Raw genomic sequence first — 72,089 nt, forward strand, 5'->3', positions numbered from 1 at the left:
AAAACACCTCAAATCATGAACACAGCCTGCAATGTGCGTGAAATCTTGCAAGCACATTCCCAATAGGTCAAGGAACAGATACCACCCTTCTTACATTGGCCTGTTATAGCGCCACCAGCGGGTCAACTTTTGCACAACACATTTTTGGAACAAAATGGACCAATCTTTGACGTCAGTAACGTCAAAGAGAGCACTGCCTGCGATCTTGACATTTTGTACTTTTATAGCCATTGTTTTCTGGCTTGAAGCGAGCCCACAATTGTTTCGAAGGAACAATATTTTTCTAGTTAAATGTGTCATTGTCTGGTAGTGTGCTATAGACATTGTCAATTGTCAAGTGTTCCAAAAGTTTCATTTGTTTGATCATCGTTTTCATGGCGAGAATATCAAAATATGGCTCAATGGTTTCTGGAATGAATTGTACTTTAAAATTCCTCAGGCTCTTCAGTAATGATAAATCAAGGGGAGGTGAAGAGGTCACTTTGTTGGGGCTGATATCATGATTTGCTTCAATTAAGCTCTGTTTTTCAAGTTTATTCAGTCCTTTTTTAATTAAGCAAAGTGTTTCAAGTTTATCTAGTCCTTCAAAACCATGATCGCTAAAAGATCCCCTAATTTCCACTTCCAAGTGCTTGAGCGATTTCAGATTAGTCAAATTCCTGTCGTTGAGATTTAGGATGATATTTTTGTTTAATTCCAACACTTCTAGTTTCTGTAGACTAGTCTTGAACGTGTTCCCAAACGAAAAAATGAAATTGTTATTCAAAGTCAGAATCTTTAACTCATTAAGATGTTGAAAAACGCCTGGTTTGAGTTCAGATATGTGGTTGTTATCTAGATAAAAGTGTGTGAGTCTTGTTAAATTTAAGAAGTCTTGGCAGTTTAAGTCATAAATATGATTGTAACTCAGGTTCAGGATTTCAAGCATTGAGAGATGCTTAATATCGTCTGGCACTTTGGACAATTTGTTGTCTTCGAGGTTCAGGTGACTCAGTTTTTTCATTTGTTTAATTGAATCGTTAGACAGTTCAGTCAGTTTATTAAATGATAGATGCAGGATAGTTAGCTGAGTACAATGTGTCAGTGTTTCACCTAAGTTGGTAATTTGGTTCCAGTGCAGGTTGAGTGTCCTCAGTGTGGATATATTGCAAGCAATATTGAACACATCTCTGTTTATCCACTTATTCATGTAAGTAAACTCTAGGTGCTCTAGTGAATCAAGGCTCTGTAGAGCCTTGATGTTGTGAAAAGACATAAGATAAACAGAATCATCAAAACGCACCTTAGTTATATTCCTGAGAAAATACTTGTCTGGTATGTCCCACTCAAATCCTTCACCACCACTGAGTGACAGGTCGATCGTCTCAAGATGTGGAAATACAGCTGTTGTGATGCTAAACGTTTTAATCGACCCTGAATACACACTCAACTCCCTGAGCTCAGAGGACATGTTTAACGGCAGATCTTTTGACTGAAAAGAGACTAACTCATAAGCTGTGAGCTGTACCATCTGTAAGTGTGGTAGTTGTTGTAAGATGGCAATGATATCTGTGAGGTTATTAGAATCCAGACCTAGTGCCTGTAATCTGGGGACGAACTGGAAGGCAGCAGGGTTGATGGTGGTGGATGGTTGGACTTCTTGACGATCTACGGTCAGTTCCAAGAGGTTAGACAGTCCCTGAAACATTTTGTCTGGCAGTGTTGTTAGGTAGTTATACTGCATATTGAGACTTGTAAGTTCCAACAAATGGACAAAAGCACCTTCATCTACATGAGTTATTAAATTAAGGCTCAGGTCCAATTCTCTGAGATTTGACAGATGATAAAAATCGTCCCTGTTTATCTTTTGAATTTGATTAAACTGTAGTGTTAATGATACAGCGTCTCTGGGTATGTCCTCTGGTACGCTAACGAGTTGACCAGGTTGATCGTCATGAAGGTGACCTCGGCAATCAACTGAAACACCAGCAGTGACATTTTCAGAGTGAACAATAGTGAAGTTAGTCAGGGTGTAAGCCAGAGTGGGACTAAGATGAAGTGTGAAAGAAAGAAATAAGAAGAGGAAACAAAGCCACATTTTTGTTTGTGGCATCATGGCTGTCTTCAGGGTCAACAGTCAGGTACTTTTGGTGCAGTAACTCTGCTGTGGACACTGGTTGTTGACACCAACACTGGTGACCTAAAGACAATACAAAAGTAAAACAGTTACTGTGCTTACATACATATAAAAAAGAGAACTATATTAACTTCCTGTTTCACTTCACTAATTGTCATCAAGTTTTTCCATGCATTTTACATAGATATGAACAGCTCCAGGCAATAAGAACATGTCTATCTACCCAAACACACACATGCGCGCGGCGCCCGCACATGACACATATGTCACTCCTCCAGTTTCTTGAAAAGTCTGAATCCCGAGGCTACTCCTCCAGTGACCGCTGCTGTGGAATGTGGCCTTAAAGCCACTCTGCCGGTCTGTCCACATGTTTACGTGCAAAGTGCAAACAGAGAGTATCTCACAGTGTCTAATAATGGAATGTTTTCTCCACAATCACAGCTACATACAGCCACACATTATAGTTATAGTTCCTGGAGTTTGTATTTTTGATCCACCTTGAGACCAATATGCATTAACTTGTCTTTTTGTGTGTGGTTTTTTTTCCTCATTTCTTTCTCCTAGGGTCATCGCCATGCTGGCGTGTGGTGGACATTTCTGTCAAAATTATTATTATTATTACCCTTATTATTACCCTTATTATTATTTTGCCACAGACAAACAACATGAATGGGCAAGAAATGAGATCTAGTCCTAAATGACCAACAGGTCTGTAATTGAGAGTGTTCAAATGGAACCAATTTGTACACTGTAAGAGTTAATGGGGTCCTTGCAAATCTAGCATTTGAGAACCACTACTAGTTGGACTCCAAATGTGCCATAGTGTCATAGTAAATAAGTGTCATACATATTCTGAAGAAAACCTGGAGACTTTGACATTCAGTAATGTATCTTGTGATGAAAAGAGGAAAATGTAATGGGGGTGTGAAAAAAAAAGAATAGCTACAGTATAGCTTTAGTGTAGCTATTCTTGCCACGGACACATTTGTCCGTACATGAACATATTGACGACCCCTGTGCATAAGCATATCATAAGTATATCATGTATACAATTATACATCATCTGCTATGCTCACACACCTTTATTGTATATTTCTATCCCAGGTACCATGTGTACATGTGTACATACATTTATTCTTAGTTTTTTCTTGCACAATCTCCTTCCCCCTTGCCCCCCCCCCCCCCGATCCTCTTCTTCCACAGTGTGTGTGTGTGTGTGTGTGTGTGTGTGTGTGTGTGTGTGTGTGTGTGTGTGTGTGTGTGTGTGTGTGTGTGTGTGTGTGTGTGTGTGTGTGCATGCTTAAGGGCAGTTTCAGCTGGTCAGAACAGTATGCAGTTGCTTGGAGCCCGAGGCAAAGCAGGCCTCGCCCTGCTGGTGGCTGAGACCATAGACTGTAAAAAAAAGCGATTGGTTTCTATGCTGCGAAAATGATCATTGTTTGAATGGTACCCCAGGAATCATAAGGAATGCTTATTGGTTGCCAACGGTCACGTGGAACCGCAGGGATACATGGGAGAATGTGGTGTTGAGCCTCCCGAAATAAAGCACACGAAGAAGAACGCAGCCGGCTGGTATCAGTTTAGTTGGCCACTCCCCTCGCAAATGTATCATCAATTTTAACATAAATGGGACCATATTTGCACAAAACGCATATCATGGTGATTGAAAGGGAGTTTTTCACTAGCTACAGGAACCATAAAGTATTTATGACAACGTTTATTAAGGTTGGAAAATCGAACGGGAAAACAAATGGGGTCCAATGTAGACAAATTCTTTTTGGTACCTCGCGGGGGGAAAACAGCGCAATTAGCGGCCACACATAGGAAGTTTTAGTTCCGTATTGGATTCGTTTTAAATCGGCGGAACTACCGGTATGCCCCTCCCTGGCTGAGACATACAGTACATACCGGTATGTGAGTGTGTGTGTGTGTGTGTGTGTGTGTGTGTGTGTGTGTGTGTGTGTGTGTGTGTGTGTGTGTGTGTGTGTGTTATGCATTAACATGACAGGAACCAGGAAGTATAAAAGCTGGTTCCTCCCAGCAGACAAGAGCTGCGTCTCAAGTCCTTAAATTAAATCCTATTTCCTAGTTCCTATTTCCTTGCTTGTATCAAAATACCTTGTAACATACAAGGAAATAGGAAAGAAGAGTAGGAAATAGGATATCATTTAAGGACTTGAGACGCAGTGAAGGAATTTAAGGAAGGAAGGGAATCACGTGACCACCGGGCATGTGCCATGTCTGGCTATGAAGCTCACTATGGGTGCCAGAACTCGCACCGGAAGTGCGATAAAATACATGTTGGTGAAGCGACTGCAGTTTCCCAACGACCCTGAGTGCAACGGTGGGGGCCGATGGGCAATAGGCTTCCCACTAGAGGGTAGCACGGGTCTTCCAGGACCCGATAACCCGAGACCCGGGTTATCGGGTCTAAAATATTCACTTGTCCCTCGGGTCAGGGTAGGGTAGGGTCTAATTGCCTCGGGTCCGTTCGGGGCATTCCAAAATGCATTTACCCACAAGGATCCGAGAGGACCCAAGATTAAAAAATATACTGTGTATATACCCTTCAACTTTAAAATACATATTGTTTTTAATGAGACACACATTGTAATTACGCTTCCAAATCCATATTATCGTCTCGCTTCTGCTGCTGAAGTGAAAATCATGGAGGGCTTTTTTAGCGAGGTGAAACGCAAACAAAGGCCACCTGGAAGATGCAGGTTGGAACGTCATTTAGCCTACCGGTATATGGAGCATGTTTATGGACATCATCTGTGAGCCAGCTAAGTCTCGTCTCAGTCTGTGATTACTCTGGTGGGGCAGCCGAGAGCGCAGGAGGAGGAAAGTGTTGTGATGCGATCTGGACACTCTCACTGGACAGGTTGGTGTTTGTTGTGGATATCATGGTGATTGTTCAGCTGGGCTGAAAATCTAAATGTTCTGTGTAACCCAGGGTTCAGCTTGTATATTTTTATTTTATTTTTCTGCATTGGAATGTTTTCTTCATTTCCACATGCAATGGTTTGGTCCCGGTCCCCAAGTCACAATCAGTTACAGCTGTCCAGCAATTAGCAATCATCACCACACCCAGTACAAAACTAGTCAGTCTGCAGTTTGCTCAGTGAGGTGCACATCACTGGAGCTGCTGCAGGTCTGTACACTTCATTATTTCAACAACTATTCCAATTTCTAACAGTTTTAATTCATTATACTTACCCATACAATAATTTGGCTTTTAGAGACCCTTACCTGAACATACCTACCTGATCCACTCGAAACACTGGCTGTGTGTGATAGAGGAACAATGTGACTTGGCCGGTTTTAATGCCTAAAACTGAAACTGAATGATGGCGAGCCTACAGAAAGACTGATCCCAGCCCTGTTCGATCCCTGTGTGATCCCCAGTCCTGTTTTACCTACAGTATGGTCATGGGTAGGAAAACTCAGCAGCTCAAACACATACATTCCCCCCAGCTCACAGTGCCAAACTCCACTTCCCCCTGAACATTGACCTTTGGACACTGACTGACTCGATAACCATGAACTTTTGACTAAACTGATGTTTGGGTTTTACATCAACTGAAGGAATAGCAACTGAATGCATTTATGTTTTTGTTTTTCAATACAATCCCTTGCAATGCAGTTCTGTCTCTCTGGTTTTATTTAATGTTTTCTATCAATTTAATTCCTCCAACCCACACCTACTTCTGCGACAACTGGTCCATCAGCATTTATACTTTTCATTCACAAAGCATATGCTACATTAATTTGGCGAGCCAGCCAGGAGGAGGTAATTGATGAAACATTGAATATTTTGTCATTATACTGTCATAACTATGGATATTTTTGAGAATATGGGTATCAAACTTCCTAATGCTGTTTTGGTGCATGGTGTCACTGAGGTCACTGAAACTGATGATTATGAGGAAGTTTTGGATTTTCAGAAGAATTATGGTGCTATTGACAGATCTGAAACAATCAAAGACAGTTTGTCAGAATTTAACCATTACATGGTGGTCGAATACTCCTCAGGGATTGCGGTCGAGTCTCTGAAACCCCTTCTGCCGCACAAATTTGTCACTGATGACAAAACAAATACATTTATCGTGCAAGGTCTGTCTGACCTTTACACAGAAAATGTGGGCAAAACCACAACCCAGTCCTATTTGGCGGATTTGAAAAAGTTGGCTCACTTAAGTGGAAAGGACTACAGGGAAGTTCTGAAAGACATGGTGTCTCAAATTGGTGAGTCCATTGACCCCAAGACACCTGGGAAACCACCAGAGCCAATGAAAACATCACCCCAAACTTCACCACAAAAACCTCCCATTGCTCCTGATCTCAACCCTCCTGAAATCCAACGTTATGTTGTCGAGCATATAGTCAAGAGTGAGGATAACCCAGTTCACATGTTTTCCTCTCAACGACTGAGAGTCTTCTCCGGCAAGGTACCTAGACCCTCTCATGAAGTTGACTATGATTCTTGGAGATCCAGTGTTGATTTAATCATGAAAGATCCAGCTGTGTCTGATCTTCTGAGATCCAGAAAGATCCTTGAAAGCCTTCTACCTCCAGCTGCAGATATGGTTAAGCACTTGAATCCCGACACTTTGCCTGCTGTATATCTGCAACTGCTTGATTCAGCTTTTGGCACAGTCCAAGATGGCGACGAGCTATATGCTAAATTCATGGATACTGTTCAAGATGCTGTTGAAAAACCATCTACTTACCTTCAACGTCTTCATGTAGCGTTGAACCTCACTGTCAAAAGAGGTGGCATTCCTGCTGAAGAAGTAGATAAACATCTTTTAAATCAATTCTGTAGAGGATGCTGGGATAATGCTCTTCTCTCAGAGCTACAACTGAAACACAAGAAAGCAAATCCCCCATCCTTTGCTGATCTACTCTTGCTTTTGCGCACAGAAGAGGATCGTGAAGCAGCAAAAACTATGCGCATGAACCGACATCTTGGAGCAAAATCATTTAATCATTTAAACTAAACCCAGTTCCTGTTACTGGACGAATGGGAACTGTAAAGGATCAAAAATGTCCTAAACGTAAACGATGTGCAAAGCTCAACATGACGAGTGCAAAGAATTCAATCACTAAACTTCCAAAAGGATTAATTGGTTCCAGATGCACAGCAGTAGTCAACATTGCTGGCAATGACGTCAATTGTCTCATGGATACCGGTTCTCAAGTAACCACGGTTCCAATGTCCTTTTACAAGAAAAACCTGTCTGACCAACCACTCAAACCTCTCTGTGATCTGTTAGAGGTTGAGGGTGCTGCAGGACAGTCTGTCCCATACTTGGGTTATGTGGAAATGATAATTCGCTTTCCCAAAGACTTTGTGGGAACAGACATTGACGTACCCACCCTTGCACTTGTTGTTCCCGATATACGTCTTGAAACTCCATCTCCAGTTCTAATCGGAACCAATACACTTGACGTACTCTTTGACCAATACTTCGGTGGTATGACATCACATCAACCCCGTCAGTATGGTTACCGAGCAGTACTCAAAACACTTGAGTTACGTCAACAACAGAACCGAGATGGAAGTGTTGGAGTTGTAAGGATGCTTAGTAAGACACCTACCATCATTCCTGCATGCCATAGTGTCATACTTGAAGGCTCAGCTAAGGTCCATAGTCCATCTGCTGACCGCTGGGTGATTGTCGAACATCCCACCCAGTCATACTTACCTGGTGGCCTATGTGTCAAGAGTTGTCTCAGCACTCTTCCTTCAAATGCTCCTTACAAAGTTCCTGTGATGATTACAAATGAAACAGACCAAGACATTACAATTTCACCACACTGTGTTATTGCAGAACTTGGCAGTTTTCATTGCATTCTTTCACAACACAATGTGACAACTGCTCAAGTCTCTGAACCTCAGAAACCGACCATCAACTTTGGTGATTCACCACTGTCAGCGGAATGGAAAGAGCGTATCGCCACCAAGCTCTGTGAAATGCCAGAAGTCTTTGCTCTTCATGATCTTGACTTTGGGTGCACAGACAAAGTGAAACATCGCATCAAACTACATGATGAAACTCCCTTTAAACATCGTGCCAGGCCTATTCATCCTCAAGATATTGAGGCAGTTCGTAAACATCTTAACGACTTACTGGAGGCCGGTGTGATCAGAGATTCTGAATCACCATTTTCTTCACCCATTGTGGTCGTACGAAAGAGAAACAACGATATACGGTTGTGCATAGACTACCGTAAACTCAATCTTCAGACGGTGAAGGATGCCTATGCGCTACCTAACCTTGAAGAGACCTTTTCAGCTCTAACAGGGTCCAAATGGTTTTCAGTTCTTGATCTGAAGTCTGGATATTACCAGATCGAAATGGATGAGGCTGACAAGGCTAAAACGGCTTTTGTGACACCACTTGGATTCTGGGAGTGGAACCGTATGCCACAGGGGGTAACAAATGCACCCAGCACATTCCAGAGATTGATGGAGAAATGTATGGGAAACATACATTTAAAGGAAGTTCTTGTCTTTCTTGATGATCTAATTATCTTTTCTGATTCTCTGGAAGAACATGAAAAACGTCTACTCAATGTACTCAATCGTCTGAAGGAGTACGGGTTGAAACTGTCCCCGGAAAAGTGCAAGTTCTTCCAAACAACTGTGAGGTACCTGGGACATATTGTTTCACCACATGGTGTTCAAACGGATCCGCAGAAAATCGAAGCCATAAAATCCTGGCCAAGTCCTCGAAATCTCAAAGAATTGCGCTCATTCTTAGGGTTTTCCGGCTACTATAGAAGGTTTATAAAGGACTACTCTAAGTTTGTGAAACCCCTGAACGACCTGACTGCCGGGTACCCACCACTCAGAAAGACCTGCAAGGTCACAGACAAATACTTCAATCCGAAAGAGCCTTTCGGAGGAAGATGGACAGAAAGCTGTCAACAGGCTTTCGAGACAGTCATCTCAAAGCTCACAACTGCCCCTGTTCTTGGTTTTGCAGACCCCAAGAAACCCTACATCTTGCATACCGATGCTAGTACCACTGGACTTGGAGCTGCTTTGTATCAGGAACAGGATGGGAAACTAAGAGCTATTGCCTTTGCCAGTCGAGGTCTGTCCAACAGTGAATCCAGATATCCGGCCCATAAATTAGAATTTCTTGCGCTCAAATGGAGTGTAACCGAAAAGTTTCATGATTACTTGTATGGGGGTAATTTTACTGTAGTCACAGACAGTAATCCCCTTACATACTTACTTACCTCTGCAAAGTTAGACGCAACCAGTTACAGATGGTTGGCTGCTTTGTCTACTTTCTCCTTCAAGCTTCAGTACCGGGCTGGTAAACAAAATCTTGATGCCGATGGTCTCTCCAGGCGACCACATGATCCGTATCTTGATGAAGGCCAGTCTGAGAAAGAAAGGGATCGCATCACCCGTTTCACCCAACAACACTTGGCTGATAGCTCCATTGAGGATATCTCCTCCGATGTCGTCAATGCCATCTGTCAAAGTAGTTTGGTCAGAACACTTGATCCACATGATCTTACTCTTGTGGAGTCTTTGGCAGTTTCTGCTGATGCAATTCCAGACAGCTATGTCGAAGAGGATCAACATGGCTTACCTGTCATTCCTTCTCTATCACATCTCGATCTTAGAGAGAAGCAGAGGGCTGATCCAAGCCTTCGTGAGATCATTTTCCTTCTGGAAACAGGAGAAAAAGTTCCTCCAACCGTTAGGAAAGAGCTCCCTGACCTTCCACTTCTCCTGAGAGAGCTGAACAGATTGGAGTTGCAGAATGATATTCTGTACCGAAGGAGACAAGAGAATGAACAAATCTCATATCAACTTGTTCTACCTGAAGAGCTGCGTGCAACGGTCTTGCAAAGCTTACACAATGACATGGGTCATATGGGCATAGAAAGAACTCTTGATCTTGTCCGTGCAAGGTTTTATTGGCCCAAAATGTCCGCTGCTGTAGAGCATAAAATCAAGACCTGTGATCGCTGCATACGCAGAAAAGCCCTTCCAGAAAAAGCCGCACCCTTGGTGAATATCAGAGCAACACGTCCTCTTGAATTGGTGTGCATGGATTTCCTTAGTCTTGAACCAGACACCAGCAATACAAAGGATATCCTTGTACTGACTGACCATTTCACCAAGTTTGCCATCGCTATTCCCACTCCCAACCAAAAAGCTAAAACAGTAGCTAAATGCTTGTGGGATAACTTCATAGTGTATTACGGCATACCTGAACGACTACACACTGACCAAGGTCCTGATTTTGAATCGAAACTGATCAAAGAATTATGTGAATTCTCAGGAATCAAAAAGTGTCACACAACTCCGTACCATCCAAGAGGAAATCCCGTTGAAAGGTTTAATCGGACATTACTCAACATGTTGGGAACCCTGGAAAATAAGCAAAAATCGAAATGGCGCGAGTACGTGAAGCCCTTAGTTCATGCATACAATTGTACCCGCAATGAAGTAACCGGGTTCACTCCGTATGAACTTATGTTTGGACGTTCACCCCGATTGCCAGTTGATCTAGCTTTCAACTTACCTGTGAGAGGAGATCAGCAGAAATCTCACTCTCAGTACGTACAAAATCTCAAATCCCGATTGGAGGAGAGCTACCAATTAGCTTCTCAAAATGCTCTGAAATCAGCGGAAAGAAACAAAGTTCGTTTTGACAAACGGATAACTACCTCAAACCTTGAGGTAGGGGACAGAGTCCTAGTCAGAAATGTACGCATCCGTGGAAAACACAAACTTGCCGACAAATGGGAAGAAGAGATCTTTGTTGTGATTAACCGTGCAGGAGATCTTCCAGTATACACTGTAAGGCCAGAGAACAAAGAAGGGCCTAAACGCACGTTACATAGAGATCTTCTCCTTCCATGTGGGTTTCTTCCCATGACATCAGGGGAAGAATGCCCTCAGCCCATTTCTGTCCGCAGGCCACGAACCCGTCATCACCCTGGTGACACTGAAACTGCTCCTATGGATGCAGACTTTCCAGTGGAGGAGGACTCTGATTATTGGATCTCACCAAGGCATACTCACCCAACAGTTAAGCCTAATGTGGATACTAATCCTACTGAAGGAGGTGACGGTGAGATAGACACCCACCTAACTGTGGAGGAGTCTGAACACAGTAGTGAGGAGGACTTACCTGAGGACTTACCTGAATCTGCTGAAATGGAAAACTTACCTGAACCCGCTGAAAAGGAACACTTACCTGAATCTGAACTGGAACACTTACCTCAATCCACCAATGGAAGGAACAACCTAACTGCAATTTTGGAGGAAATGGAGGAAATCTTACTCATCCCTACTCAGTCTCCGGATGGAAACTTACAGGATGGAAACTTACCGGACAGCGAAACATCGCAAGAACCTGAAACTGAACAATCCACTGAACCCTCTGAACCTGAAATTGCTCAAACCACTGAATCTACTGTCGTTACAAGTCAACCTGTACCTGAAGGTTCAATCAGGCGTTCGAATAGGCGCAGAGTCGAACCTAAAAGGTTTCAATATTCAGAGATGGGCAACCCTTTGATTAATGTTGTACAATCTTTGTTTCAAAGTTTATCTACAGCATACACTGATGCTTTGAGTGAAAAGGGTGTGCCTAAATCTTTCCCCAACCCACAAATCCATGTAGTGTAACATGCAACGGGACGTGCATGGATTTAGGGGGGGAGGATGTAACCCAGGGTTCAGCTTGTATATTTTTATTTTATTTTTCTGCATTGGAATGTTTTCTTCATTTCCACATGCAATGGTTTGGTCCCGGTCCCCAAGTCACAATCAGTTACAGCTGTCCAGCAATTAGCAATCATCACCACACCCAGTACAAAACTAGTCAGTCTGCAGTTTGCTCAGTGAGGTGCACATCACTGGAGCTGCTGCAGGTCTGTACACTTCATTATTTCAACAACTATTCCAATTTCTAACAGTTTTAATTCATTATACTTACCCATACAATAATTTGGCTTTTAGAGACCCTTACCTGAACATACCTACCTGATCCACTCGAAACACTGGCTGTGTGTGATAGAGGAACAATGTGACTTGGCCGGTTTTAATGCCTAAAACTGAAACTGAATGATGGCGAGCCTACAGAAAGACTGATCCCAGCCCTGTTCGATCCCTGTGTGATCCCCAGTCCTGTTTTACCTACAGTATGGTCATGGGTAGGAAAACTCAGCAGCTCAAACACATACATTCCCCCCAGCTCACAGTGCCAAACTCCACTTCCCCCTGAACATTGACCTTTGGACACTGACTGACTCGATAACCATGAACTTTTGACTAAACTGATGTTTGGGTTTTACATCAACTGAAGGAATAGCAACTGAATGCATTTATGTTTTTGTTTTTCAATACAATCCCTTGCAATGCAGTTCTGTCTCTCTGGTTTTATTTAATGTTTTCTATCAATTTAATTCCTCCAACCCACACCTACTTCTGCGACAACTGGTCCATCAGCATTTATACTTTTCATTCACAAAGCATATGCTACATCTGCATGACGCACGGCGCACGCAACCCTCCGCAATAATAGCTCTCACCTCTTGGTCCTTGGAGCGGCGGCTGCAGTGCGCTGCTGCTGCGCTTTTTCTAGGCTATTATAGTCTCAAAAGTAATGGTAAAAAATAAGCATTATATAGCATCGGACACAGTTCGGGCCAAAGTCCTGGCCAGATCGGGTCTGTTTCTCCCGGTTCCATTTTAGGGTCGGATCCAATCACTCTCGGATCCATTTTCGGGCCGGGGCTATAAAATCTGTATTTTTCTCGGGGCCATTCGGCTCGGTCCGAATTTCCTCGGCTCCATTTCGGCTCGGCTCCCATTTTTTGGACCCGTGCTACCCTACTACCTCTACGCTCAGGGTCGTTGGGAAAACCGCGGTCGCGTCAGTGAATGGAGCAGCTCATGAACAAACCTAGAACAAAAACTATTTATGAACGACTGAGACCTTTGTCATATAATCTGTTCAGGAATATCCACGAGTTTCCTACGCCCCATAGTGCATTGCGCAAACGGCTGCATCGATCTTCCGCCGCCGATTTACAAGCTCTCAACGGGTTGCATCTGCGACGCGACGTGAGCTTGTATGTCTGCTGTTAAACCCGGAAGTTTGGTCCTGATAGCTAAACTCCTGCGGATACTTGTGGATAAAAGAAGACATATCAAAGGTATTTTTACAATCACTTGCTTTTCGATGTGCACAGTACATAATGAACTAATAATAATAACAGTAAATAATAATCGTTTCTGTCTCCGAAGTATTGCGAGATTTGGTTCTCAGACAGGAAACGGTGGATAGTCTTGCGATGCTTGGCACGTTTAGAAACATACTTTTTGCTCTTTAGATACTGCTGTAAAATGACACAGTGCACACATCGAAAATCAGCACAGCTGAAAAAAATTGTGACATGCCTTCTTTTATTTTCCTGAGCTGAGTATGTTATAAAGGTCTCATAAATAGTGTTCTTTTCATGAACTTCATGAGCTGCTGGGAGGCTGCTCCACAGTGACTCCAGAACATTCTACTGAACTTCCGGACGCAGTTTGGCACCCATGTCGCGACGAATCTGCCGGTTGGAATTGCGAGATAGCGAAAGGGGCGTGGATGTCTTTACCTCCTATTGACCTTGCCAACAGACAACTATTTGACTCCATTGGATCCACTAGAGTGCAACATGGTACACAAATTAGCCCTATTCACGACCCGCCCACTCAGCATCCCCCGGGTGCTGACGTCTCATTTTGAAGGGGTAAATCCTACTAGAGCCTATAGAGTTAGCACAGAAATCGCAAATTTAATGCAATTTCCGAATAGTAAAGTATAAAATACGGCTAGCATGATCAAGAACACAAGATAGTAAACGGCACAAAGCATTATAATTTACTTTACCATTAGAAATAACGATTTGCTGGCTTTAAGTCCAGTATAGTTTCCCCTTCTAAATTGAAGTCAGCACCCGGGGAAAACTGAGAAACGGAAGTAGGTGGGCGGGCCGTGAATAGGGCTAATCCTACAAACAACCTCCTAAGTGGGTGTCGGCTCTGACGGCAAATCTCGCGAACATCCTGTTTACTGGTGCTAGAGTTCCACGAGAGTGTGTTGCTGTGTTAGATAAATGGCGATAATAAAGTAGATTTTCTCCATTTTTGTGTAGCTGATAAAAGACACTTTAGTATGACAATTTTGTTAATATTACAGTATGTCTCTAGTGTCGATCGGGTCCAATTTTTAGCACAGTGGCCATGAAGCAAAATAATAGTTCTCATTGGAAATGAATAGACTCCAATCATGCTTCCGCCTTCTAAAAAGGTATCCACCTATATGTCACACAGATACGGAAAGTAAACCACAATTCCCACCTCATTAAACAATCTGAGATCTGTTTTGAATGTAAAGTGCAATAGGATATATATTCTTCAGGCAGTGACCCCCCCAAAACAATCAAATTTGAACATGGGGACCCCTCAAAATAATCTTGGGGACCCCCCAGAATAATGATATTTGAACTGGGGACCCCCTCCCTTTTTTACTTTCATAATTCTTATCCCACGATTTTGTAACCCATTTTTTTCACCCAGTGCCAATTGCATATGCACTCCTGGGCTCTGCTCTCCCTCTACCATGTCTGGGCAGACAACGGACTGACCTCAGGCTTCCTTCTATGCATGAGTAGTCCAAGTTGCTTCTTTTCACCTGACAGGAGGATTTCCCCTGTTTGGACGTAGCACGTGGAAGGAACACGTTATTCCAACCAGTTCCTTTCCCCTCCATCTCCATCAGGCTGGCCAGGGGGGAGACATTATCGGGACCAGTATTACTGCATGTTTTTGTGGGGGTATCTTACCTAGGAGACACAGGGAGAACATGCAAACTCCACACAGAAAGGCCCTTTTGCCAACCCCACCTAGGGTGTGGGAGCTGATGACGCAGAGGAGAGAACACGCCCCCAGCGCCCACAGCGTCCCCCGGCGGGAATCGAACCCAGGACCTTCTAGCCGTGAGGCGACGCTCTCCCTGATAGGGCATGTGGAATTGTAGGAGTTGAGGCATTACATTTTAGTCTGACACGGTTCCACTGTTCCAATATTGTGACAATAGAAGAACCTCTTGGTTCTGGTGCAGAGAATGGCATTCCCCTCTCATAGGGTGAAGGAGAATGAGAGCACATGGTAGCCAAAAGCTAATGCTACTGCTAGCCTTTTGTTTGTTTGTTGAGCACATGGATGCACTGTTGTATGTATTTTAATGTATTTATTTATTATTTCAGTGAAGCAACCTACAGTGCTATGCTGAATTGACCGGTGTCCCGTGAGACCCTGGATATGAGATACTGGTAAAACAGTACACATTAAGTGTTGCCTCTTTGTGTATTTTAATGTGTGTTTAGTTGCGACCGTGAGGTCACAAGTTACTATGAAAACCTCCACCGGCTGTCTGTCTGTCTGTCTGTCTGTCTGTCTGTCTGTCTGTCTGTCTGTCTGTCTGTCTGTCTGTCTGTCTGTCTGTCTGTCTGTCCATCACGTCACATCACACATTTGGCCCTACTCTTATCTCCGCCACCGTTGCCCCTATCCATGCCAAACTGCCAAAATACATGAGATATAAGCTCCTGTCCTCATGGCTTGGCAAGGCTTACTCCTCCGGAGTATTCCGGAACCACCGGTGGCGTGCACCTCTAAAAGGATTCCCCTAGTTTAAAAGTGGTTTAAATTGGTATACTGTTGTGTACAGTCAAAACAAAAAGTAAGGCACATAAAGAATATAAACATAAGTGTAAAAATCAAACCTCGGTTCGAAGTGAAGCGGTGAATCTTAGTATAGAATTGTCTGGAGAGCCGGTATGACAGCCGGTATAATAGGTTTTAATAAAATGTATAAAAAATCCTGCTTGCTGGTCTCTTAGTTGTTTGTCAACTGCATCCCTCTATAATTATTTCAGTTTCTGTTATCTTTGTGGCCTACTACATTTGTCAACTTCTTTGTCGACAAGCTTCACAATGTGAGCTTGTAGATCTGCTAATTTGAAGTGTATAATGTAGGCTATGTTTGTAAATCTAGTAACTAAAGTTTTAAAATAATTGTAGTGGAGTAAAAGTACAATATTTGTCTCTGAGATGTAGTGGTCAGTGGAGTAGGAGTAAAAGTACTGACATTTTTAAATACTCAACTAAAGTACAAATACCTAAAATGGTAGACTTACTTACATAGACTTACTTAAATACAGTAGGTTACAATGTACAAAAATGAAAAATTACCAATGCAGACATAAGGCACAAAGCATCAGTCATGTCGGTCACATATGGTGGACTGGTGCAGGACTAGTATACAATATATTTTTCATTATGCATGGTGAAGCCAATGCAATGTAGAAATACTGTTACAAGTCAACTTCCACTGTACAAAATGTAAAAGTAAAAACATATTTAAAGTACCTCAAGTAATAGTTGGCTACTCATTGTGCAAAATGTCTCATTTTACGAGTTCAAAATGTATACAAAACCTTTGAAAATATTAGATCTACAAGCTCACAATGTGTCAAATCACGACGTATTGTGAGCTTGTAGATCTGCTATTTTCAAAGGGCCGAAATAGATATACAGATGAAGCAGTAGTGGTTAATGTATGTCTTGTAATAATAATCAAAAGCTACGAAGTGCCAATTAACTATAACCTTCTGGTATTTATAGAGGATTTTTTTTAAAAAAAGTAAAATATTTGACCATTGAGATGTATTGGAGTAGAAATAATACTGAAGAAAGTAAAAAAAAAAGAAAATTAAAGTACTTGAGTAAATGTACTAAATGTTGTTACTTTACACCACTGTAATTGAGCCATGCACCAGTAGGGTGGAGCATACCCCCCCCCCCCCCCCCCTCACACACACACACACACACACACACACACACACACACACACACACACACACACACACACACACACAGTTTGTTGACTAGATTATGTCCAAAAGTGTCTGAAAACCCACATTAAGCCCTTTGCACACAGGCGCGTTTAACCGCACGGATAAAACGGACAATATCTTTTTTTGAAAAGAAAACAATGATTCTCTATGACCTCATGCACACCGTCTCCGAATTAGCCGTGCGACGAGTGGCTGCCGCCGTGCGTTTTTTTCTCGATCGAACCCAGTTCGATTCGTGCGTCTTGTCGCATGCGGTAAAAAACTCATCACTCCTTTTATGACTCCTTTTTGGATCCGCAGCGCCGATTCCGCACAGCCTTGCACACCGAATCCAATGCGTTTTATTCATACAGCAAACGGAAGAAACGCGACTGTCCTGTGTGCAAAGGGCTTTACACTGACATGATTATTGATCAGTCAATTTTAAATGTGAGAGGTCTCCAGCTGAGCCATAGTAGTCAGCCTGATCGCCTAATGTCCATGTATTTGCTAGATAATGACAGCGTTTACTTCCATAATAAAATATTTTTTTACACATTTTGTACACAGATTTAATTTCTTTGCTAAATACCGGTAGTTACTATTAATTTTAAATCATTGAATTGAATCGTATCGTATCGCCATGAAAGTTACTATTAATTTTAAATCATTGAATCGAATCGTATCGTATCGCCATGAATGAACCAATATCGTCCATGTATCGTATCGTTAACCATGTATCATGATGCGTATCGTATCGCTGACAAAATTTATTGTTACACCCCTACATGATGTGCACATGATGCTGAGTGCCAAGCAGGGAGGTACTGGGTCCTGGGTGTCTCTGGTATGACCTGGCCAGAGATCGAACCCCGACCTCCCAGTTTCGGGGCGGACACTCTAACCACAAGGCCACTGAGCAGGTTCTGCTTTGCCTCGGGGCTCCAATCAACTGCATACTTTTCAGACCAGCTGAAACTGCCCTTAAGCACACACACACACAAACACACACACACACACACACACACACACACACACACACACACACACAGTTTGTTGACTAGATATGTCCAAAAGTGTCTGAAAACCCACATTAAGCCCTTTGCACACAGGCGCGTTTAACCGCACGGATAAAACGGACAATATCTTTTTTTGAAAAGAAAACAATGATTCTCTATGACCTCATGCACACCGTCTCCGAATTAGCCGTGCGACGAGTGGCTGCCGCCGTGCGTTTTTTTCTCGATCGAACCCAGTTCGATTCGTGCGTCTTGTCGCATGCGGTAAAAAACTCATCACTCCTTTTATGACTCCTTTTTGGATCCGCAGCGCCGATTCCGCACAGCCTTGCACACCGAATCCAATGCGTTTTATTCATACAGCAAACGGAAGAAACGCAACTGTCCTGTGTGTAAAGGGCTTTACACTGACATGATTATTGATCAGTCAATTTTAAATGTGAGAGGTCTCCAGCTGAGCCATAGTAGTCAGCCTGATCGCCTAATGTCCATGTATTTGCTAGATAATGACAGCGTTTACTTCCATAATAAAATATTTTTTTACACATTTTGTACACAGATTTAATTTATTTGCTAAATACCGGTAGTTACTATTAATTTTAAATCATTGAATTGAATCGTATCGTATCGCCATGAAAGTTACTATTAATTTTAAATCATTGAATCGAATCGTATCGTATCGCCATGAATGAACCAATATCGTCCATGTATCGTATCGTTAACCATGTATCATGATGCGTATCGTATCGCTGACAACATTTATTGTTACACCCCTACATGATGTGCACATGATGCTGAGTGCCAAGCAGGGAGGTACTGGGTCCTGGGTGTCTCTGGTATGACCTGGCCAGAGATCGAACCCCGACCTCCCAGTTTCGGGGCGGACACTCTAACCACAAGGCCACTGAGCAGGTTCTGCTTTGCCTCGGGGCTCCAATCAACTGCATACTTTTCAGACCAGCTGAAACTGCCCTTAAGCACACACACACACACACACACACACACACACACACACACACACACACACACACACACACACACACACACACACACACACACACACACACACACACACACACACAAACACACACACACACACACACACAGTTTGTTGACTAGATATGTCCAAAAGTGTCTGAAAACCCACATTAAGCCCTTTGCACACAGGCGCGTTTAACCGCACGGATAAAACGGACAATATCTTTTTTTGAAAAGAAAACAATGATTCTCTATGACCTCATGCACACCGTCTCCGAATTAGCCGTGCGACGAGTGGCTGCCGCCGTGCGTTTTTTTCTCGATCGAACCCAGTTCGATTCGTGCGTCTTGTCGCATGCGGTAAAAAACTCATCACTCCTTTTATGACTCCTTTTGGGATCCGCAGCGCCGATTCCGCACAGCCTTGCACACCGAATCCAATGCGTTTTATTCATACAGCAAACGGAAGAAACGCAACTGTCCTGTGTGCAAAGGGCTTTACACTGACATGATTATTGATCAGTCAATTTTAAATGTGAGAGGTCTCCAGCTGAGCCATAGTAGTCAGCCTGATCGCCTAATGTCCATGTATTTGCTAGATAATGACAGCGTTTACTTCCATAATAAAATATTTTTTTACACATTTTGTACACAGATTTAATTTCTTTGCTAAATACCGGTAGTTACTATTCATTTTAAATCATTGAATTGAATCGCATCGTATCGCCATGAAAGTTACTATTAATTTTAAATCATTGAATCGAATCGTATCGTATCGCCATGAATGAACCAATATCGTCCATGTATCGTATCGTTAACCATGTATCATGATGCGTATCGTATCGCTGACAAAATGTATTGTTACACCCCTACATGATGTGCACATGATGCTGAGTGCCAAGCAGGGAGGTACTGGGTCCTGGGTGTCTCTGGTATGACCTGGCCAGAGATCGAACCCCGACCTCCCAGTTTCGGGGCGGACACTCTAACCACAAGGCCACTGAGCTGGTTCACACATACATACATACATATTGTAAATACGTCATACATACATACCGGTATGTATCTCTCAGCCTCCAGCAGGGCGAGGCCTGCTTTGCCTCGGGCTCGGGGCTCCAATCAACTGCATACTTTTCTGACTAGCTGAAACTGCCCTTCAGCATGCACACACACACACACACGCACACACACACACACACACACACACACACACACACACACACACACACACACACACACACACACACACACACCGTCATTGTTTAGGGTTCCTCCTCTTTCAATTCTTTGCCTTCTTGTCACTCTTGTTATTTGTGAGGTTCCAGTGAGCTGTAGTCAAAGGAACTTCCATGCCACTTCTCTCTGATGAAAAGCAATATATTTTTCTATATAGATTAATTGCCAACACTGGAAGGACTATCTGTCACTGAGTTGTAGGAGTTCAGGTAAGATTTGATATTTCACTTCCTTTGCTATGCATGTGTTTATGCTCAAATAAAACAGAGGTATATCAGAATCAGCTTTATTGCCACATAGTGTTTACAGAAGTAAAGAATAGGGTGAAGAAAATCTAACCCTGGATATTCATACTGTCACTGTGACCATATATGGTTATCCCTTTTATGCCCATATATGAAGATCCCTGATGTCATTGATATATACTAGAAGCTCTAGCGTCTAGTCGGCAACCTGGCCAACTGGGGAACAATGTAAATAGGGAATGAATGCCCCACCCTTTAATGCAAACCCCATTATACCTGTTGTCATAGGATCCATTTTGACCCTCTGTTTGCGTGTGTCCCTTTATGCCCATATATGGAGATATCTGTCTGTCCATTTTATGCCCATATATATGGAGATCTCTGTAGGACCCGTTTTGACCATATGTTTGCCTGTGTCCATTTATGCCCATATATGGAGTTATATGTCTGTCTGTGTCCATTTATGCTCATATATGGAGATATCTGTATCTGTCTGTCTGCATCCATTTTATGCACATATATGGAGATCTCTGCAGACACAGTGCCGGTTCCGGAAAACCCTGATGTAAGACATCAGAATCCGACCTTTCGTGCCGGTTCCGGAAAATCGCGTATCGGGTCGGGTCGAGGCCGAGCACTGCACTACCTGCTGCGGCGGGGAACGCGCGTGCCGAATTTGAAATAGGGAATGAAGCCCCACCCTTTAATGCAAACCCCATTATACCTGTTGTCATAGGACCCGTTTTGACCATCTGTTTGCCTGTGTCCACTTATGCCCATATATGAAGAACTCTGCAGACACCGCGCAGGTTCCGGAAAACTCTGATGTCAGACATCAGCTCCGCATACGGGCGTCCATTTTATGCCCATACAGTATATGGAGATCTCTATGAATGCCCTACCCTTTAATGCAAACCCCATTATACCAGTTGTCATAGGACCTGTTTTGACCATCTGTTTGCCTGTGTCCATTTATGCCCATTGACTCATGTGGTGTGCGTGATGTCAGAGATTTTTATGAAGTGATGTCACAATGAGTCAGCTCTTGCGCCGATTTCCTCCGGAACAGCCTGATGTCAACAATCAGCTCCGCATAAGGAGATTCCGAACGTTTTGCGGCGGTTTCGGAAAACCGCGCGCGTGGTCGGGTCGATGCCCGGCACTGCACGCCGCGCCGCTGCGGGGAACGCGTGTGCCGAATCTGAAGCCGGTGGGACAAACGGTTCTCGAGATACGCGGATTACATACACGCAGACTCACAGAGACTTCTCGCATTTATAGATAATATATATATATATATATATATATATATATATATATATATATATATATATATATATATATCACTGGCCAGATGGCAAAGGCATGGCCCATATCTGTGTGGCTGGTTCAGATAGGGATCTCCGTGTATGGGCATAAAATATATTGTATGTGCTGCATATGGATACATATTATTATTAATAAAGGATAAAATAAATAAAATAAAATAGAAAGTCCATATACCGGTATGGTCATTCCCAGAAACAAAATCTCTTTTATACCCATATATGGAGATTTCTGATGTGATCAATCCCAGGCTGAAAATGTTAATATTAAGTCCATATATGTATATGTATATGTATATGTATATATATATTAATAAAGGATAAAATAAATAAAATGTCCATATACAGTATGGGCATTCCCAGATGATGCCCTGTTAGGGTACCCCCTTATGCCCATATATGGAGATCCCCAGGCATCAAATCCAGGCCCTAACTCGCCAAGGCCCTGCTTGGCTTTACTAATTATCATATGTTTTATGCCCATGTATGGAGATTCCTATATATTATCAATATTAAGGACATTATTAAGGATATCGTGTTATCGATATTAAGGACATAATCTGGGAAGGCCCATATTTGGTAATGCCCCGGCCCCCTATATGGGCTTGTTTTGACATAACATTGTTGACTATCATGCAGGGGTCTCCATATATGAGTAACTGGTCCCATATACAGTACATCACTGGTCAGATGGCCAATAATTGGCGCGACCTCGCCCCGCATGTCACCCTGAGGTATCTTACTAGTATGTAGCTGTGATTGTGGAGAAAACATGACGTTATTAGACACTGAGAAACTCACACTTTGCACGTAAACATGTGGACAGACCGGCAGAGTGGCTTTAAAGCCAGATTCCACAGCAGCAGTCACTGGCGGAGCAACAAGATATTAGGGCCTATTTTCCATGAATGTGATAACAATAAATGTACCCCCATTCGTTCCGGATAGAGACCCGTTTCGAAACGGGTCCCCATCCGGAATCAATGGGGGTAAATTTACTCGAATCGAATTTTTGTCTTAGGAATGTGACAAAAAACTAAAAATATTATTGAACTCTACTCTCCATGGCATGAGTAATCAATAGAAAGTCATTTTGGGGGTGAACTACTCCTTTAAGGTCTTATTTTAGTTGTTTCTCATAAGCTGGTTCGCGAGCTTATGAGAAACATAGAAACATCCTTGCCCATCGGCCCCCACCGTTGCGAGGGAAAACTGCGGTCGCGTCACAGACACGAAGCCAAAGCGAGTAAGCCAGTTGCCATGTCTGCTAAAGCGACTACACATATACATGATAGTTGCTGGATGCGTTTTATTTGTTGTGAGCTTGTAGATAGGCAATTTTCAAGTAGCTGATGCGGCGATGCATATAGTTTTAAAGTGCTTGTGTGGCCTAGATAATATCACTTTTTGGGGCTTATTTTCGTACACCTGGTTGCTTATTTCTCTCACAAAGTCTGGCAACACTGGTCCTTCATGTCGCCACAATGGTTTAATGAGGGCACGTGAAAACACCCAAAAAACGAAAATATTATGCTAATTATTTTGCAGGAGAAAATCCGTAACTGTAGTGAAAACATGCCTTAAGCTACAGCATGTCTTCTTTAACTTGATGACAATTGGTGAAGTGAAACAGGAGGTTAATATAGTTCTCTTTTCTAAGTATGTGGATGCATGTAACTGTAACTACGATAACTGTTTTACTTTTGTATTCACTTTAGGTCACCAGTGCTGAACAGTGTTGTCACCAACCAGTGTCCACAGCAGAGTTACTGCACCAAAAGTAGCTGACAGTTGACCCGGAAGACAGCCATGATGACACAGACAAGAAATTGGCTTTGTTTCCTCTTCTTATTTCTTTCCTTCACGCTTCATCTTACTCCCACACTGGCTTACACCCTGAATGACTGCACTATTGTTCACTCTGAAAATGTCACTGCTGGTGTTTCAATCGATTGTAGTTATTGTCATCTCGTTAGCGTACCAGAGGACATTCCCAGAGACGTTATATCTTTGATACTCCAGTCTAATGGCATTAAAAAGATAAACAGGACAGATTTTTACTCTCTGTCAAATCTCCGAGAATTGGACCTGAGCTGGAATCGTATAACTCATGTAGATGAAGGTGCTTTTATCCATTTGTTGGAACTTAAATGTCTCAATATGCGCAAAAACTACCTAACAACACTGCCAGACAATATGTTTCAGGGACTGTCTAACCTCTTGGTACTGAGATTGGAAGGTAACCTTATCCAATCCATCAACCCTGCTGCCTTCCAGTTTGTCCCCAGATTACAGGAACTAAGTCTGATAACCTATCAAATTACAGATATCATCAACATTTTAAAACTACCACGCTTACAGGTGCTGAACATCTCAATTCACGAGTTAGAGTCTTTTCAGTCAAATGATCTGCCGTTAAACATGTCCTCTGAGCTCAGGGAGTTGAGAGTTGAATCAGAGTCGATTAGAAAGTTTAGCATAACAACAGCTGTATTTCCACATCTTGAAACGATCGACATGTCAGACTGTGGTGGTCAAGGATGGGAGTGGGACATACCAGACAAGTATTTTCTCAAGAATATAACTACAGTCTTTTTTGTTTATTCTGCCAGGTCTTTTTATAACAACATCAGAAAGGCTCTACAGAGCCTTGATTCCCTAGAGAACCTACGGTTGTTTATTTACTATGATGAAAAGTGGATACAGAGAGATCTACTCAATATTGCTTGCAATATATCCACACTGAGAACACTCGACTTAACATATAGCAATCTTAAGACCCAGGTGAATCTGAATCTAAGTGAAATACTGACACATCATTGTACTCAGCTAACTACCCTGGATCTATCATTTAATGACCTGACTGAACTGTCTGAGGATTCAATAAAACAAATGAAACAACTGAGTCACCTGAACCTCAATCAAAACAAATTGTCCAAAGTGCCAGACGACATTAAGCATCTCTCAATGCTTAAAACCCTACACATGCGTCGCAATAATATCCAAGACTTAACCTGCCTAGACTTCTTATATGTAACAAGACTCACACATCTTCATCTAGATAACAACCACATCTCTGTACTCAAACAGTGTGTTTTTCAACATCTTAATGAGTTAAAGGTTCTAACTGTGAATGACAATTCCATTTGGACGTTTGGAGACACATTTAAGACTGGTCTACAGAAACTAGAATTATTGGAGTTACATAACAATGACATCAAAGAGGTCAACGACGAGGATTTTATAAATCTGAAATCACTCAAGCACTTAGAGTTGGATTGTGCTAGGAATGGTTATTTTAAAGGACTAGATGAACTTGAAACACTTTGTTTAATTACTTATGAGCACCCCAACGAAATTACCTCTTCACCTCCCCTTGAGTGGTCTCCACCACTAATGAAAAGCATGAGGAACTTCACAATACAATTCATTCCGAGAACCTCTGAGTATACGCGTTATTTTGTCTCAATGGAATTGATGCTCAAACAAATGAAAAATTTGGAACACTTTACAGCTGACTGCAATGTATATAATGACTATAGTTTACTAACAGGCAATGACACATTTAACAATGTACCACAGCTGAAGACACTTGCCTTAAGGAGCACTAATCTACCATACCTGTACCCAGGGATGTTTTATCCAATCCCCAAACTAGAGGTTCTTGATCTCTCCAACAATAAACTGAAGTCTCTGGACTTCCTGGCAAAAGCTAACCTGACTCGAATCATTTGGCTGGACGTGAGCAAGAACGAGTTGGCGGTCATCAATAGCTCTGTGTTCAGTTTTCTACCTGCTCTCAGGTATGTTTACATAGCTGACAACCCTTTCACTTGTGATTGCTCTAATTCTGACTTCCTGCAGTGGATCCTGTACACTAAACAAACACTGACAGTTTTTGCTCACAGCTACACTTGTGCCTATCCTCTGGCTATAAAGGGAACCAGATTTCTGGACTTTGACTATCATTCCTGTGAGCAGATGTACACTAGCTTCATCTGCTACATTTCCTCCACTTGTGTGATTGTGCTGACTCTGCTCACTTCCTTCACCTACCACTTCCTGAGGTTGCATCTTCTCTATGCCTACTACCTCTTCCTGGCGAAGCTTTATGATAACAAGGAAAGAAAGAGAGGGACTCCTCAGCGCTACGATGCCTTCATCTCCTACAACGTTCATGATGAGCTCTGGGTTATCAATGAAATGCTTCCAGTGCTGGAGGGAGAGCAGGGCTGGAAACTCTGTCTGCACCAACGAGACTTTCTACCAGGTACAAACCTCTAGACCTTACCCGTTCGAAGATATGTGCTCCAAAATATGTGCAGATTGTGGGTTGTGGGGAAAGTTACTGTAACTGGTGCGTGCGTGAGAATATGTGGGAGCATCACAATGTAAGGAGCAGCCCATGGAGGAGTGAACTGTGAGAGAGGGGTGTGTGTGTGGGGCTACAGATCCCATGGCCTGGAGGAATGGACCGTAACCCTGACAACAGGCTGTAAAGTTGAATAGAAGTGGTGTAGAAACGCTAATAAATAGCTTGAATTTGGGAAAAATGGAAATCGGGCTCCGTCACCGTCTGTATAATGCTAATGGCCAATGCCATGTGAAAATTGGGATCAGTTGCTATCTATCTATCTATCTAAGATATGCAATCTGTTTGATATGTTTCCAGGTAAAGCCATCATAGAGAACATCACAGATGCCATCTATGGCAGCAGAAAGACCATCTGTGTGATCAGCCGTCATTACCTGGAGAGTGAATGGTGCTCTAGAGAGTTCCAGATGGCCAGGTGAGGGCTCCATTTCTCTGACATTTCACAGAAATTCCAGAATGTCATACAACACAAGAAGGGAAAAGTGTGCCTGTACTCTGTGTGAGGCAGCAGCTAACTAACATTAGATGTCAGAGTTTGGAAAATCTGATCTCAATCAACAATTAACTTTGAATAGGAAGCTTTTCTTGACATTTCCTTTTAAATAGATCTTATTTCCAAGTCAATTCTAAAATGTTTGAGAAGCATTTTTATCATTATTTATTAGGTCTTGCATAGTGTACTATAATTATCACAGTTTAATGTATCTTAATGACTTTTTTAGAATGCATTATGCTTTTTAATCCCCTTTAGAAAGCATTTTAACAATCTCAGTAAGTCATGGTCATAGTGGCATTGAATTGATCCTCTCCTCTCCTCTCCTCTCCTCTCCTCTCCTCTCCTCTCCTCTCCTCTCCTCTCCTCTCCTCTCCTCTCCTCTCCTGGGTGCAGCTACCGTCTGTTTGATGAAAAGAAGGACGTGTTGATCCTGGTGTTTCGGGAGGACATTCCAGCCCAGCAGTTGTCTCCCCACTATCAGATGAGGAGGCTGATGAAGAAACACACCTACCTGAGCTGGCCCCAGGCTGGACAGCACCCTGGACTGTTCTGGCAGAACCTACGCAGAGCTCTGGAGGCGCCTGACACTGATCCGGATTTGACCCAATAACTCTGGTTTTGGACAGTTTTCAGATATTTTCATTTTCTCTGTATTTGGAGGGGGGGGGGGATTTTCTGCCTTTATTCATTGTACAGTAGGTAGACAGGAGACAGGGAGAGAGAGATATGGAGAGATATGCAGCAAAGGTTGTCAGGATCGGGATTCGAACGCACGACACGCTGTCTTGCATCAGAGCCTACATGGTATACGCCTGGACCGCTAGGCCATGATTAGAAAAAGCAGGCCCCAGAGGGCGCCTCGTTCTCATATTTTTTATTTTATTTCAAGGACTTTTTGAGTCCGAGTTTTGTTATTTACTGTCCTTATTCCTTTAAAGGCTGTGATTGTTGATTGATATTATATTTACGTTAATCTGTTGGTTTTCATTTTTCTTTATAGGGGTTATAATGTTATTCATTTTAAATTGTATTTCCATATTATGTATTTTATTTGGTCATTTCTTTTCATGTGTCCCCTGATCTTTTACTAAATATCTTCCATTCCGTCTCCCTTTGAGAACAGTGAGAAAGCGCTACTGTTTGTTGATGTTCTAACCGCGATTCATGACTGATTTGCATTCTTAAATAATGGAGGATTCCCCTTGTTCCCCTGTGTAACGCTATGAACTGTGGGTTCCCTATTTGCCAAAGTCTGCATCGATTGCTGACTTAGGGTGCAAAAATGGGAAAATATCCCAGAAAATACAGAACAGAAAATATCGACATCAACGAGCAACATGATGAGACACAGGGCAACTGGGCTTTTGGGCAACAGCTCCCATTAAGATGCATTTTCTGGTAAAAAAAACAAAAAAATAAAAAAATAAAAGTATCGTATACCACAGAACAATGTAGACTGAAGCCTATGCTGCCTTAACTAACTTTCTTCTACTTTTCTTTTCCAAAGTAAGAATGTAGGCCTACTTTATCTGTGTGTAAATCAATGTAATAACAGAAATAAAATTACTTGGTAAAAAGGCAGAAGTGTGAAATTAGCTACTTGTTTTTGATTGACTTTATTAGAAGTTTGCATAAAGGTACAGTTTCATGACGGTACAGTTCACTGGTACAAGGTCTACGAAAAGGAGATCCTAGGAAAGACTAAGCTTATTTTCATATAGGAAACCATTGAAGTATCTCATATAACATTGAATGACAGACGGATAGAACACAGTACTATGCAGTAGATATAGTCTGGGGAAAAAAGGGAAAAAATAAAAAAAGATAAAAACATACAGGAGTAGATAAATACAAAGAAGGGTCAGGGGAGGGGAGGGCTGGGCTATGTTTGTTTTACCAGTTGCGAACAGCTGCTTGTCATTAGCCTAGTCACGTTACATGGTAATTTATTATATTTATTTTAAGAATACAACTGATTTGCACCACTGTACAAGTGCATGTTTTCCAAAAACAGTGGGGCTGGACCATGGTTGATTCACAAGACCTCAAGGGTAATCAGTAAACATCCTTTTTCTTTCTCTCAAAAGATTTTCGCAAGTAAAAAAAAAAAATCTAACATTCATTAAAAGGATCCCTGGCTAATACGTCAAATATGCCTTAATACATTATAATTGTCCTATAATTAATTATAATTAACTACAATGTAAAATTAAAAACACCTTAAATATTTTATTTCTTCTAGAAATAGCTAATCTTTCACTCAATAGGGGAAATGCCTGTTGCAAGTGTCATTTTTATGGCATGCATGTGCAAAAAAACAAAACACAAACACATTTGAAATATTGATTTGATGCTCATATTAGCCATAGGAAGTATTACGTTTGTTTTTATTTGCACATGCATGCCATAGATTCCATAGGGATAGATCACAAATTACATTTATGACATCATCAACTTGCGACAGGCATTTCCCCTATTGAGTGAAAGATTAGCTATTTATTGAAGAAATAAAATAATTAAGATGTTTTTAATTTTACATTGTAGTTATAGAGGACAATTATAATGTATTAAGGCATATTTGTCGTATTAGCCAGCCAGGGATCCCTTTAACGTTCAAAAACATCTAAGAAATGACACAAATACATTCGTTTTAACTGCGCTATTTTCACTAGGTCCCAGCTAAAGTTTGGGAACCTGTATTCTACAGATCATTATGCAATGCTGATATAGTCCATGTTCACTGTGCATGAACAGTATATGTGTGCACCCATCTTCACACCAGCTCAATAAAGACAATCCTAGAACTTCAACAGACACAAATTATACACAATCAAACCAAACTAATAAAGGTAACAAAAGGTGCCTGCCTGCCTGCCTGCCTGCCTGCCTGCCTGCCTGGCTATTGAAAAGTGTTCCTTCTGACTGCATCCATTGATTGATTGATTGATTTATTGATTGATTGATTGATTGATTGATTGATTGATTGATTGAAGAGTTTATCAGCAGTTTGCAAAGATGTTTTTCCGCCAATTTCCAATTGCACCTCATTGGCTAAGGGCCCTGCCTTTGTACTGTCGAGGTGGAACTTGATATACAAATAAATAATGAAGATAACATAGTGTTCTCGCCTTTCAGGCCAGCCCACATGTATCTTAATGCTTGCCACCTTAAAATCTCTTTGAAGTTCCAGACTGCCACCAGTCTCCATAGACTTCCATGTAATTCATAGTGCACGAATCATGCACGCCCATGCCTAGATCATGCACCACGTGTGTGCATGCTGTTCACAGCTTTCAAACAAAATAATCCGCTTGGAAATCCGTTCAGGCATTCATGAGATAGCAGCCATTATGTTTTCTTCATTTGTAAACAAAAATGGCTGCCATGTTTGAAAGATGGGGTTGGTATGGGGGTTAAACATGCAATTTCGCGATCGCGATCATGCCTAGTTAGAAGGAGGTCCATTTTTTTTTGAAAATTTAAAAAAGAAAAAAAAAAATCAAAATGGCTGCCAACTCGGGCAACTCGGGCAGTGGCAAGTAGGACATCGGGAATAACTCGGGCAACTCGGGCGTGGCAAGGTAAGTGTTAAACCATGAATATGTATACGCTAGGCATTCATAAGCTTTTTTAGCTTCAGCCTATTCCTTTTGATCATCTTAAACAGTGAGTATGCTTTTGTGGATGTATGACTTGTATAAATGTATGCTTGCTACTGTGAGTTGATCAAATAAACCTAGAAATACTGTTCCTACAAAACGCACCTCAGCTGCTGTCGTGGCGGAACTTGATAAAAAAAATAATGAAGATAACATAGTATTCTCGCCTTTCAGGTGAGCCCACAACAATTACAAAAGCATAAAAAGGGGAGGGGGGGGGGGGGGGTTAGCATGGGGGCTTAGCCTATTTACAAGTCACGAGTAGCAGCCGCCTGAAGGTGAGTTTTCATACCAATTTTGAGGGAGGCTAGGGATTTGCTCTCTATTGTTATTGTATAATTATTGTGTTTCCTTTGTTTTGCTGTTTTTTGTGTAAATCACATTGAAATGTGCTACTAATAAAACTGTCTTCCTGAACAACCGTGGTGAATGTGTGTATTATTGTATTAGTGTTGTAAAAATAGGGGCATACACCATGAATTTAAAAATGTTCAACTTCTCCTGAAATTCCTGAATGGGAGTGTCTGATCAGACCTGTTCACAGTGCCCCCATGCTTATGTAAGCATTGGGGAGTCCTGCCCCCCTATGTGTGGCCTTTATTTTATCTAGAGCAGGGAAACTCTCTCAATAACGCCCCTTTGCCAACAAAGGGCTTTTTGGTATTGCAGCTGAAAAGGCTTTGAATGACAGACAGACATGAGCATTCAATATCTGAGTGGTTGTTTAGGCTTAAACCTGTATAAAAACCTAGTATGGGCCTATATTTATCAAGACCGTAGGTCGCAGTTAACTGTGAAAACCGGCACATCTTGTCCGTGTGTCTGTAACGCCTCAATGTCTGTAGGCCTAGCTGCTGACCTGTTTGTTGACATTGTGGCATCATATTGTTGTGACATCACCTCATTAAAGATCAAACCCTGGATATCCATACATGAAGATGACTGGATCGTCACCTACATCTCCATATATGGAGCTGGTCAATACCTCTACATCTGATTCCCAGATAATGCCCTGTTAGGGCAACCACACTAATAGAATCCATTTTATGCCATCAACGTTAAGCCCATATCTGGGAATGCCCATGTATGGACATATCTTGTCAGTTTAGTGTGGTTTACCGCGACACAAGTCACACTTGCAAATTAATTTCTTCCTTGTCCTTTTTATGCCCATATATGGAAATCCCTGCCCTCTACATCTGATTCCCAGATGATGCCCTGTTAGTGTAACCACACTAATAGAATCCCTTTTATGCCCATCAATATTAAGCCCATATCTGGGAATGCCCATTTATGGACATATTGTGTCAGTTTAATCAGTCCAACTTAAACAACCAACCGCAACTCGAATCACACTTAATTAATTCCGTCCTGTGCCAATTTTGTCCTGCAGGTCTCTTTTTATTATGCATGGTGAAGCCAATGCAATGTAGAAATACTCTGTTACAAGTGAACTTCCACTGTTCAAAATGTACTGGAGTAAAAGTAGAAATGTATAATTTGGCATCTAAATATATTTAAAGTACCAAAAGTAGGCTACTCATTGTGCAAAAAAAGGTTCAAAATGTATACAAAACCTTTGAAAATAGCAGATCTACAAACTCACTGTGTGTTGAATCACGACGCATGTGAGCTTGTAGATCTGCCGAAATAGATATACGGCTGAAGTGGTTCATATATATTTTGTAATAATAATCTAAATCTAGAAAGCTAAAACCATCTGATAACTGTGGTGGAGTAAAATGTAATATATAAAAAGTGAAATACTTGCCGTTGAGATGTATTGGAGTATTGAAGAAAGTTAAAAAAAATACCGAGCCACCAGCAGGGATAAATGCAGTTACTTTACACCACTGTAATTGAGCCACACACACAGAGTGTCATTGTTTAGGGCGTTCTTGTCACTCATTGTTGTTTGTGAGGTTCAGCTGAGCTGGAGTCAAAGTAACTTCCACACCCACCAGCTTAGACTGCTCTCTTCGCATTTACACCACTGTAATTGAGCCACACACACACACAGCTTAGACTGCTCACTGTAATTGAGCCACACACACACACACAGCTTAGACTGCTCTCTTCGCATTTACACCACTGTAATTGAGCCACACACACACACACACACAGCTTAGACTGCTCTCTTCGCATTTACACCACTGTAATTGAGCCACACACACACACACAGAGTGTCATTGTTTAGGGCGTTCTTGTCACTCATTGTTGTTTGTGAGGTTCAGCTGAGCTGGAGTCAAAGTAACTTCCACACCCACCAGCTTAGACTGCTCTCTTCACACACACACACACACACACACACACACACACACACACACACACACACACACACACACACACACACACACACACACACACACACACACACACACACACACACACACACACACACACACACACACACACACACACACACACACACACACACACACACACACACACACACACACACACACACACACACACACACACACACACACACACACACACACACACACACACACACACACACACACACACACACACACACACACACACACACACACACACACACACACACACACACACACACAGAGTGTCATTGTTTAGGGCGTTCTTGTCACTCATTGTTGTTTGTGAGGTTCAGCTGAGCTGGAGTCAAAGTAACTTCCACACCCACCAGCTTAGACTGCTCTCTTCGCATTCAATCAGACTTTTTCACCATTTCTCAGACGTTTGAATGCAGAGAGTATCCACAGGGTACCCTGTTTCCGTGCACTTTGATGTACACATGTGCCGATATCTGTCGCCTTGAATATTATATTCCCCTCACGGGAATCGAACCCAAGCCGTGGGTTTGTTGCATCCATGCTCTACTGACTGAGCTAATGAACGGATGATGTGACTCCTTTTTTGTGCATTTATCTTTGACGTGGATAGTGGGGTAGACGTGCAGTGGGGTAGACGTGGATAGTGAGGGACTGAATATTTACTATTCTGTCCATAACGGCACATATCTCGGTAACGCGGCTGAGTGGGATTGGTCGCCGTTCCCACCGCTCGTCGCGGCAACTCGGCTCGCTAGCGCTCGCCTCGGTGGCGACTCACGGGGGTCATCGGCGCCCAATACCGCTGCGCTCCGTCGGGGTCTGTGGCGTGGAGCATTACACCGGGTAACAGAGAATCCATGGCCTCTAGTTCGATGCTGCAATTCAGCTCAGGTTTTATTATTGTGTACCTCTGAGGTTGACCACTAGATGTCGACATTTCACTACTAATCAAGCCACTGTTTCATTGTTTTTTTTCTCAACCATCCACTGTGAGATACCGGGATACCCAGTATCCGGTATCTACGGATACCTCTGCATTGAAGCGTCTGAAAACACGTGAGAATTTCGCATTAAGTGCGTTGATATCATTCGAGGTGCACCACCACTTCTCTCTGATCTCCTTCATTCTCCTCAGAGTGACGCACCGGCAGGATGAGCTGTCACTGACTTTTAGGAGTTCTGGTAGGATTCAAGATGTTAATTACTCATGCAGACTCAATATTCTAATTCCTTATGCAGATATGGACGGTACAGTATGCAAAAAAAAAAAAAACTGTCTGTCCGTCCGTCCGTCCGTCCGTCCGTTCGTTCGTCCGTCTGTAGGCGGGCAGATAGGTAGGGAGTTAGGTAGGGTAATACCAATGTTTAAAACTATGACGACAAATGTAGTCGACTACCTTTTTTCACTGACGAAAACTAAATAAGAGCTAAATAAAAACTAAGACTAAAGATATTGACAATTTCCGTCAACAAATAGCTCTGAAAATAGCAGATCTACAAGCTCACAACGTGTTGTGCTGCGACACATTGTGAGCTTGTAGATCGGCTATTTTCAGCATTAGTATGTGTGGACCCCCTGGAACCCCCTTAAGGACCCCACTTTGAGAACCACTGATATACAAACAGCTTATAATAACAATCATAATAATCATCTCCATCATCATCATCATCATCATCATCATCACTTACTAAACATGTAGGCTATATTGTACATGATATTTTGGGATTTTTTTTTTAGTTTTTAATCGATTAATCGATGAAAAATGCTCTAAACTAAATCCTATGATGGTATCTTCCACAAAATAACCACATGAGGGCGCCGTTGTAACACAAGACTATAGACTCACTCATCTGCTCCCCACTGTGGATGTTCCAGGTTGGATGTTGGTAGGTTGCCATGGAGATAGAAGACTCCAACACACCCTCTCCACATGGTTTTCACTAGGACTAGCACTGTGGGGTTTATTTAATTTTGTAATCTGTAATCAGGCTGTGAATCAAGTAGGGGTGAGCAGAGAGTGGGAAAAAGGCAGGGTACGACCCCAGGACCTGTGACCCAGAATGTGACTTTTGCCCAACACAGGGCTTTGGCTTTCACTTCCCCAGCTCAGGGACGTGCTGGGCCCCTGATTCAGTCTGGGAAAAAGAGTTGCAGAGGCCCCCAATGCGCGCTATGGAGAGAGATCTCTCTCTATAGCGCTGCTGCTACTCAACGATTTGCCATTTCAGATCATGACAAGTGACAAGCCAGTGGGCCAAATACTGTACAGGAGTTATATTTTGTCGTTGTCGGGTGGAAACCTTGTATGTCCAAAACCGTTTGTTTTGTTGCGACCGTAGGTCGCACTTACTACAGAAAGCTGCTCGAGGTGTCCGTCCGTCAGTCAGTCAGTCAGTCAGTCAGTCAGTCACTCCGTCACTCCGTCACACACGTCACACTTTTGCCCTGCTCATATCTCCGCAACCGTTGCCCCGATCCATGCCAGATTTTGCACACACACTCCTTACCTGCCAAACTACAACCTCCAAGGACCCCCGGAGCTCCAGGGACCCCCAGCTCCCTCGGGGACCCCCAAGTGTAAAAAATGAGCACATGTGCAAAAATTACCAAATGACCACCCCAACGGAGCTGCTCACGGGGAATTCCTGGGGACCACCCACTCCTGCTGCTCCAGAACAGATGCAAAAGTGGTGGCGCCCCCAGTGGAGGACCCCCTGGCACTGCAGCTCACATAAAATGCCGTAACTCGGGCTAGGAGCGTCCGGGAGAGCCGGGGCCAGTACCTATTCGTCCGCCAAGGCAACGCGGACACCCCACCCCTCATTTCTCACATGGCCCTCTTCTAGCGCCACCTACAGGCCGAATTTTAAAACACATTTTTGGCCACTGCTCCTACAGTTTTGACCCTCCAATCACGAAAATCACTACACAGTATGTCTACACTCATGTCATCAACATGGATCAGGAAGTTTTTGGAATAAAAAATGTTTGCCCTATTTGTGGAGATAAGTGACCTACGGTCGCTTATCTCCCGATTAGGGAGTCTTACTGGTATTTATCATTTTAAAAATGATTTAAACTAGTGAAAACAGCCGATTGTGTGCTTGTAGATCTGCTGTTTTCACTACTTTTGTGCAACGGCCTTGTATGATGAAGCAGGGAGTTGTCCCGCTTTTCCCAATGGCCAGCACGTCCCTGCCCCGGCTGATGGGGTCATGAGGCAACCGGGTTGCAACAGACTGGCTGGGTGGTCGGAGGAACTTGCATGTCAAGTCAGCTCTCTCAAACGCTCCCTTCATTCATTCCCCTCTGAGTGACACGACTGTCACTGAGTTGTAGGAGTTCAGGTAGGACTCAATATTTGTCTTCCTTTGGTATGCTTTGGTATGCATGCATTTAAAATGACTTTTTTTCTATTGATTACAATTGATTTTCATTGATTTCTATAGATATTGATTATTACTCACCCGTGTTGATTTCAATAAAATATTTTTGTTTTTGTTGAATTGTTAAGCCAATAATTTGATTATAATAAATGTATCCCCATTGATTCCGGATGGAGACCCAAATGCAACTGGGTCTCCATCTGGAATGACCGGGTCTTCAATGAGTCTCCTCAAATTATTGGCTTCGGAATGTGACAAAAACAACAAATATTATTGACCTAAAGTCTCAGGGTGAGAAACTAATAGAAGAAAAAAGTCATTTTGGGGCTGAACTACTCCTTAAAATCCAGATTTCACAGCAGCCGTCAAGTAACTGTGTGTGTGTGTGTGTGTGTGTGTGTGTGTGTGTGTGTGTGTGTGTGTGTGTGTGTGTGTGTGTGTGTGTGTGTGTGTGTGTGTGTGTGTGCGCGCAGTGGTGGAAAAAGTATTCAAATGTTTTACTTAAGTAAAAGTGTCAACAAAATGTAGAAATACTCTGTCAGAAGTAATGTCTGGAATGCAACATGTACTTGAGTAAAAGTACGAAAGAATTGGCATCGAAATATACTTAAAGTACCAAAAGTAAGTACAAAATGTTCCAATCTACAAGCTCTCAACACATCACGATGTGACACGTTGTGAGCTGGTAGAGCAGCTATTTTCAAATAGCCTATTAATATAACCATTTATATCTGTAACTAAAGTTTTCAAATAATTCTAGTGGAGTAAAAGTACAATATTTGACTCTGAGATGTAGTGGAGTAGAAGTAAAAGTCTTGGAAATTAGAAATACTCAAGTAAAGTACAAATAGCTCAAAACATTACTCAAGTACAGTACTCAAGTACATGTACTTTGTTCCTTTACACCACTGCGTGTGTGTGTGTGTGTGTGTGTGTGTGTGTGTGTGTGTGTGCGTGTGTGTGTGTGTGTGTGTGTGTGTGTGTGTGTGTGTGTGTGTGTGTGTGTGTGTGTGTGTGTGTGTGTGTGTGCTCGTGTGCGTGCTCATGTGCATGCGCAGTGAAACATGAAGTTAAAGGTCAAATGTATATAAATGTATAACTGTTTAGTGAAGTGAAACAGGAAGTTGATATAGTTCTCTTTTCTAATTATGTGTTCTATACGTTCAGTGAGTCCCAAAAGCACGATGATACAGAGCAAACATAATCGTATAGTTCTTATAGACACCGTGTTTCTCAACCTGTGGGTCGGGACCCCCAGGGGTGGTCCCCAAATTATTTTTGGGGGGGTCACCAGATGATTAACTTAATGTGCAACATTGTTTTTTCACTCAACAGTAAAAACAAAAAGAAAAAAAAATCTATCAGCACATTTCTAAAATGGCAATTTAAGGACTTTTTAATACCTCTAGAATGAAAAATTAACATGGTAAATGGTGCATTTATATTGCGCTTTCATCCAAAGCGCTTTACAATGTGCATTACATTCACCCATTCACACACCGGTGGCAGTGGAAACCATGCACGGCACCAACCAGCTCACCGGGAGCAACTCAGGGTTCAGTGTCTTGCCCAAGGACACTTCGACATGTAGAAAAGGAGGAGCTGGGGATTTGAACCGCCAACCCATGGGTCATTGGCCGACTTGCTCTACCTCTTGAGCTACATCCGCCCACCACTTGACCAAATTGTTGTCAAATTAATTCCAATATGGACACCAGTTTTCAAGATGATGGCTATAGAATAGTGAAGTGTGACGTAATTTACACATCCTACGTGGTTCGCGGTTTTCTTCCCCCATTCTGAATTCCCATAGACCTTTTTCATATGGCGTCATATAAGAACTGTGTTCCAATTATAAACAAATTATCTCAGTGGTTTGACTCATATGGATATGAAGAATCAACTGATGGTGAAAAAACGCTAATGTTACTGTCGCCGAATTAGTTACATTTTCGCTAGAAACAGGCTTTATCACTTATGAGTGACTGACTATCATAAACCATACAGAGCCACCTCGCCGATAATTTCGCAAAGGCCGTTTGTTTATTTTTGGACCACAATGCTTATATGAGACGATTTAAGATGACCCAATGTTATTCTCCATAGATAATTACTTCCGTGGAACCACGGGATGAGCGAGTCACGTCATGACTTCGCTATTCTATTACGTGACTCAATAAGTAATCCCGGAAGCTGTCTGATCATAGATATTGCATTAAGGTGAAGGGCAGCATCCATGATCATTCATTGAAATGCTGTACGTGGTCTAGCTCTTGGTTTGAATATAAGAGTGAGTGATGTCAAAGCACAAGGGCACACACTGGTGACATCAGTGCTGTGAGTCTGTCTAGGTGAGTCTGTCTAGGTATGTGACCACCCATTGTAGAGACATATGGTAGCACAGTAGCTGCACAGTAGCTGCACAGTAGCTGTGTATATTGTATTTTCGGCAGATGTATGTGTATTTATTTTTATTTATTTATTTTCAAGATAAAATAACCGGAATGATTGAGCATTTTTCTAAAAGATGTTGAAGTAGTTTCACGTTTGGCTTTTTGACCTGTAAGCTATTGTAGGGGAGGCCACATAGAGGCTTTGTCTTTGTCTCCCCCAATGTTGTTTATTTTTTATACTGTTTATGTATATTTTACTACAAATATATAAATATTAAATACATACAAATAATTGTAAAAACAAATCAAATTACAGATATCATCACCATTTTACAACTAATATAAATACAACCAAATTTGGTGCTTGACTGCTTGTACCATCAAGCGAACCATTTAAACTGCTCCACTATATAGAGACAATCTGTGTAGGTTACATAACAAGATATTACATGAGCATGGCAACAGTTTTAATTATGTTCTATTCTCTTTAGGTCACCAGTCACCAGCCAGTGTCCACAGCAAAGTTACTGCACCACAAGTACCTGACAGTTCACCCTGATGACAGCCATGATGCCACAGACAAGAAGTTGGCTTTGTTTCCTCTTCTTATTTCTGTGTTTCACTCTTCATCTTACTCCCACACTGGCTTACACCCTGAACGACTGCACTATTGTTCACTCTGAAAATGTCACTGCTGGTGTTTCAGTCAATTGTAATGGTCGTCAACTTGTTACCGTACCAGAGGACATTCCCAGAGATGTTGTATCATTAACACTCTATGGTAATCACATTCAAAAGATAAACACGATGGATTTTTACCATCTGTCAAATCTTATAAAATTGGACCTGTCGAGTAATTACATAACTCATGTAGATGACGGTGCTTTTGTCCATTTGTTGGAACTTGAAGTTCTTTGTTTGGTCTATAATCACCTAACAACACTGCCAGACAATATGTTTCAGGGACTGTCTAACCTCTTGATACTGAGATTGGAAGATAACCAAATCCAATCCTTCAACCCTGCTGTCTTCCAGTTTGTCCCAAGATTACAGGAACTAAGTCTGACAACCAATCAAATTACAGATATCATCACCATTTTACAACTGCCACACTTACAGGTGTTGGACATCAAAATTGATCAACCTGTGTCTTTTCAGTCAAAAGATCTGCCGTTAAACATGTCCTCTGAGCTCAGGGAGTTGAGAGTTGATTCGATGTCGATTACAAAGTTTAGCATCACAACAGCTGTATTTCCACATCTTGAGACGATTGACCTGTCACGCTGTGGTGGTGAAGGATTTGGGTGGGACATACCAGACAAGTATTTTCTCAAGAATATCACTGAGGTGCATTTTTTGGTTAATTCAAATTCTTCTTATAACAATATCAGAAAGGCTCTGCTGAGCCTTGATTCACTAGAGCACCTACAGTTCATTATTTACATGGATGAACAGTGGATACAGAGAGATCTACTCAATATTGCATGCAATATATCCACCCTGTGGAAACTTGACATAAAATCTAGCAAAATTAACAACCTAAGTGAAATACTGACACATTGTACTCAGCTTACTAACCTGGATCTATCACTAAATGACCTGCCTGAACTGTCTGAGGATTCAATAAAACAAATGAAACAACTGAGTCACCTGAACCTCGAAGACATCAAAATGTCCAAAGTGCCAGACGATATTAAGCATCTCTCAATGCTTAAAATCCTAAGCATGCGCCACAATGTTATTCGTGATTTAAACTGCCTAGACTTCTCAAATTTAACAAGACTCACACACCTTCATCTAGATAACAACCGCATCACTGAACTCAAACAGTGTGTTTTTCAACATCTTAATGAGTTAAAGGTCCTGACTGTGAGTCACAATTTAATCTGGACATTTGGCGACACCTTCCAGACTGGTCTAGAAAAACTAGAATTCTTAGATTTAAATAACAATATCCTCCCACTGCTCACTGAAGGGGATTTTATGAACCTGACATCGCTCAAGCACTTAGATGTGGAATTTGGTGGTGTGAATGGGTGGATTTTTGAAGGACTAGATGAACTTGAAACACTTAGTTTACTTTATAATGAAAGCCCCATTAAAATGTCCTCTTCATCTCCCCTTGATTCATCATTATTGAAGAGTCTGAGGAAATTTGAAATGCAATTCAGTCTGAAAACCGTTATGTTGGACAAATTCGACATCATGCAATGGATGCTCAAAGATAAGAAACTTTTGGAACACTTTACAGCTGACAGTGGCGATAGTATACTAGATCAGGATCATTTACAACCAGACAATCACACATTTAACGATGTACCACAGCTAAAGACTCTTGCCTTAAGGAGCAGTAATATACCATACCTGTACCCAGAGATGTTTTACCCGATCCCCAAACTAGAGGCTCTTGATCTCTCCAACAATAAACTGAAGTCTCTGGACTTCCTGGTACAAGCTAACCTGACTCAACTCATTTGGCTGGACCTGAGCCAGAACCAGTTGGCGGTGATCAATATCTCTGTGTTCAGTTTTCTACCTGCTCTCAGGTATGTTCACATGGCTGACAACCCTTTCACTTGTGATTGCTCTAATTATGACTTCCTGCAGTGGATGATGAACATCAACCAAACACAGATAGTTTTTGCTCACAGCTACACTTGTGGCTATCCTCTGGATAAAAAGGGAACCAGATTTCTGGACTTTGACTATCATTCCTGTGAGCAGATGGACACTAGCTTCATCTGCTACATTTCCTCCACTTGTGTGATTGTGCTGACTCTGCTCACTTCCTTCACCTACCACTTCCTGAGGTTGCATCTTCTCTATGCCTACTACCTCTTCCTGGCCTTCCTTTATGATTCCATTAAGGGAAGAAAGAGAGGGTCTCCTCAGCGCTACGATGCCTTCATCTCCTACAACGTTCATGATGAGCTCTGGGTTTGTAATGAAATGCTTCCAGTGCTGGAGGGAGAGCAGGGCTGGAGACTCTGTCTGCACCACCGAGACTTCCTACCAGGTACAAACCTCTCTCTGTACCTCACTTACACTGTATTTATTTCCCTGTCTGGTAACACTTTATAATAACTATCCGTTATAAGCAGTTAATAGACCATTAATAAACTATTAGTTATTAATGCCTTGTTAAGCATTTGTTAATAGTTAGTTAAGGATTATTAACAAGACCCTATAAACAGTTAATAGATAATTTATAAACCATTTATTAATGATTTATTAATGTCTTGTTCAATATTTGTTAAGTTAAGGAGTTATAAGTTATGCCTTACAAATATTTAATGTATTATGAACAAGCTATTAGTAAATCACTTACTAATAGCTAGTTAAGTATTTGTTAATAGTTTATATGTAACTATTCCTAATTTACTCATGTTAGTAAATGAGGAGAAGTCACAACTTTATAATAACGTCCCAATACCATATATAAAGTATTAACAAATACTTAACTCATGTTAGTAAATGAGGAGTAGTTGCAACTTTATAATAACGTCCCAATAGCATTATAAACTATTAAAACATATTAACTACAGATCAATTGTTAATGATTTGATTAACATCTACTAATATAAGAGACACTTCACAACAGAAAATGGGGGGTACAGAAAATGTGATTTTATTATTTCCAAAATACACAAACATACAAGGTGAAACATGACTGAATAATAAAGATGAGGATATGGAGAAATGGCATGAACAAAATCACAGCTGTTCTTATCCTTACTGGGATACAGCAGAAACAATTCAAGTTGGACTGCTAGTTATAGATTTAGCACACAATCAAAAATAATTATTTAAGTTTTCAAACTTAGCTTAAAGACAATCAAGAAATCTTAAGAAATAAACAGCACTGGAATTAGCCATAAATTCAACCCATTCACTCACTAACATAGCTAGCTAAAATACACAGAGTAGGCCCTGTTATGCTAACATAGCTTGCTTACAAACAGTCTAGCTCCTGCTAGCTCAACCACCACACTTTAGCAAATAGGCACACAACAAACTTTTAAAAGAACATATTGATGAATTCTGACCAACTAAATTGATACAAGATGAATTAATGTTGCACTGAATAAACAAATAATGAATTGCTTAGTCAAAAGCACATTCTACTGTTTACCATAGCTGCACTCCAGAGGGGTCCTTTATCAACAGCAGTGCCCAAACAGAAGCCTATACTAAAATCATAGACTAAAATAGAAAAAAGGGGCCTCCAACATGACTAGAGGGTCATCAATACTGTAAGTAATGCTCAATTTACTCTTTGGTGCAGGCCTATTTTCAGGCACCCAGTCATGTTTAGGGACCCAGCTGTCTATTTTAGTACAGGCTTTTATTTGGGCACTGCTGTTGATACAGGACCCCATTCTCTGTGCAGCAACTCTATGGTGCAGCTATGGTAAACATTATGTACACAAGTTCATTGTGTGTCTATAGTGCAATTTTAATTAATCTTGTATCAATTTAGTTGGCCAGAATTAATTTATATGCTCTTTAAAAAGTTATTTTTTCTGTCTATATTTGCTATGCTAAAGTGTGGTGGTTGAGCTAGCAAGCAAGCTATGTTAGCTAACAGGGACTACTCTGTGTATTTTAGTCTAAGTGAATGGGTTGAATTTATGGCTAATTCCAGGGAGAAGGGTACTGTTTATTTCTTTACAATTCCTTGATTGAGGTGTTTTAAGCTAAGTGCAATGTGCAATTTGTCCACAATAATCCTTTTATTTGAATTGTGCTGAATCTATAACTAGCAGTCCTAACCTTTTTTTCTTCTTTATTTTGCTGTATCCCAGTAAAGATACGAACAGCTATGGTTTTGTTTATGCCCTTCCTCCATATCCATTAATTCATCACTGTATGTTTGTGTATTTTGGAAATAATAAAATCACATTTTCTGTACCACCCATTTTATGTTGTAAAGTGTCTCTTATATTAGTAGATTGTTAATCAAATCATTAACGACTGATCTGTAAACAGTAAGTTAATATTTCTTTAATAGTTTATATGTGCTAGTGGGACGTTATTCTAAAGTTGAAACTACTCCTCATTTACTAACATGAGTTAAGTATTTGTTAATACTTTATATATGTTATTGGGACGTTATTATAAAGTTGCAACTACTCCTCATTTACTAACATGAGTTAAGTATTTGTTAATACTTTATATATGTTATTGGGACGTTATTATAAAGTTGCAACTACTCCTCATTTACTAACATGAGTCAAGTATTTGTTAATAGTTTATATATGATATTGGGACGTTATTATAAAGTTGCGACTACTCCTCATTTACTAACATGAGTAAATTAGGAATAGTTACATATAAACTATTAACAAATACTTAACTAGCTATTAGTAAGTGGTCTACTAATAGCTTGTTCATAATCCATTAAATATGTATAAGGCATAGTTATAACTCCTTAACTAACTGTTAACAAATATTGAACAAGACATTAATAAATCATTGATAAATGGTTTATAAATTATCTATTAACTGTTTATAGGGTCTCGTTAATAATCCTTAACTAACTATTAACAAATGCTTAAAGCTATACTGTGTACGATGCTCAACTAGTGGTCAGTAGCCCTATAGCAAACCGCGGTCGCGTTCGCGTCTTTCGCCCGTTTTTCGTACCTTCACACCTAGGGCTGGGTTCGGTAACCGCCGTACCGCCGTATCGCGGTATACCGCGGCCTACCGCGGTGTCAGGGTCCTTACCGCGGTCAAAAAAGACAAAAAAATAGGCTATTTTTATTGAGAACGAGCGAGTTTTAAAACGGGGGAGAAGCGAGGACCGCATGCGCTCCATGCCGCTCTGCTCTGGGCCGTGTACCACACGTTGGAAGCCGCCCACATACGTCACTCACACACACACAGTAGAGTACGGAGCACAACTCTATGACGGAGCAGCAATGCAGCATATACTTTCTCTGTAATCCACTCGACACAAGGATGTTAATACATACCTTGTGTTGTGGCATATCTTTTTTTATTCATACGGATTACTGGCGGAGCGCGGGCCGCGTGGACAAAACCGAAAATGAAACTATTTTACTTTCTCCAGCTCCACCGCGTCGCACGTTGTGCTCCGTCCAGCGGCGCGTCGGCGATTTTATAACCTTTTCTGTCAAGTCTTGTAACTAAAACCTGTATATAGCAGCACTCAATCACTGTGATTTGAGAGTTGAGACGTGACGTGAGTTTACAGAATCACTGTACACGATCTGACTACCCTTCCTCTTCTGGTTTGTTCACATAGCTGTTTGTGTCTGAAAAGCCCAAGTAGCTAGCCTACGTTACTATGGTAACCCGACAGTGCAGATCTAAAAGCTCAGAACGCATCGCGGATGCGATGTGGTGTGAGCTTGTAGATCTGCTCCTTTGAAAGCCAGACCCGCTGTGCTGTACGGAGAAGTATATCTCGGGCAGTCAGGCTGTGTCGCCTCTCCACTGTGGAGAGGCGACTTTTGGGAAGATGATTGCAATATTTTGGCTTATCGCCGAACCTTAATTAATAGATACGGGGGTGCGGTAATTACCGCAGTACCGGCGGTAAATGGGAAGACGGTAATCGCGGTAACAAAATGTCCATACCGCCCCAGGCCTATTCACACCCCCGCGTCTGCCTCCACAACGCCGAGAGCTATCTTTAGAGGGGTCCCTGGTTCCTGTGCGTTCAGGCATTCCGGAGAAACGGACTACTTCACCCTGCCTGGTAGGCGAGATTACCTTTTGAGTAAAGAGACACACGGGCGACTACAAATATGGCGACCCCACTTCAAGATGCGCTGTGATTGGCCGGTAGTGTACCATGTGTGCATGATCGGCGATGTGATTGGGCAACGTATACACAACGTATACAGATGATGCAGATTACGTCATTTTGGCGCGAAATCCGGTCCACGGCCAGGATCATAGAAAACATATAAAGAGAAGGCTTCAGAAGCTGAAAATAACGGAGTGGGTGTTCTAAAACTTTAGCGATAACAGTTAGGACAATTTTAAGATTTGTTTTATAAAAAAAGTTACATGGTACAACTTTAACAAGGCATTAATAACTCATTAACTAATAGTTTATTAATGGTCTATTAACTGCTTATAACGGATAGTTATTATAAAGTGTTACCAAAATGTCTGTTTATTTCTGTAAAGACCACTTGTTTTTAGAATAATTATGATTGCTGTATTTAATACTATCTATCTATCTATCTATCTATCTATCTATCTATCTATCTATCTATCTATCTAAGATGCAATCTGTTTGACATGTTTCCAGGTAAAGCCATCATAGAGAACATCACAGATGCCATCTATGGCAGCAGAAAGACCATCTGTGTGATCAGCTGTCATTACCTGGAGAGTGAATGGTGCTCTAGAGAGTTCCAGATGGCCAGGTGAGGGCGCCATTTCTCTGCATTTCACAGAATTTTCAGAATGTCATACAACACTTGAAGGGGTGCCTGTACTCTGTGTGACATAAATATATGATTTATTAAGGCAGCAGCTAACTAACATTAGATGTTGGAATTTGGAAAATCGGATCTCAATCAACAATTAACTTTGAATAGGAAGCTTTTCTTCACATTTCCTTAAATAGATCTTATTTCCAAGTCAATTCTAAAATGTTTGTTTGAGAAGAAATTAGGAAATACTCTTCTCATAATACTGTATAATTACTTATAATTACCTATACTGTATCATATCCAATGCTTTATAACATTAATGCTGACACATTACAAAGCATTTTTATCATTATTTATTAGGTCTTGCATAGTGTACTATAACTAGAAAAATATTGTTCCTTCGAAACAATTGTGGGCTCGCTTCAAGCCAGAAAACAATGGCTATAAAAGCACAAAATGTCAAGATCGCAGGCATTGCTCTCTTTGACGTTACTGACGTCAAAGATTGGTCCATTTTGTTCCAAAAATGTGTTGTGCAAAAGTTGACCCGCTGGTGGCGCTATAACAGGCCAATGTGAGAAGGTTGGTATCTGTTCCTTGACCTATTGGGAATGTGCTTGCAAGATTTCACGCACATCCCAGGCTGTGTTCATGATTTGAGGTGTTTTTGGCTTTGGACACTTTATCGCTGCTTGCAGCTATATTTATTATTATTATTTTATAATGTTTTTGTGTGCACTTCATAGGCATGTTAGATAAAGGTCCTTAGATTGCGTGTAGAATGTTTCATGCAAATTGCAAAAAAAATCCTAGAATAAAAACAGGTTTAAGCGTTTTACAAACTGCTCAAAATTATATAGCGCCCCCCTTTGGCCATTTGGGGTAAGATTGGTTTCAGTGATATTTGAACTAACCCTCTACACTATTTTGTCATGAAAATGTGACTTTGCATGTATGTTTTAGAGGCAGAAGAATAATTTGCATAAAAATGCAATATTGTTTGAATTATTTAAAAAAGCATGTTTCAATGTTAAAGAAATCCGATCTGACAGATCTTTAGATATCGGTCCAAAGTTCACGTAAAAAAAGTTTTGTGCACGTGACGCAAAAATTCCAGAATAAAAGCGGGTTTACGCGTTTTACAAACTGCTCAAAATGGCGGAAAATTAAAGGGCGGAGCTTACTTAACAACGACACAGATGTCTTCCGCTTGAGTCAAAGCACACGTGTAACAAGTTGCATGTCTTCAAACGAAACGAGTCATGACTTATGCCCGTTTGAAGTTTGAATTTTCAGACGCTTCGTATAGCGCCCCCCTTTGGCCGATTGGAATAAAATTGGTTTCAGTGATACTTTGACTAACCCTCCACATCTTTGCCAAATGCCATGAACGTGTAACTTTGCATGTATGATTTAGAGGCCGAAGAATAATTTGCATAAAACCGCAATATTGATTGAATCATTAAAAAATTATATTTCACTTTAAAAGAAATCCGCCGAGATTAGTTTAACCGTATTGGTCCAAAGTTCATGTAAAAAAAGTTTTGTGCACTTGACGCGAAAATCCCAGGAGGAGATAGATTTTTACTGTTTTTCATATAATTCCGAATTGTGGGAGACCTAAAGGTCAGAGGTCAAAAGTTAGAGGGTAAAAGTTGTTCGGCATGAGGAGACGCATACGTGTATACAGGTTTCATGCCTGTACCTCAAACACAGCATGAGCTATACCTGTTCAAAGTTCGCACTTTCGAAGGCTTCGTGCAGCGCCACCATTTGGCCGATTGCTATAAAAAATAATAGCGCACTTCGCCACTGTAAACTGAACACATTGATGTTTTTATTTTCATTTTCTCACTAAGTATGTAGGAGTAGAAAGGAACCGAAGTTCCCGTCTACTGTCTGACTGACTGATAGATAAATAATGACAATATCTAAAGTGTGCTCGCCTTATAGGCGAGCCCACAATTATCACAGTTTAATGTATCTTAATGACTTTTTTAGAATGCATTATGCTTTTTAATCCCCTTCAGAAAGCATTTTAACAATCTCAGTAAGTCATGGTCGTAGTGGCATTGAATTGATCCTCTCCTCTCCTCTCCTCTCCTCTCCTCTCCTCTCCTCTCCTCTCCTCTCCTCTCCTCTCCTCTCCTCTCCTCTCCTGTGTGCAGCTACCGTTTGTTTGATGAACAGAAGGACGTGTTGATCCTGGTGTTTCTGGAGGACATTCCAGCCCAGCAGTTGTCTCCCCACTATCAGATGAGGAGGCTGATGAAGAGACACACCTACCTGAGCTGGACCCAGGCTGGACAGCACCCTGGACTGTTCTGGCAGAACCTACGCAGAGCTCTGGAGGCGCCTGACACTGATCCGGATTTGAACCAATAACTCTGGTTCCTGACATGTGTATTTTCCCTGTATTTGGGGGGAGGGGGAGGGGGGGTCTGCCTTTATTCATTGTACAGTAGGTAGGCATGAAACAGGGAGAGAGAGAGAGAGAGAGAGAGAGAGAGAGAGAGAGAGAGAGAGATATGCAGCAAATGTCGTCAGGATCGGGATTCGAACCCAAGACACGCTGTCATGCATCAGAGCTTACTAGTACGTGGAATACGCTTGGACTGATTGGACCGCTAGGTCAAAGGGCGCCTCGTTCTCAGACCTTTTTGATTTCAAGGACTTTTCGAGTCCCAGTTATGTTATTTACGCTCTTAATTTACAGTAATTGATTTAAAGGCTGTTATTGTTGATTATTATGATTGTAATATTTACATTAATCTGTTATTCTATTTAGATTAGGGGTTACAATGTTATTCATTTTAAATTGTATTTTTGTATTTACTTTGCTAATTTCTTACCATGTGCACCCTTATCTTTTACTAAATATAAGTCTTCCTTTCCTTCTCCCTTTGAAAGCAGTGAGAAAGCACTACTGTTTGTTGTTTGTTGACGTTCTAATGGAGATTCATGACTAATTTGCATTCTTAAATGATGGAGGCATTTATGCTACAGAGGCTTAACAAAACAAAAACACCTGTGCTGATTTTTTTGTTGCGCATAAGTTATAACATTTAAAACAGTAATTATTGTATATACTCTATGACGTACTTCTTCACAAACAGTACAATAGCATTAGTTGGCTTTTGTTGCAAGTGTTCCCTGGCAGTTCATTCGAGTAAACCGATGACGGCCGGCGGCCCGGCTCGAAAAAATAAAAAAATAAAATATATATTTTTTTTTACAAAAATATATATTTTTTTAAAAGCCGAACTAGTTCGGGATAGGCACCCAGGACGGTCCAAACACTAAAGCAGTTAATATTGATGACATCAGGACAGGGATCTCTATATGGGCATAGAACGGACAAGGACGTAATTAATTTGCAAGTGTGATCTGGGAATGCTATGGGCATGTCAGAACATGCCCATATATGGGCATTCCCAGATATGCCCTTAATATTGATGACACTGGGACAGGGATCTCCATATATGGGCATAAAACAGACAAGGATGTAATTCATTTGTGTGATCTGGGAATGCCCATATTTATATGGGCATGTTCTGACATCACATTGTCGACTATATATGGGCATAAAATATATGGGCATAAAAGTGACATGAAGCCAGAGCATGATGTCAGAGCAGCAAACCCATTCTGTTAAGAGTGGTTCCCCCACATCACAGTGACATCAGAGCATGATGTCAGAGTGATGTCACAGTGACAAGGGAACCAATAGACTGTAAAAATGTGTAAATCTGACTGAAGAACTGACACAAACGGAGACAAGCTGCGACATTTCTCATGGTATCCAATCACAGCTTACTGCCCAGTCCCCATACATCGCAGTTGCTTTTCTGACTCGCTAAAACTGCCCCTATGCACGCACACACCTACGCAGGCACACACATACAGTACGCACGCCCTCTTTTACCTCATGTGAGTTACAGTATGTGTGAGGTTTCAGCTGATCTGTGGTCAGAGGAACTTCCATGTCAAGTCAGCTCTCTCAAACGCTGCCTTCGTTCATACCCCTCTGAGTGACACGTTGGAAGGATGACGGTTACCGAGTTGTAGGAGTTCAGGTAGGATTCAATATTTGTCTTCTTTTGGTATGCATGCATTTATGCTCAAATAAAACTGATGGATATTGTTCTCAAGGTGGATTAATGATACAACTCCAGGAACTTTAATGTGTGACTGACACATTATGTGTGGCTGTATGTAGCTGTGATTGTGGAGAAAACATTTCATTATTAGACACTGTGAGATACTCTCTGGTTGCATGTAAACATGTGAACAGAGCAGCAGAGTTAAGGCCAGATTAGCCTGGGATCAACACCACTGTCGGGTTTCTGATCCGGTCGGGACGGAAATAACTTTTGTAGTTTTCATGTGTCCTGAACCACCGGTGGCATGCACCTCTAAAATGATTCTCCTAGTTTAAAATTGGTTTAAATTGGTTTATTTTAGTATAACAATAGTTTGGTGTGTTCAGTGCAACTAGTGAGATTGAGATTAAACTAATTGATTTGCATTATGTGGGGAACAAAAACAATGCAAAGCCAACCAGAACCAACATTTTATATATTCTCTTTGATTTTCTAAACCAGATCACACGGCACAGTTTAGAAAGAATGCTGGGCTTTCCTCTGCAGTGGAAAGTCTGGTGATGCAAGGTTAAAGGAGTAGTTCACCCAAAAATGATTATTTTTTTCTATCGATGACTCACCCAATGCATGGAGACTTGAGTTCAATAAGATTAATTGTTTTTTTTGTCACATTCCTAAGCCAATAATGTGATTACCCGTATTAGCCCGAATTTAGTACGACTCTGATTATAAGACGACCCCTATTTTTCGGGAAAAAATATGTTGAAGACAAAATATGATATATTATATTATATTAAGTTATTTATAAAGAAAAACGTTATTATTGTAAAATTATTATAGAAAAGCTTATACAGAGATAACATTCTGCTGTCAACTTCTATTCAAAAACAACATTCACAATTCAGACTGTGAAAAGCCCAATAACAAACACTACATTTCCCATCAAGCTTTGCGGCCCGTTTCATCATTCAGATGCGACGGTTCATTGTAAACAGGAACCATTGCAGCCAGCGTTATAGCCTAGGCTACTCAGTTGCTGTTGGAATTAAACTTCCACGCTAAAGATCACATGTGCGCCCGTCATCCACGCCGATGTTCGCGAGAACAACGCACACGCACGCGGCCCGGTAAGTCCAATGCCAAAGCCATCCGACTTTGCCAAACGGGAGGTGAAATGAGCCGAGGTCCAAAGTTCGCTGCGCATCAATCATGTAGTGTACGGTAATTACTGTAGGAGCTCGCGGGGGCTGTGAGAGAGCAGGGAAAGGTCCTGAAAGATACATAACGTATCTCCCCGGTGAAAAGTCTAATCCCCAATTATAGGACGACTCCCTATTTTGAGGATATGTTTATTAGAATAAAATATCGTCCTATATTCGGTATTATACGGTACAATGAATTTATCCTCATTAATTCCGGATGGAGACCCAAATGCATTTTGGCCAGATTCCACAGCAGCCGTCAAGATATATTAGGCAAGATATATTGTGTCAAGGAAGTTTTGTACGAGAGAGAGAGAGAGAGAGAGAGAGAGAGAGAGAGAGTGTGTGTGTGTGTGTGTGTGTGTGTGTGTGTGTGTGTGTGTGTGTGTGTGTGTGTGTGTGTGTGTGTGTGTGTGTGTGTGTGTGTGTGTGTGTGTGTGTGTGTGTGTGTGCGTGCGTGCGTGCGTGTGCGTGTGCGTGTGCATGCGTGCGTGCGTGTGTGTGTGTGTGCGTGCGTGCGTGGGTGCAGGCAGGCAGGCAGGGTAATACTGTAGGTACATACAGTACAGTAGGTTGGTAGATAGATGGGTAGGTGGACTGATACTGTGTAGTGCATGGTTCATGAAGTAAGGACCTTTTCTTATTGCCAGGATCATTGTCATGTCATGCCATCTTCTTTACCTTGTTGTTTCAGTGAAGTGAAACACAAAGTTAAAGGTCTCATTAGTGAAGTGAAGTTAAAGGACTCATGGCATCAAATGTATTTCTTTATTTCTTTTGTGTGACGTGAAACAGGAAGTTAACATAGTTCTCTTTTTCTAAGTATAGGCCTATTCTATGTTAATTGATGTTTCAGTCTCAGGCGAGTGCCAAAAGGATGATGTGTGGAATATAGAGGGAGAATCTGTTTAGAGTTAAATATCAAATAAAAGGTTACATAAGCACGGTAACAGTTTTAATTATTTTCTATTCTCTTTAGGTCACCAGTGGTGATCAGTGTTGTCACCAACCAGTGTCCACAGCAGAGTTACTGCACCAAAAGTACCTGACAGTTGACCCTGAAGACAGCCATGATGACACAGACAAAACGTTGGCTTTGTTTCCTCTTCTTACTTCTGTTTTTCACGCTTCATCTTAATCCCACACTGTCTTACACTGACTGCACTATTGTTCACTCTGAAAATGTCACTGCTGGTGTTTCAGTCGATTGTAAAGGTTGTCAACTCGTTACCGTACCAGAGGACATACCCAGAGACGTTATATCATTAACACTCCAGAATAATCTAATTCAAAAGATAAACAGGACAGTTTTTTACTATATATCAAATCTCAGAGAATTGGACCTGAGTAATAATATAATAACTCATGTAGATGACGGTGCTTTTGTCCATTTGTTGGAACTTAAATGGCTCCATATAGACCGTAACAAACTAACAACACTGCCAGACAATATGTTTCAGGGACTGTCTAACCTCTTGGTACTTAACTTGGAATTTAACAATATCCAATCCATCAACCCTGCTGCCTTCCAGTTTGTCCCCAGATTACAGGCACTAAGTCTGGATTCCAATAACATTACAGATATCATCGCCATCTTACAGCTACCACGTTTACAGTTTCTGTCGAACACAACTCAAAAGTTAACGTCTTTTCAGACAAAAGATCTGCAGTTGAACATGACCTCTGAGCTCAGGATGTTGAGAGTTGTTTCAGATTCGATAAAAATATTTAGCATCACAACAGCTGTATTTCCACATCTTGAGTCAATTAACCTGTTAGGAGCATGGGTTTGGGACATACCAGAAAAGTATTTTCTCAGGAATATAACAAGGGTGCATTTTGTTGGTCATAAGAATGTTATGTTTTTCAACAGCATCAGAAATGCTCTACAGAGCTTGATTCACTAGAATATCTACAACTGTCACTGATGAATCAATGGATAAACAGAGATCTCTTGAATGTTGCCTGCAATATATCCACACTGAGGACACTCAACCTAAAATCGAACCAAATTAACAACAATCAAAGTGAAATACTGACACATTGCACTCAGCTAACTAACCTGGATCTATCATATAAGTATACATTATTGGTGAACTGCCTAAGGATTCAATAAAACAAATGAAACAACTGAGTCACCTGAACCTCGAAATGAACGCACTTTCCAAAGTACCAGACGATATTAAGCATCTCTCCATGCTTAAAATCCTAAATCTGCGTCACAATCATGTCAATGACTTAAACTGCCTAGACTTCTTTACTTTAACCAGACTCACACACCTTCATCTAGATTACAACCACATCAATGAACTCAAACAGTGTGTTTTTCAACATCTTAATGAGTTAAAGGTTCTGACAGTGAATCACAATTTAGTTTGGACGTTTGGCAACACGTTCAAGACTGGTCTACAGAAACTGGAGTTATTGGATTTAAATAACAATGTCCTCCCACAGCTCAGAGTCAGGGATTTTATAAATCTGAAATCGCTCAAGCATTTACACGTGCAATTTAGTTTTGAGAACGGGTGGAGTTTTGAAGGACTAGATGAACTTGAAACACTTAGTTTAATTAAAGCAATAAATACTATCAGCCCCAAGGAAATTACCTGTTCACCTCCCCTTGATGTATCAATACTGAAGAGCCTGAGGAACTTTAAAATACAATTCATTCCGAAAAGATTTATTCTGTATAAATTCCTATACATAAGGAAGTTGCTCACACATATGAAACTTTTGGAACACTTTACTGCTGACAATGTCTTTGGTTTCTTAAGATCACTACCATACAATGACACATTTAACAATGCACCACAGCTGAAGACTCTTGCCTTAAGGAGCAGTAATCTACCATACCTGTACCCAGAGATGTTTTACCCGATCCCCAAACTAGAGGTTCTTGATCTCTCCAACAATAAACTGAAGTCCCTGGACTTCCTGGCACAAACTAACCTGACTCGACTTGTTTGGCTCCACCTGAGCCAGAACGAGTTGACAGTGATCAATGTTTCTGTGTTCAGTTTTCTACCTGCTCTCAGGTATGTTTACATGGCTGACAACCCTTTCACTTGTGATTGCTCTAATTCTGACTTCCTGCAGTGGATCCTGTACACCAAACAAACACAGATAGTTTTTGCTCACAGCTGCACTTGTGCCTATCCTTTAGCTAGAAAGGCAACCAGGTTGATGAACTTTGGCTATCATTCCTGTGAGCAGATGGACGCTAGCTTCATCTGCTACATTTCCTCCACTTGTGTGATTGTGCTAACTCTGCTCACATCCTTCACCTACCACTTCCTGAGGTTGCATCTTCTCTATGCCTACTACCTCTTCCTGGCCTTCCTTTATGATGCAAAGGAAAGAAAGAGAGGGACTCCTCAGCGCTACGATGCCTTCATCTCCTACAACGTTCATGATGAGCTCTGGGTTTGCAGAGAAATGCTTCCAGTGCTGGAGGGAGAGCAGGGCTGGAGACTCTGCCTGCACCACAGAGACTTTCTACCAGGTTAATCTCTCTCTCTGTTATAGCTCTATCTATCTATCTATCTATCTGTCTGTCTGTCTGTCTGTCTGTCTATCTATCTATCTATCTATCTATCTATCTATCTATCTATCTATCTATCTATCTATCTATCTATCTATCTATCTAAATTATATAAGATGTGCAATCTGTGTGTTGTTTCCAGGTAAAGCCATCATAGAGAACATCACAGATGCCATCTATGGCAGCAGAAAGACTATCTGTGTGATCAGCCATCATTACCTGGAGAGTGAATGGTGCTCTAGAGAGTTCCAGATGGCCAGGTGGGGGCGCCATTTCTCTGACATTTTACATAAAACTCCTGAACTTTCAATGAAAGCTAAAATGTTTGTTTGTGAAGGAAATACATCATTTACCCTCAACTGCATCCTCTCCTCTCCTCTCCTCTCCTCTCCTCTCCTCTCCTCTCCTCTCCTCTCCTCTCCTCTCCTGTGTGCAGCTACCGTCTGTTTGATGAACAGAAGGACGTGTTGATCCTTCTGGAGGACATTCCAGCCCAGCAGTTGTCTCCCCACTATCAGATGAGGAGGCTGATGAAGAGACACACCTACCTGAGCTGGACCCAGGCTGGACAGCACCCTGGACTGTTCTGGCAGAACCTACGCAGAGCTCTGGACGCGCCTGACACTGATCCGGATTTGAACCAATAACTCTGGTTCCTGACATGTGTATTTTCCCTGTATTCGGGGGGAGGGGGAGGGGGGGTCTGCCTTTATTCATTGTACAGTAGGTAGACAGAAAACAGGGAGAGAGATATATGCAGCAAAGGTTGTCGGGATCGGGATTTGAACCCACAACACGCTGTCATGCATCAGAGCCTACAGTATGTGGTATACACCTGGACCGCTAGGGCAGAGGGCAACTCGTTCTCAGACTTTTTTTATTTATTTCAAGGACTTTTCGAGTCCAAGTTATGTTATTTACTGTCCTTATTTACAATCATTCCTTTAAAGGTTGTGATTGTTGATTAATATGATTGTAATACTTACGTTAATCTGGGTTATAATGTTATTCATTTGAAATTGTATTTCCATATTCTGTATTTACTTTGCTCATTTCTTAACATGTGTACCCTTAATGTTTTACTAAATATTCCATTCTGTCTCCCTTTGAGAACAGTGAGAAAGCACTACTGTTTGTTGACGTTCTAAACGTAATTCATGACTAATTTGCCTTCTTAAATGATGGAGGATTCCCCTTGTTCCCCTGGTAACACTTTGAACTGTTGGTAATTCCCTTTGCAAAAGTGTGCATCGATGATGACTTACGGAAAGGGTGCATAAAGGGGCGGGGCCTGAGCCCTCACTGACTTCTAGCCATTTCAAATGGAACAGCCCTCAAGCCCTCACTGACTTCACTTGAACACACGCCCATAGACATAGAAAGGTAGATGCCTCCTTCCGCTCTGGTTCATATGCATCGAGGGACCAAGGGAATCCATGTGCATTGCTTCCACTTGCATCACACATACGCAGTGTTGATTTCGTCGACTAAAACTATGATGAAAAATGTGTGTCGACTGTGTTTTTTTCACTGACGAAAACTAAATAAAGATTAAATAAAAACTAAGCTGATGACTAAAACTAAGACTACATATATTGACAATTTCGTCAACAAAATAAAAACTAGACTAAAATGTTAGGGAGGGACTAGAGGAGGAGAAAGTCATTTTATGTTTGGTTGCTCTCAGGTGTTGCTTGCTGAAAATAGCTGATCTACAAGCTCACAACGCGTCGCGCTGCAACGCGTTGTGAGCTTGTAGATCTGCTATTTTCAGCAAGCAACCAAGTGTAAAATCAGTCATTACGATGCCATCAAGGCCTGCCAAAATACATTTTAGTTGACTAAATCAACTGTAGATTTAGTCGCCTAAAATCTTATGATATTTAGTCACCTAAAATTAGACTAAAATTAAAACTTTTCAGGTGACTAAATTATGACTAAAACTAAATGATATTTTATTCAAAAGACTATGACTAAAACTAAACTAAACTAAAGACTATGACTAAAACTAAACTAAAAAAAACGAAACTAAAGACTATGACTAAAACTAAACTAAAAAAAAACTAAACTAAAGACTATGACTAAAACTAAATCAAGATTTGCTGTCAAAAACAACACTGCACATACGGAAGTTGCTAGGCCGGTGGGGGCAGGTTTTTTACGTATGCAGCCTGTAAGAACAGCTGAGCCGCTTAACATCGGAACTGGCTTCTTGAATTGAATTGTAGTCCTTGGATAAGTCCTGGAAAAGACCTGCTTTGATTTGCTAGTAGTCACTAGACTGGCAGAAGTCCCTTGGTTTTTCCAGCAAGTCCGGACTACAATTGTTGCACGTCGCTCCAATGAACTGCAGTGGCGAATGAGGCATCTAGCTTTTCATATCTGTGCATGCGCCTATGTCAGTGAGTCAGTAAGGGAGCGGATTGGAACTGGGCCATAACGCCTCTGCTTTAGGGTGATCAGAGGTCACATGATCACTGAGAGACACTCATTTGAGTCACAGTCACAGGGAGTCACAAGGTCACAGGGTTGCCATGTCTGCTTATTATAAGCCACTTTGTTGAGCTGTAAAGTTGTTTGTAAATATTGGAAACATTATCATGTCAAGAACCATCAAAATAATAATATTTAGAGTTTACAGTTTAGGCATTTAGCAGATGCTTTTAATCCAAAGCGATAATAAGTAGGTAATAATATATCAATATAATAAGCAAGACAATAAGTCAGTACATCAACAACAATACAACAAATGTGTAGGACTATCACTCTAAAAAAATAACTTAGGAAGACCACGCACCTAATCTTCTAAAAACAAAGGAAAAAAAAGAAAATAAAAAAGGGGAAAAAAAGCTATCTAGCTTCATGTGTGGTCATCGAGGGAAGGGGAGTGTTAAGGCGGTATCAGAGTGTATGGTGGAGAGCTATCTACCGGTGGAGAGCTTTCCACCGCAAGTCAGAAAATAAGTGCAGGACATCATAGTCACGGGGCCCACGGTGAAGACCTCCCCCGCCTCCCTCTGGTTCAGACGCAAACTCCGTCTAGATTGACCAATCAGTAAACGAGGTGTAGAGCCTGTCTGTCTGATAGTAAAAACAGAGAGATGTGTTGGGACTTGCGGTGTAAAGCTCTCCACCGCGAGGAATGACGTAACGCTGTAGTTTCATGACTCAAAAAGACTCGAAAAGACTACACGGCGGTGTAAAGCCTTACACCGCCCAGGGAACTATGATGTCGCCTTTATAGTGCTTTGGGTTTAGGTGGAGTCTGAAGAGGTGAGTCTTCAGTCCACGGCAGAAGCTAGGGAGTGAGCCTGCAGTTCTAAGTGCAACAGGGAGTTTATTCCACGGTTTGGGGGCCAGGTGTTGTTGGTACTAGGTTGCCTAGGAGATAGAAGACTCCAACACACCCTCTCCATATGGTTTTCACTAGGACTCTTCACTGTGGAGTTATAATAAGTGATAATTTGTGTAATAATCTGTAATTAGACTGAGGGTTGAGCAGAGAGAGAGAAAGGCAGGGCATGACCCCAGGACCTGTGACCCAGAATGTGACTGTTTGACACGAGGATTTGGGTTTCACTTCCCCACGTCCTGCTGATGGTGTCATGAGACTGGGTGATCGGAGGAACTTGTCAGCTCTCTCAAACGCTCCCTTCATTCATTCCCATCAGAGTGACGCGCTGGAAGGATAACTGTCACTGAGTTGTAGTTCAGGTAGGATTCAATATTTGACTTCCTTTGATATGCATGTATTTATGCTCAAATAAAACAGATGGATATTGTTCTCAAGGTGGATTAAAGATGCATTGATGATACTCCAGGAACTAGAACTATAATGTCTAGCTGACACATTATGTGTGGCTGGATGTAGCTGTGATTGTGAAGAAAACATTTCATTATCAGACACTCTCTGTTTGCATGTAAACATGTGGACAGAGTCGCAGAGTGGCTTTAAGACCAGATTAGCCTTGGTTTCTGATCCAGTCGGGACGGAATTAACTTTTGTAGTTTAACGTCATTTTGTAGTCATCGGGCAGCCGGGACCACCGCCCGGTACCACCGGTGGCGTTCAGCTCCAAAATGATTCCCCTAGTTGAAAATTGGTTTCAATTGGTTTGTTTCTTTTGGTATAATAATAGTTTGGTGTGTTCAACTAGTGAGAATAAAGTAATTGCATTATGTGGGGATCAAAGACAATGCGACGCCAACCAGAATCAACATTTTATTTTCTTTCTAAACCAGATCACACGCCTCGGTTTAGAATAAAGGCCAGGCTTTCCTTCACGGTGTAAAGTCTGATGGTGTGAGGTTACGGCCAGATTCCACTCCAGTCGTCACTGGAGGAGCGACAAGATATATTATGTGTCATGGACATTTATATGAGAGTTATAAAGCACATCACTTACCTTGTTTTATTCTGTAGTTGAGAACTGTAAATATGTGATTGATTGATTGATTGATTGATTGATTGATTGATTGATTGATTGATTGATTGATTGATTGATTGATTGATTGATTGATTGATTGATTGATTGATTGATTGATCGATCGATCGATCGATCGATCGATCGATCGATTGAGAACTACATTATAAGTTTGCACAGGAAAAGGTACATGACAGTAAAGATCACTGGTACAAGGTCAACTAAAAACATAAACACCAGAAGAAAGCATTGGGCCTTGTTTCAGTTGGGGTCATTTTTAACTCATACAACATTAAATGACAAATTAAACACAGTACTATATGCATATCATCAACAACAAAAACAAACAAACCAAAAGAAAAATGAAAGATGTATTTGGAAATTGCAAGTCTGTTTGCCTGGACTCAAGTCACACTTGCAAATGAATTCCATTCTATACTCAATGGGGAAAAATAATTCACTAATAAATTAATGGGCATATATGGAGATCTCTTTGTCAGTCCTTGTCCCTTTTATGTCCATATTTTGAGATCCCGCCTGATATCATCAATATTATGCCTTGGACTGACAAATGAGACTGTCTCGACAGTGTCTCGTGTGGTCTATGAAGTGAGACTATGATCAGTCATCTCCATATTGGGGAACGTTCATCTGGAAAGAAGGATGAATGGGTGGAAGGAATAAAGATGCAATGCCATCATCTTTAATATAGGATTATGGAATATATAGAGATAATCTGTGTAGGTTACGTAACAATATTACATAAGCATGGTAACAGTTTAAATTATTTTCTATTCTCTTTAGGTCACCAGTGCTGAACAGTGTTGTCAACAACCAGTGTCCACAGCAGAGTTACTGCACCAAAAGTACCTGACAATTGACCCTGAAGACAGCCATGATGCCACAGACAGAACGTTGGCTTTGTTTCCTCTTCTTATTTATTTTTTTCAATCTTCATCTTAGTCCCACACTGGCTTACACCCTGAATGTCTGCACTATTGTTCACTCTGAAAATGGCACTTCTGGTGTTTCAGTCGATTGTTCAAAATGTGAACTCCTTAGCGTACCAGAGGACATTCCCAGAGACGTTAGATCATTAACACTCGAGTGGAATCTAATTCAAAAGATAAACAGGACAGATTTTTACCATCTGTCAAATCTCAGAGAATTGGATCTGAGTTATAATGTAATAACTCATGTAGATGAAGGTGCTTTTGTCCATTTGTTGAAACTTGAAGTTCTCTATATGACCAATAACCTCCTAACAACACTGCCAGATAATATGTTTCAGGGACTGTCTAACCTCTTGGTACTGAGCTTGTATAATAACAATATCCAATCCATTAACCCTGCTGCCTTCCAGTTTGTCCCCAGATTACAGGAACTAAGGCTGACATCCAATCAAATTACAGTTATAATAGCCATTTTACAACTACCACACTTACAGGTGCTGGACATAACAATTGATGAGTTAGTGTCTTTTCAAACAAAAGATCTGCCGTTAAACATGACCTCTGAGCTCAGGGATTTGAAAGTGTGGTCACGGTCAATTAAAACGTTTAGCATCACAACAACTGTATTTCCTCATCTTGAGACGATCAACCTGTTAGACTGTTGTGGTGAAGGATGGGAGTGGGACATACCAGACAAGTTTCTTCTCAGGAATATAACCACTGTCTATTTTGCAGATCCTTATATGTCTTTTAACATCAGAAAGTCTCTACAGAGCCTGGACTCAATAGAATATCTACACCTGAATGCATTGGTAAACAGCTCAGATCTCGTGTATATTGCCTGCAATATATCCACTCTGAGGGCACTCAACCTGAACGGGAACGACATTAACAACCTAAGTGAAATACTGACACATTGTACTCAGCTAACCAACCTGGATCTATCAAATAATCGCCTGACTGAACTGTCTGAGGATTCAATAAAACAAATGAAACAACTGAATCACCTGAACCTTGAATACAACAAAATGTCTAAAGTGCCTGACGATATTAAGCATCTCTCCATGCTTCAAATCCTGAACCTGCGTCACAATGAGATTGTTGATTTAAACTGCTCAGACTTCTTACATTTAACCAGGCTCACACATCTTTATTTAGACAACAACCACATATCTAAACTCAAACAGTGTGTTTTTCAACATCTTAATGAGTTAAAGGTTCTGACTGTGAATCACAATTTTATTTGGACGTTTGGAGACACGTTCAAGACTGGTCTACAGAAACTAGAATTATTGGATTTAAACAACAATGTCATCCTAGATGTCAACGTCTGGGATTTTGGAAATCTGAAATCACTAAAGCACTTAGATCTAGATGTGCAATGTGATCATATGACAAATTTGATAGGACTAGATGTGCAATTTGATACTATGACAAATTTGATAGGACTAGATGAACTTGAAACACTTGGTTTATTTGTTAATTACAGCCCCAGCAAGATGACCTCTTTGCCTCCCCTTGAGTTTCCATTACTAAAGAGCCTGAGGAACTTAACAATACAATACAAACAATTAATTCCGCAAGACTTATGTCAGTTTAAAATCATTGTATGTAGAATAATGCTCAGATATGTGAAACATTTGGAACACTTTACAGCTGACATTGGCTGTAGTATACCACCCAATGACACATTTAACTATGTACCACAGCTGAAGACTCTTGACTTAAAGAGCAGTGATGTACCATACCTGTACCCAGAGATGTTTTATCCGATCCCCAAACTAGAGGTTCTTGATCTCTCTGACAATAAACTGCTGTCTCTGGACTTTTTGGCACAAGCTAACCTGACTCGACTCGTTTGGCTGGACCTGAGCCAGAACCAGTTGACAGTGATCAATGTCTCTGTGTTCAGTTTTCTACCTGCTCTCAAGTATGTTAACATGGCTGACAACCCTTTCACTTGTGATTGCTCTAATTATGACTTCCTGCACTGGATCCTACACAACAAACAAACACAGATAGTTTTTGCTCACAGCTACACTTGTGGCTATTCTGTGGCTAAACAGGGAACCAGGCTCCTTCACTTTGACTATAATTCCTGTGAGCAGATGGACACTAGCTTCATCTGCTACTTTTCCTCCACTTGTGTGATTGTGCTGACTCTGCTCACATCCTTCACCTACTACTTCCTGAGGTTGCATCTTCTCTATGCCTACTATCTCTTCCTGGCCTTCCTTTATGATGCCAAGGAAAGAAAGAGAGGGTCTCCTCAGCGCTACGATGCCTTCATCTCCTACAACGTTCATGATGAGCTCTGGGTTTGCAATGAAATGCTTCCAGTGCTGGAGGGAGAGCAGGGCTGGAGACTCTGTCTGCACCACCGAGACTTTCTACCAGGTACAAACCTCTCTCTGTACCTCACTTACACTGTATTTATTAAATGTCTGTTTCTTTTTTATCTATCTATCTATCTATCTATCTATCTATCTATCTATCTATCTATCTATTAAGATATACAATCTTTTTTCCAGGTAAAGCCATCATAGAGAACATCACAGATGCCATCTATGGCAGCAGAAAGACCATTTGTGTGATCAGCCGTCATTACCTGGAGAGTGAATGGTGCTCTAGAGAGTTCCAGATGGCCAGGTGAGGGCTCCATTTCTCTGACATTTCACAGTAAATTCTCAATGAAACTTTCAATGAAAGCTTTAGGTCAGATTTACATACCTTTAAATACCGGTAGGTCTTATTGCGTCGCCAATTCTAAAATGTTTGTGAAGGAAATACATAATTTACCCTCAACTGCCTCCCCTCCTCTCCTCTCCTCTCCTCTCCTCTCCTCTCCTCTCCTCTCAGCTACCGTCTGTTTGATGAACAGAAGGACGTGTTGATCCTGGTGTTTCTGGAGGACATTCCAGCCCAGCAGTTGTCTCCCCACTATCAGATGAGGAGGCTGATGAAGAGACACACCTACCTGAGCTGGACCCAGGCTGAACAGCACCCTGGACTGTTCTGGCAGAACCTACGCAGAGCTCTGGACGCGCCTGACACTGATCCAGATTTGAACCAATAACTCTGGTTCCAGATATTTGTATATTCTCTGTATTGGGGGTGGGCTTTTCTGCCTTTATTAATTCTACAGTAGTTAGACAGGAATTGTTACTAATAACATGTAAATGATGTTTAAAACAGTTATAAATGTTCAGGTAAACATTTACAAATGTCAATAAACAGTTTGTTCATGTTTATTACTCATCTATAAACTGCTTATAAAATGTTTATAAATGATTTATAACAGGTCATTATTGTAAAGTGCTACCCTAACCTTTTATTAAGGTGCCAGTATAAAAAACATATTGATTAACGTTTTGATGCTAGTGCATCTTCATCCGAGTCATCAATTTATGTAATTAACGTTAATCTGTTGGTATTCATTTCTCTTTAGATTAGGGGTAATAATGTTATTAATTTGAAATTGTATTTCCATATTCTGCTCATTTATTTCCTTATTTTTACTAAATATAATATATCTTCCATTCCATCTCCCTTTGAGAAGAGTGAGAAAGCATACTTTGACGTGAGTATAATAAAATAATGTGTATTTTGTTTTAAATGTTCTTCTGTAACAGTAGTTGAATTGACACATTGTGAACTTACAACCAAATAGGTGAGAATTTGTATTCAGGGTTAAAGTGGTCAAAATTATTTTCATGCAGTATTAACTAATTTGCTGTGGACCCATTGAAACCACCTCAAGGACCACAGGGGGTCCACCGACCCCACTTTAGAGAACAACTGATATAGAACTGCTAAACAATCATAATATCATCATCATCACCTTACCGTTTTTGTCAGGACCCCGGATGTGTTCGGACACAAATGCAGAACTCATGCAGTTGCTCCCGGTGAGCCTTGCATGGATTCCTCTGCCATCGGAGTATGAATGTATGTGTGAATGGGTGAATGTAATGTACAATCTATGTAAAGCACCCTGGATGAAGGCGCTATATAAATGCACCATTTACTTAAGTACAGTACTCAAGTACATTTATTCAGTTACTGTCCACCACTGCGTGTGACCAACACAGGGCTTTGGGTTTCACTTCCCCTCGTCCTGATGATGATGTCATGATGATCTGCTCTGTTGTGGGGATTCACTGGGATGATTAGAACCACATGTTTACTTACTTACTACTTATAATACACACATGCAAATCAATCGTTAGTCCCATAGCAAAATTGCCTACATTTTTGCTCAAATTGAAGATTTTGCCTCTACTCTTGTTGTGCCTCATTGCCTGTGTCCTAAGCCAATCAGAAGGCAAGTTACATTAAACAAACAAAGGCAGAAAGTGCTTTAAAGTTAAATTCTTGACTTTAGGCAGAAATTAATTTGAATGTAACAAGCATTCTGATTGGCAGAGAGCATTGGCAATAAGGCAGGATAAAGCAGTAGTGTTAGGAGTTATAGGAGTTAGAGGAATATATAAATAAAGGCAGATAAACATATAACTTAGGAAACAAAATAGTTTTTTACTTTTTGTCCAAATCTAGGTGCCATGTATGAGCAGTTTATCTTGTTTTTCCCAGTGTTTGAGAAAGTCTCTTACTTCACCCAGCCTTCTATATTAAACTCACTGACACCTACTATTTTAAGGGCACATTTCCCAATAACGGCATCTCAGGCCACACTTCCCCATCTTGAGATGGTGTAGTTGACAACTGTTGTTGTCAACTACACCCAACGTGTCATCCTTAGGTCACCAGCACATTGAGTGAAGTGTTTCTCAACAGACATGATCACGGAGACCATGTTTGTCTCTTCTTGGCTTAATAGTGGAGTCTTCATGTCATTTTATGGCACGAACCTTGCCCTGTGCATGTTCTTCAGGTCAGTGTAGTGATGGGTGGAAGCGGGAATTGAACCCTGTTCTCCCACTCGCCAGATCAACGCACAAACTGTAGTGCCAATAGAGCTGAGCCCAATTGGCAGGGATGTGGGCTGGTTCTTGGCTGTACTAACTATGGGGGCTACACCAGGATGAAAATACTATTATCACAGACATACATAGTTACAATAGGTAAAATACTACTGTCACATACATACATAGTTACAATAGGTAAAATACTACTGTCACAGACATAATAGGTAAAATACTACTGTCACAGACATACATAGTCACTGTAGGTAAAATACATTGCCACACAACCAGTGGTACATAATGTATGTTTTACTTAAGTAAAAGTATCAATAGGCCTACTGCAATATAGAAACACGCTGTTCCAAGTAAAAGTCCGGAATTCAAAATGTACTTGAGTAAAAGTACACTACAACATAACATAATCATGAAAATAAATAAATAATACACACACACACACACACACGCACACACGCACGCACACACAAACTCATTGTCTCGGGTGCCTCCTCTTTCACATCATGTTAGTCATAGTGAGGTTTCAACTGATATGTGTCAAGTCAACTCTCTCAAACGCTCCCTTCATTCATTCCCCTCTGAGTGACGTTGGAAGGATGACTGTCACGGAGTTGTAGGAGTTCAGGTAGGACTCAATATTTGACGTCATTTGGAATGCATGCATTTATGCTCAAATAAAACTGATGGATATTGTTCTCAAGGTGGATTAATGATACAACTCCAGGAACTATAACTATAATGTGTGGCTGACACATTATGTGTGGCTGTATGTAGCTGTGATTGTGGATTAAGTACATTTCCCTATTAGACACTGTGAGATACTCTCTGTTTACACGTAAACATGGGCAAAGTGGCTTTAAATCCAGATTAGCCTGGGATCAACACCATTTTCAGGTTTCTGATCTGGTCAGGAAAATAACTTTTGTAGTGTAACGTCATTTTGTAGTCATCATGTGGCCGGAACCACAGATTCCCCTGTTTAACATTGGTTTAAATTTGTTTAATCGTTTCTTTTCTCTTGGCATAATAATAGTTTGGCTTCTCTTGGTATAGGCCTAATAATAGTGTGTTGTGTTCAGCACAACTAGTGAGAATAAACGAATTGAACTGCATTAAGCCGGCCATACATTACACGATAATCGGGCCCGACTGAATCGGTAGAATTAAACACTACAGGATATTTTTTCAGATTATTTGACCAGATAATCTAAACAGGCTCACACTAGCCGTTTTGAACAGTCGGGCGCTCCGCACGCTACAGGATTTTATCCCGATTGAGTCAGGCTCGAAGCCTCGAACACAGCAATAATAAATAATATAATTGATACAAAATGCCACGGGGGCTGTTCTGAGCGCTGTGCTTTGCAACACGCACATACAAACACATTACGTTATCCACTCACTCAACACACAACACCGCCTCACGCAACGGGGGGAAAAAGCTTCAATATGGAAGTTGTGTCCTATTTTGATGATATGAGTTAACTTTGACACGTTTCATGTCCATCCAACTCTGACATCCCCTCTCTCTCCTGCGTTGTCGAGTGCTTCTCCTCACGGTGCCTGATTTATGATTAGTCGTATGACGGTGTAGCGCACACAGAACATAGATCTCCAAGACCAAACGGTGTCCCTTCCATGCCACGTTGTAGGCTTGTAGATCAGGGGAGAGCCCCCGTAGATCGAGGGGGAACAGACCCCCTCTCTCTCTATGTAGGCCTATATGTGATGTCCTTTCACTCTCTCTCTCTCTCTCTCTCTCTCTCTCTCTCTCTCTCTCTCAACCACTACTCGCTCGGTACGGATCAGAGTTGGTATAAAAAAAAAAGAAAAGAAAAAGAACGAAACGACTGACTGACTGACGGCCGAGCAAGTTGGGGAGAGAGGGAGAGGGGGAAGAGAGATTTGTCAAATCAATTTGATCATAGCTCTCTCTCTCTCTCTCTCTCTCTAATAAATGTGATCATTGCTCTCTCTCTCTCTCTCTCTCTCTCTCTCTCTCTCTCTCTGTCTGTCATATTATGATATGATATGTAGGCCTATATGTGATGTTCTGTCATGAAACCAAACAGCACCGCCTTCTTTTTTATGTCTCCAATAATTCTGCACATTTGGAATCAGTTTTTACCCAGTCCCAGAACTCAAGCAATTTAAATCGTACAAAGTCCCTTTTATAGCTGATCAGTCATCGAAAACAAAAGCTCTCAACGCATCACAGACTGTCACACAATGTCAAATTGGTTGGTTCTATTTTGTCAGACGCCCATGGCTGCCCATATGCGCAGTTGCGCACGTAGGCCTATTGTCTCCAAAAACGGTCTGGCTATGTTTATGGGCATATACTGTAGGCCTATATATAGCCTACTTGAAATGTAAAGCATATTTTCTAAACCTGCTGTCGTGAAAATAGGCCCACTTGTGCGTGCGAAACGCCAGGCGCATTGTATACTGGGCGCGCCGTGTGCCGTGCGTCAGAGTTGTTCAACTCCCAGCTGGTAGATAGATCAAACAGAGTTGATGATGGCCCATCAATTAAGCTACACAATGTACCTAAATGGCCAATTGGAACTTCAAAGGAGTAGAGATTACGTAACTGCACGGACCATCAGAGAAAGTGACGGAAGTGGGTGAAGTGGTGAACTGCTGTTTTTTAGCCTAATAGTCCAAATGTTTTGTAGGCCTACTTCCACGGTTCCACCGCAGACAGACAAGTGTCTGTTAGTGGCCAACTGGTCATGGCTTTCAATCATGATTTCCCCTGTATTTTAACAAATTACAGCGGTGCAGGCGAATGGATCAATCAAATAGACTATAATTATTAATCATGTTTGGATATTAAATCGCAGATGAAATAATGCAGGAAATAAATTATGACACAATCTATCAGCAAAAACCTAAATCTTTGAATGCTTGTGTCTGTGTGTGAGTGTCCAAAACTTAGTGGTCCTAACTTAGGCTATTTTGTATTATTTGTTAATTTTCACACTAGTCCACGAAACAGCTGTGACCACCACTTGACTCGAGTTGGATCAGCATCACGGCATGCCTGGTCGCACTGACCCACCTTAATTACCTCTATGGTAGGCTGGTAGCGGTGCACAAGTTCAATCTCTTTCATAGATCCTTCAAGCTGGTAGCTTTATTTCTTCTGTTTGTTTTTTGGATCGCGTTACCTTTGAGTTTTAATTTAAATCCCAATCATTCATGATACAACCAAATGAACGGACGGACGCTATGAAAAGTGTGTCTGTGTGTGTGTGTGTGTGTGTGTGTGTGTGTGTGTGTGTGTGTGTGTGTGTGTGTGTGTGTGTGTGAGTGAGAGGCAGAGGGAGAGGTGGAGAGAAAAAAAGAGATGGATCTGTCACTCGGTCATTCGTATACTCAGAGACTTGCGTCTATCAGCGGCTGCTGTAACTATTTTCTCTCAGTCCCCTGCTGCTGTTCCAGTCTTCCAGACCAGTACTGATCCAGGAAAATATCAAACATGTTTGAAAAGAGTCGGGCTACGCCCGATCGTCCTCTGAGCCACTCGGCTGGGCTCCGAGTGGATCTGTGAGACCTCACGCTAGACGACGTTCATGCCCGATTGTCGGGCACGTTTCAGTCAGAGGCAGCCAAATTGTCGGGGGGGTAATTAAATAGCCCGATTATCGGCTAGTGTATGGCCAGCTTTACAGTATATGTGTAGGAACAAAAACAATGCAACGCCAACCAGAACCAACATCTTATTATTTAAATTTTCTTTCTAAACTGGATCACACGGCTGGGTTTAGAGCGATTATCAGGCTTCCCTTCGTGGTGGGAAGTCTGGTGATGCGAGGTTAAGGCCAAATTCCACAGCAGCTATCACCAGCGGAGCGACAAGATGTTATGTGTGGTGGAAGTTTAGTCTCTGGCCAAAATGACATTTGTACAGTTCTTTGCTGTGGCAGGTCACCTCTTTGAAAATGAGGACATGACACATGGTAGGCCTATATCCGGAAATCCACTTTTTAACGCTGAGAGGTGTATCTCTCATTCTGAGAGGAACAACTCTCATTTCTCCCTAGAACCTTTTACCCACAATGATGTTTTTAATGCCTTGCTCTCCATTGATTCTAAAAAAATATATAGGAGAGGATTGCTTGGATCCCTTTTTTCTGAAATTGGCAGCTCCTTTAATTTGTGAGCATATAACACATATTTTTTATCTGTCACAGAGCATAGTTCCTAATGTATGGAAAATGGCACATATTACACCACTACATAAAGGTGGAGATCGGATCGGAACAGAACAATTATCGAACAATTAATCTCCAAGCTGTCCTGCCTAGGGAAAACCCTGGAGTCTTTGATAAATAACCAGCTCAAAATATTTGTATCAAATTATTCTATTTTAACCCCACTTCAGTCTGGTTTTAGAGCTAAACATAGTACAATCTCAGCCACAACTCTAATTGTAAATGACATTGTTTCTGCTATGGATGACAGAAAGCACAGTGCCGCATTATTTATAGATTTATCAAAGGCTTTTGACACCGTTGATTATGCACTGCTTTTAAATATTCTGCACAGGACTGGGTTTGATAGAGATACCTGTTGTTGATTTCAGCTACCTGACTGGGAGATCTCAGTGTGTGAAAGCTGGGGGAGCCCAGTCAGGGTTTTTACCCATTTCAAAGGATGTCCCGCAAGGATCAATCCTGGGCCCTGTTTTATTTACTTTATATATAAATAACATTGCTTTGTCTCTCAATAATTGCCATGCTAATGTTTATGCAGACGACACCATCATTTATTGTAGTGCTGATTCTGCCCAGCTCGCAACTGAGAACCTGCAACTTTCCTTTAATGTACTTCAGGATTTGCTTAGAGAGCTGAAGCTTGTTCTAAATGCAGGTAAAACAAAATGCATGCTATTCTCTAGGGTCAGGGAAATGGATTTAAATAGGTTACGCATTATTTCCTCAAATAGATGCATTATAGACAGGGTTACTGAATAAGTACCTCGGAATATGGCTTGATGAAAGATGTACATTTAAATACCATATTGATAATCTTGCCGTTAAACTTAGGCAAAAGATAGGATTTTTTAGGAAGCAGTTTTTCTTTATGTGTTGGACTATGGAGATGTCATCTATGGAAAAGCTGCTCCTTCTGTCCTCAAGCCCCTTTATACAGTTTATCACTCTGCACTGCGTTTTATATCTGGTGAACATTATAGGACTCATCACTGCATCCTGTATGATAGATTGGGTTGGCCTTCTTTGGCCGACAGGCGAAACAAATATTGGTACCTGTTTATTTTTAAGATAATTGATGAGACTTTACCATTGTATCTTAAATCGCTGCTGTATTTGAATCCTGTGACATATAGGACACGTTCTAGTGACTGGCTCACACTAAAGGTCACCAAAACAAACACTGAATTAGGGAAAACAGCATTTTGCTTTAATGCTCCAACCACTTGGAATGAGTTGCAAAATAATCTCAAGATATGTTCTCCCATAATTTACGGTCATTTTGAACAAATTGCAACACAAACTCTTTCAACTTTTTTTGTTTCATAAATATGTTAGTAATAACATATCAAAAGTCCTAAGAAATCCAAGTGGTGGCACATAGTGAAGTGGTGGAACATAAGTTGGGCTCCCATCGACTTTCTATACAGGAGGAAAATACCCAGAAAATAAATCTGCTTTAAGTAGGATGTGAGGGGTCTAACTAGGGGTTTGTCATGATGCTGAATCCATTGCAAGCATTTGTTTTGCACAAAAAACATTCCTTGGCCCCAGAAAACGCCCACAAAACTGATGAAAAGTGATGACTCATTCACTTTTCATCAGTTTTGTGGGCGGGATGGGAGCCTATATGTTCCACCACTTCACTATGTTCCACCACTTGGATTTCTTAGGACTTTTGATATGTTATTAATAACATATTTATGAAACAAAAAAAGTTGAAAGAGTTTGTGTTGCAATTTGTTCAAGGTTGGCCCATTTTTTTTTTCTTAGATTGCCTGTACTTGCAACTGTTTCTAAACTTTTTTTGTGAATACTGATTGTACATACTTTTTTTTTTATTATTTTTTTTTTATGAATATTGACAAATGAGGGCAACCTCAATGTTTTTCGAGAATAAATAAAGGTTTGAATGAAAAATTCATTTACTATACTATACTATACTATACTATACTATACTATACTACTATACTATACTATACTATACTATACTATACTATACTATAAAGGAAAGAAATACCCCCAAAAATCTGCATGTGAGGGCCTGAGGGGTCAAACTAGGGGTTTATAATTATTCTGAATCCATTGCAAGCATTGGTTTGGCATGAAAAACATTCCTTGGCCTAAAAACAGACGCACACAAATATGGTTTAGTGATGAGTCATCACTTTTCACAATTCCGTGGGGGGCTTTTTAAGCCCAAGGAAAGTTTTTCATGCAAAACAAATGCTTGCAATGGATTCAGAATAATAATAAACCCCTAGTTTGACCCCTCACATGCTACTTAAAGCAGATTTTTTTGGGGGTATTTTTTTTCCTTTATTGTATTAGTGTATAGTAAGTGAATGGGACAAACTTTTACCCCCTATAAAATAATTGCTCAATGCTGACAGGCCGTCAGCAGGTGGTTTCATGAACGTATATATATAGACAACATTTTAGGCCAATAAAAAAAAAACTATATACCAAATATCATACCTATGAATGAATGCTAAGTAAAAGCTAAGTTGGCAGCCGGACTATTATAGACAGAACAAAACGTGTAAAAACCTGATTAAAGGGTGCACCAAACTTTTCTCAATTGATTCCCATGTATTTTTTCCTGTAGAATCCATTTCTGCAATATACATTTTTATATTGCGCATAATTAATGAGGTTAATTCGCATATTTGACTAATTAGGCTAATTATCTAATTAATTATGCACAATACAACAATTTACATTGCAGAAATGGATTCTACAGGAAGAATTACATATGAATCAACTGAGAAACGTTTGGTTAACCCTTTTATCAATTTTTGATGAATTAT

Source organism: Nannobrachium achirus, assembly GCF_963921795.1.
Source record: "Nannobrachium achirus genome assembly, chromosome: 16".
NCBI lineage: Eukaryota > Metazoa > Chordata > Actinopteri > Myctophiformes > Myctophidae > Nannobrachium > Nannobrachium achirus.